The following is a 72,089-nucleotide window of genomic DNA, read 5'->3' on the forward strand; positions in this document are numbered from 1 at the left end:
TTCCTTTGTTACTTTTAGTAACAAATGGTATTCTTACTATCAGGTGATCATTCTGCTCTTCATTTTCTGGTACAATATTACTGTCATATCCACTGGTATGTTCACTTATGCTTTGATTGCTTTTTTCTCAGCCGTGGAAGTCTGTTTCTTAATGTATTTTCATGTTTCTCTCCTCTCTTTTCTTCTTACTTACTTGTGACGATGGCATATAATATTGCCTTTGCATAGCTCTCTCTCTTTTGGAGGAGCTCCTGACCTTTAATCTTCTGGTGTTCCCTGTAGACCTTTTGTATTTCCTTTCTTGTTTTGGCCATTCTAAAATAAACAAGCTTTATGTATATTTGATTTAATTGAATTGTCTGAAAGTTTAAAAAAAATGTATTACATGTTAAAGTAATGTAATTTTGTTTACTGGAATTTGGCATTTTCCAGAAATTAGTTTGACCTGAATGTTTTGTCGTAAACACCTAAAGCTGACATAGTTCCTGACCTTGATTCAGAAACCAGTGAGGCAAGTAAACAACTTTCTTTTTTTTATCTTATTCTTAGAGTACAATGATTGGCTATTGTCAAGGTCATAATGGAAATACGTGTCATTAGATGTAAGAAACATCTCTTTCGAAATTCTGGTTTCATGTTTAATACCGATGTTTATAGAGAATTTAGTCAGTTTGGGCTTGGAAACGCTTGATGTGAAGGTGTTCGTTTTGTTGTGCCCAGTTTGGAGATACATTTTAATTTTATTCAAATTATTTGGATTCTAATAGATTAATTCGTTTTCCTGGAAATATTTTAGTGCTCATACAGAATTCTTGGACAAAGTCATGTCTTTAAATTTTATTCGGAATTCAAACACCGGAATATTATTGTCTGTGGAATAACAAAGAAATATAGACACAACAGTAGTAAAGGGGCATACCCTACGGACATTGGGAAAATACATTACAGAAACACCTGGGACACTCTACGGACAATGGGAATATTGGGACTGTATACAGACAAGGGAAAGTGGGGTTTATGTATGGGGCAATATGAATGGAACAGGTAAGGTGACGTAACAGTACTGAAGATTGGCAATAATCTAGCAAGGGGCTGACCTCAATCGGGACGATAGAGCGGGGACCCCCTCAGAACATTTTGGCGGGACATAGACATATATAACACTTACAACATAAAAAACAAACTCCTCATTTGTCTTTCTGTTTTCTTTTACCCTTCTCTCTTTAGCCTAGCTATCTTTAATCTTTTTACCTCTTTTTCCAGCATTTTACTCCTCCTTTCTTCTCCTTTATTTGGTTGATCTAGCTCCACTTCACAAATGACGACTCTGTCAAATTCAGTATGTCTTCTAAAAAACACCTGACTTTGATGACATTATCAAGTGCCTCCTTCGATATTACCACACTCACATACGGAGGTTGAACGAAGCTTCTTAACGTTTCTACTTCCTTCTCTATCATGCCTTGTACTAGATCCCTGGCTACTTTCAGACTGGTCACTTGACTTGTAAAAAAGTCTTTGGTAACTGGATATCTCCATTCATGTTCTAGCCTTTCCACCACGTAGGCGGCATCCACCATCCAGTACCAACTGTCTTTTAAATTGTAGAACAAATCAATTGCCATCATCATTTATTCAATGATAAATGGCGCGAAAGACGAACGCTTTGATTTATATGTGTCAAGCACGGAGGTGAAGGAAAACATCCCATACACTCACTTTACATATTATCTACTATCCACAAACGGGAACAGGAAAAGAATACCCCAACCCCAAATGTACTATCCACACACGGGAAGGAGAAAACAAACAAACATACAAACCCAAAATCTACTATCCACACAAACGTACGCAAACGCATACAAACACACAAAATATACTATCAAAAACCCAAAATTATACTATCCACACACGGGAAGGAGAAAAAACAAACCCAAAAATATACTATCCACACAGAAGGGAGGGAATAAACCAATATCTACCATCCACACACGGGAAGGAGAAAAAACTCCAAATATACTATCCACACAGAAGGGAGGGAAAACAGACCCCACTATCTACTATCCACATATGGGAAGGAAAAAGACCCACAAAATCTACTGTCCACACAAACGTAAACGAACGCATACAAACACACACTTTACTATCGACACAGAAAAGACGGGAAAAAATTTCACAGCGTCTTCACCATAGGCTTGACTTCGCTGGTCTGTCTCAGGGTGAGGTGAGGTAAGATAGGTCTTTTCTTTTCCTCCTCTTTATTTTCTTCTCCTCCTCTTCTTCTTCACCTCTGGCACTTTCCTGGATTGCCTCCATGGCTAGCTCATCCAGCAGGCGCCGGGCATACTCCAGGTGCACCTGAAGTTCCAGATGGTTGGTTAGTCTGCTGCTCATTCTTCCAAGTTCACGAATCAACGATAGGTAGCCAGAATGACGAGCGCTCCCTTTATATGTGTCCAGCGCGTAATTGGAAGGAAAACTTCCCTGATACCAAAACGTACAAGACCCATATCATCACCCAAAACAAACATAGATAGCGCGGACCTAAACGAAACACTCACTCACTTTTTACTGACAAATGCTAAGTACAAACAAAAACACATACAGACTATTTTTTTGAGAAATCACTGAAACTAAGTGCTTCTAGACGCATTCCTAACAAAGTAAAATAAACCCGAGTGTTTATAGATACACTTCTATTTTTTAACTTACTAACATACAATTGGCAATTGAATTAGTATTCCTTTTCTAGAGTATTGGGGTAGCCCTGAAAAGGGCTGTTTTTTGTGGACAGGGAGATATGGCAATCTTTTATTTTCTAAGGGTCTGCTTCTTCGGAAAGAGAAAGATAAGTCTTTCGTGTCTACACGGCAGTCGACAAAACCTCTGTTTGGTTCCTTCTGCTGCTGTTACTTCTGTTCTCTCTGATTCTGAAGTCTGTAATTCTCCGTCCATTCTTCTTTCTCTTTCTTGATTTCCTCTCTGAAGAGCTATTCTTTCAGGTCTTCGGTCACCTTCAACATCCTGACATATTCTATCTCTTCAGGTTTGGGTATCATACTTTGTTTGACACGATGTAAATTCACGTAAGCTTCGTTCAGCTTAGCTAGCCTTGAACACATCTTCATAGGAGGATGAGTCAATAATGGATGGTCAGACTGGAGACTGCCTCGCTTTATATGGTTCAAGCGCAGACGCGTTAGAAACTATCCCTACAATGTTTAGAGTTGGAATGCTATGATAGCTTGATCTGAGGGAGAGGGATAGATATAAGTCAAAGAACATGTATCATGATAAAAATTGAAAACAAACGACAGACACAATTTTGTTTCAAAACACAACATATTTATTCAAACAATAAACAACCAACAATTAACCATAAAACATTTTTTCAAACAAACTAATAATTTTTCAAATAACCAACTATTTTTGACAATTTTGACAACGAAGTGAAATTAAGCCGACTTCCACTGATGGAAGTCATTGGGCCGTTGATGTACACTACGTTTCCTAGCTAGAGACAAAAGATAACCATAATAGTCACAATACCATCGATCTACTTTGTCATCGTTTCTAGAAGAGTGAAGATCAAAATAAGTCACTAAATGTTTGAAAAAATATCCAAGACTGCATTGATGAAGAAAATACACACAATCTTGTCCACACACCATGGAATCTGTGCCTTGTAATTTCACGTTGTTGAATCGTGTCGTTTGGGCATTTCTTCGCATAAGTAAATGATGTCGTCTTCCAAAGGTGGCAATCCATACGAATCAAAATATTCCACACAACCATCACGAGGAAAGTAGATGGCTAATTAGTGGGTTCCTGGGAGATGACTGTCGTCTGTGTTGATGACATAAGCTTGATGGTCTTGAGGTTTGCGACGAGGCAGTTCATCTTTAGCACACACGACAGGAGTCCAAGAATCAGTGTACCAACTGTGGTCCAAAAGGCAATAAAGTTCCCAGGTATCCATTTTTTGTATTGTTTTGTTTGGGTTTTTTTCCACAGGTAATGATAAGTCATCAATTCAATCCGATCTTTTTGTTTGAAAATGTCTGACAAGTAACCGTGTCTTCGTTTCGTCTCTGTACTCTGAGCCAAGAGATTTTTGATGTGATATATTTCTAGAGTCATCAATGAAGGAGAGGAATGATCATGCAAGTCTTTATACCACTGATGCAACACGGATGAGACTGCAAGCTTCGTCCAGATACTTGTCCAAGTTTTCTTCTTGACTCAGCATCATACATTTATCGTGTTGAATTTGACTGGGATATTCGCTTTAACATCTATAGCAATCTTTCTTGATTAATTCCGTAATTTTCCTGCCAGGTATTTGGCAAAACAGGAGACTAAATGTTGTTCTTGTTCCGGCCATCTAGACTTCATCACTATGTACTCTTCTTCTTTGTCTTTGCTGACTCGGTGTCTATATCATTTCCAGTCGGATCGAGAACTTTGCTTTTCAGGTCAATGTAATCTTCCGTCTGTCTTTTGATTTCAAACTCGATGAGGGTTGATCCTGAGTCCTTGAGAGAGGAAACGGGATGATATTCGACCAATTTTGATTCTTGCATCGTCATCATGGTGGATGGCATGGCAAACATCTAGTTCAGACTTGGAACAGGCGCAAGACTCTTGGTGTATCATTTTCTTTCTTTTTCTCTGTGATTTTTTACTAGTCAAAAACGTTTAAGTCTCGGACGGTTCTTTTTTTTTTAAATCTTTCTAGCATGAATTCCTCTGAATGGATGTTTCCGTCGTCTCTTTCTGCCTTGTCCTTGATGTGGTGTCAGGGAAGCAAGAATGCCTGACTCAGCAGTGTTCAGGGCATTTAAAGGAGTTTCTCTTCGGCCAAGAATGAATTTGTCCGTTTGAAGCAAGAAATTTTCCCCTGCTCTTTCCATCGTCTCTTTCTGCTTTGTCCTTGCTGTGGTTTCAGGGAGGCAAGAATGCCTGACTCAGCAGTGTCCAGGACATTTATAGGAGTTTCTCTTCGGCCCAAAATGTCTTTGCCAGTTTGAAGCAAGACAATTTTCCCTGCTCTCAAGAAATCGTCTTTATGGTTTTGTTTGTCGATGATGACATTTTGGAGAAATTCTTTGCCGTGAGTCAATACGGCATCTTTCATAGCGTGCAATCCTCGTGTCACCATCGTTTTCAAAACGGGAGCCACCGAAGGAAAGGCCAAATTCAACATATCTCCTAAACCATGTCCTCGCTGTACACAGGATACATGACTTACGAGTCGTTAGAGAATCGTTTTCGAAAATGGAGTTTCACCGTGACTTTCCCTTTGGTGAATGGAATATTTTGTCCCAGGTCTCTTTTTATAGCAATGTTGACAGTGTCAAAATAAAACTTACGGGTAAATAGTGATGATGTACAAATTCGCGGTGAACGTGATAGGTGTTTCCATCTTCCTCGTCAGCGTTCGTGACAGAATCTACTTTGAAAGGAATGACACGCAGTAACGGCACGGAGGTGTGTCCCATTACGTTGTACTCCACCACATCGGAGTACACAAAGATCAAACTCCTTGGTTAAATTCTACCGGGGAACGAAAATGAATATTTCTCGAAATTTTCCACAGTAACACCGTAAAATGTCCACGATAGAATGACAGTATTTCAGTCTTTCTTCCTGAAAGTCGAAGGGGTTCGATGCATGAGTCTGGTACCAATTGTAGAAAGCTTCTCGTTGTTCGGTACGCATGTTGTCGTGGTCGTAGTAGGGAGCCTCAGGCAAGTGGAGTAGAACGGCGTGTTGATTGGCTTCCGTATTTAAAAAGTGCGGCTTTTTTCACGTCCTCCAGGAATCTTGCTACAGTGAGGGCAATGACTAAAATATGCTCTTGGATGCACTTATACGCTCGTGAGCCACGCAGAAATTAGAAATGTGAATGCCAGTCTCTTGCATGCATTCGAAACAAAAAAAGATGAAATTCCCTTTCTTCTGGTCATCGTCTTTCTCTTATGCTTGGTATGGTATTTTTGAATGTAGCATTTGTGTTCCAAGTCAACGATTTGGTGACCAATGTGACATAGTTTCTTTCCTGAACATATGCGAGCCTTGTCATTATTGCTACGTATCACTTGTCCATAAGTAGGGCACAATCTCAGGAGTTGGCAAACACTTTTCTGCTGTGAGCCTTGCGTCTTTAGATACTGGTGGTAACAGACAGGGCTAACACAATTGCGATGACAAGCATTGATGTGCACTTGTTCTTGTCCTTCGTCGAGACAGGGTTGAGAGGCCAAACATCCATCACATTTTGATGCACAAAACGTGTGTTGCTCTCGATTGTTATAGCCATATTCACATTTCTCGCAACAATAGCCGTATCCCAGGAATGCAATGTCATACTGGTAATGGCATCAAAACGCAGGGCAATGCACTCGTTCTTGTCCTTCGTCCAGACAGGGTTGAGAGGCCAAACATCCCGAGCATTTTGATCCACAATGCTTGTGTTTTTCTCGATTGCAATGTCATGCTAATTATGGCATCGAAATGTTCATGTGATGATAGACGTGAATGTATTTTCCGTCTTTGAAATATTTGCTTCGAAACAACAGAGGTCCAGGTACTTCTTGAGGGTGTACTTTCAAGGTGTAGCGTGGAGCCAGGACGTACTGCAACTTTTGCATTCATGAATGCCGCAGGGTGTGTCTTTGGATAGCCCTGCTTGCTGTAACAGGAGTTCTGCTTCTCTTCGTTGTTTGGCTCGGTTCGATTTTTGAAATTTTGGCCAAGCTCTTTTCCATTCTAGCGTGTCGTTCGTGTCAGCATACATTCTTCTCACCACGATGGCTCGGGCTAAACACATCTTGTCTTGAGGGTTGTTAATTCGAACGAGACTCGTTTGGGTGATGCGATGGTCGTCCACCTGTAACACCTTTAGCGTCCTATCCCTTGAGGAAGAGAAGTGTGGGTCATGAACAGTGTGGTTTTTCCATCGGTGATGTGAAACTTGTCGTTGGATTGTTGCACGTGTTGAATCTTGTCGATGCCTTTAGAAGGTGACAGTTCTGCCGGGCTGCTAAGCTCGATTCAAACGGGGGATTTCAAACTGGTGATGAATGGAAAGTCTCAAGCGATCGTGTTCTTTGGCTTCACATTGTCGTTTCAGTGCGGTTAACAAAGAATCCCACACCTCAGCGATGAACCCCTCTGCTTTATCTAATGGTACGTCGGAATTAAAAACTTCGAACTTCACCGTGCATGTGTAAGCCGTAGTTCTAAATTTTATAGAGGAGCGTTTTTCCGTCTCTCGAATGTGGTAGTACTTTTGTTTGGCGTAGACTCTTTGGGTCCGGATTCTATTCTGGCTCACTCGTGTCATCTTCGAAATCAATGGCATGAATTTGCGCCAAGACTCAGCTACTGTACGAGGCCATAAATCACGTTTCTTCCTCTAACTTTATTCGCCTTTCTCCACGACTTGGCGCGATCATTTCATCTTGACTGAAAAAGTCAAATGACTACATTTTAAACGCCATGGGTCCCTTTATATCCATATCAGAACAGTGTATATATAATGGGTAGTGTCTTCCCTTCCAGTATTCAGTTGAATCTCAAGCCGACCAGAACGATGGAAGAGCCCACACAGATCGAACTTCTGATCAGAGCTTTGAGAGGTGTCATACGAAAGTTTTCTTCAGACTACCTACTCCCCCTCCTTTCGAGATAAAAATCAAGATACTTGCTATATCTGTAAGAAGAAAGGATATTGGGCTACAGAATGACACGACTGTGAAAAATGCAAAACATGTGTCAGAAGATATAAAAGTCAAGATACCTGTTATTATTGTAAAGAGAAAGGACATTGGTCTTCAGAATGCCCTAAGAAACAACAGGAGCACGAGTAAGAGAGGGGTTCCGAACAGTAACAAGAGGTACCCTTCCAAAAGACGAACCCAGACACGTCCAAAAAGTGAAAAAAGAAAAGAAAAGAAGACGAGGAGAAAGTGAGGAAGAAGAGGATGAAAAACCCGTGAAAGAGAAGAAAAAAAAAAGAAAAAAAAAAACAGAGAGTGAACTAAGACACAGAAGAAATCTATGAACTTTTTAAAGTGTTGTGTATGTTGTGAATTGGATTGTAAAATTTGTAGCTGAATAGACCAGACAGAAAACGTAAGTGTGTCTTGGTTTTGACTTTTTAGAATATGGATCTACACTCACGCACTCACTCAGACACACATATGCATTTTATGGGTAAGAAAAGGGATTTTGAGTTTTAATTGATTTTGGCAAAATGAATGCTATCTCTTTTCGAGAGAGACGAGTGACCCGCAAAAGGATCTTGGGTATATATATTTTTTTTCAAAAACTCAAGAACGTGACGTAATCCGCTTTGACTGTCTTAAGCCTTTGCCACGGCCAAGGCCTACGTCTGGACTGACTCCTGTCAACGATAATTTTGTAGAAATCACTAGGGGTGGTAGAGCAGTCGTAATAACAGGGCTGGGCTGCTTGGTTTGGGAAGGTCTTTTTCTCTTGGGTCGTATTAAGGAAGTCTGATACATTTGTTTCAGACTCCATAACTCTACCAAAATGTCAAAGAGTACCGTTACCGTTTGACTTTCACTGTCCTCCTTCTCTCTTAGGCCTTGTTTCTTATATGCTGCTGCTTCTTCTTCCTGTCGTTTCCTTCTGGCTTCTTCTTCTTCTTGATGTTGCTGTTGAAGGAGAAGAGCTTGTTCTGTTTCTTTCTGCTGTTGTAAAAATTTCTCCAATTCTTCTTTCTGTCTCTATTTAAAATCATCGACGTGTGGTAAAGAAGGAGAAGGACGCGAAGGAGCTGGTACCGGAACAAATTCTTGCGAAGAAGAGAGAAAATCCACTAAATCCCAATTAAAATAGGTCTCTTCTGGAAGTAGTAGTGTATTGACTTAGGTAGCCGCTGCTATAGCATCGCTTCTCCCCAGTCATCATGGACAATTATCCGGATCCCCGATACGAGCGTTTTGAAAAGAAGAATTTATGAGGAGAGACAAGGCTGTTTGAAGCGAGTTCTCATCTACGATCCATAAGTCAGAAGTTTGAGGAAGAGAAGACCTTTGCGTTGCCCTCTCTGTTAACGGAATGATTTTAACCTAAGCCCAAAGACACTTTTCAGGGCCATTCATATGCTTCGATAAGATTTGCTTTGTTATATAAATCTAATTTTTTTTTTAGTCGGTTGTATATTCGGTTGTGTTTGTGTTTGTGTGTTGTATGTTCTATGTGTTATATATGTCTATGTCACGCCAAAACGTTCTAGTTTTTTTTTTACCTGCTCTTTGGTCCCGATTGAGGTCAGCCCCTTGCTACATTGCTACCAATCTTCAGTACTGTGACGTCAACTTACCTGTTACTCTCCTATTGTCTCTATACAAAAACCCCACTTTTCCTTGTCCTTATACAGTCCCAATATTACCCATGTTAAATTCCCATTGTCCGTAGAGTGTCCAAGGGTTATCTGAAAAATCTTGTCCGTAGAGTGTCCCGTGTGTGTCTGTAATGTATTTTCCTATTGTCCGTAGGGTATCCCCCTTCACTAATCACAACAGCACTATACCAGCTACAGGATGCGTCATCGCATTCCATTTTGGATGTACGTCGGGACTCGAACTCTAATTTCTTTACAACATTATATTATTAGGACTTTTAATTTTTAATTCTTAGATTATTCTTGGATTATATTTGGATTTGATTTTCATAACCCTAAGTTGCATTTTTTTTTTACTATGTTTTTTTCCCCCCAGGGAAACAAATTATTTGTTACATTTTACAAAGCTTGTTGTCATTACTTTTTTCTAGTTACTGTTTATTAGAGCCTAAACACGTAACATAAGACAAGAACGAGACAGTGCAAACCTAGAGTCCTCCCGGTTTCACCGGTAGGGGAATAATAACGTAAGTATCGATAATACGTTACGAAATTATCATGCGAAGTATTGAGTAAAGCTGAAATTATTTAATTTTTTTGAAATATAAATATTTACACTTATGGTTTGTTTCTAATTTACCTTTGCACTGGATATTTTTCCTGGTTTGTTTATAATTTACCTTTGCACTATCCAATATTAATGGTGTTTTTAAAAATTATTGTTGTTGTTGTAGGGTTTAACGCCATTTTTCAGCACACGATAGGCTATAAATGGCGGCCAGTATTAATGGTGGAGGAAGAACCCGGAAAACCCCCAGAAAGAACCACCGACCCACGAGAAGCTACTGGCAAGCTTTCTCACATACCCACATTGGCTGAATCGGAGACTCGAACCCACGCAGACAGAGGTGAGATGGCAGTAGTCCGTAACGGAGAGCGCTTTAGACCACTCGGCCAGTCGGGGCAGATCTTCACTTTAGCTCAACTATACAATTAAGAATTATTGTATAGTTGAGCTAAACTGAAGATCTAAATTGTACTCATATTTTCTGTCCATTAAAAACGTAAGTGTCAATCAATAGTTTTAATTGGAATCGCTTACCTATAGGTAGGCTTTAGTACATAGAGCATAACACAATTTTACCGGCTTGTCCTCTTTGTACTTGATATTTTTTATATACTGAGAATTGAAAGATTGCGCTATGACACCTTTCAGCATGCAAAGTTGGCCGGCTATCATCACGTGTTCCGTTGTTTAGTATATCTTTGTCACGTATGTATCGGTAACGTACGTATTATTAAGCATTATTTATGCTAAACTTTGTCAAAATATTACTTGATAGATTTATAAAGATTTTATTTTCAGACATATTTGAAACATGATTACATTTTCGAAGGGTTTATTTAATCCTTTGATTTTGATTTCATATTATTTGGATCAAGTAACGTAAGCATCCCATATTTTATAGCCAATGAACATCACAACAAATGGCACGTAAAAACTGATATGCATCAACAATAACCATTATATATATATATATATATATATATATATATATATATATATATATATATATATATATATATATATATATATATAATAAAATGTACAAGTGAATTTTGAAGTCTTTTATACTCCCCCAAACCCTCATTTTACACCAAAAAATGCCGTGCATAAAAAAGGGTTACGTATGTATCATGACTATAGCGACATACATTCTGAAGTCTCGTGAATGAATGTTCATGGTATAATTATTCAAAATTTGCCTTTAGATTTCTCAAAGAGTATACACGATTGATTTATAGACTTTTAAATACAATCTTCAGGTTTTTCCCCTCATCTTTATCTGACAGGATTGGCTCCTAATTACACTAGCGACAGTAACGTAGGTATTGATATACACCATTTAGGTTGCGATACTTTCAGATCCAAGCTTTATTTATTGTTTACATGGAATGTTTTGGAATGATAGACGTATATTGATATAGCAAAAAGGTATGCATTAAGGAAAGAAATGTATATAATGAGTTAACGTGTCAGTGACATTGATTTGTTACTCATTAGTGAATTTGGGCCTTAAATGAAAATTAGGAGTATTTGTCAGTGAATAGAGGCTTAGGGGATCCTGACTGTAACAATATAACACAAGGGAAGACACGAGTCCCCACCCTTAGATAGTTCCAACCCTCCTAGTTTATCCTAATTTTGTTTACTAATTTCCAACATACGCCAGCCGCAATCAAGAATAGTTCAATTTTCAAAACAGCTCCAAACACTTCGTTGAGTTAGTGAGATACAGGAGAAAATTTAACAATTGCTCTCCAATATTGGCGAACATACAAGTACGGTGACCGAAGATGTCATTAGCATTCGGTTAGTCTTGGATTTCACCATTGAACAAAAGGTACATATTTTCTGTGGAATAAATGTTGTTTGGATCGTAATTTTGACCCATCTTCCATTTTCGTGTTTCCGGGCTATCATCAGTGTACAGTGGAACGTATTTCCGCCGTGTACGTCACATGAAACAATTGTACCAGGCACAATATTATCAGGCACATATACATATCCACCGTGTACAGATTTATCTCAGACAATGTTAGCTATGCAGATGGCAAATCTAGCGATTGTCTCGATTCCAGTTACATGGTTGCAACATGGAACAAATTCACAAGAGTTTCTGATCATGTGGCTTGACGAAGGCTAAGTTCAAGAGCAATGTTTTTTTGGTGTTAGCTTGATATTATTAAAAACCCCAGTATGAAATTGGAGAAAAAATTCCAAAAGCATGATATAAGTAGCTTGATATTATTTTTAACCACATATACCACCCATTCCCATGTTTTACAGGATGAAATTGAAAAACAATAATCCCAAAACCAAGATGCCAGGTTTGTTATATCCAATTACGTCTATAGCCCAGGAAGTACGACGTCAATATTGAAGAAGCTGTCTTGGAAACCATTATACTAAAGAAGATGGAAAATAGAATAATGATTTTACACAAAGGCTTAAAAACCAAAGCAATTTAATGAAGCCAAAAAGAACCAGTATAATGCAGGGTGACTATATTTAAACCCTTGGTACCTCACATAATACTTTACATGAATTTTTATGAAGCTAAGACCATTCATGTTACACCTACTAGATCCCAATGACCTTAGGGTCAAGGTCACAAACATTAACTTTCGTTAAGGATTGGGTTCAGTTTGTTTCATATGTTTATAATTCTAGACCGATGTGATGAATTGTGTTTATACTTGCGATGAATTACCATGAAACTAACGAAAGTAATTTTGAGAAATGTGCGTTCACACCTTTGACCTTTGATATTTGTGTTAGGGTTTTGAATAAAGGGCTTCAGTTTCTTCTATTCCCTAAGGACCTTGATTAATTCTTTCACACTTGAAATTAATCAGTATTAAATTGTACAATTCATTTTGTAACGCATTCCCTCAGACTTTTGACCATGAATTCGGTGTCAGACGCATTAAAGTAATGCATCGATCACGGGCTTGACATGCAAAATCTTTCCTTGGTGTTATTATTGAACCATTCTCTGACTAAACAAGGTAATTGTACACTAAGGTGTGATTGGAGGGGTTATTTTGTACACGACCTTTATATTAAAACCCGCTATAGAGAAGTGGCCGCAATATCAGGTTTAAAATAAATCATATCTATATTGCTCCGCAAACGGACACAATCGAGTCTTGCTGTAAAATAAACTTTTCCTGTTATAAAATATTTTCTTTCATTTTCATAAAGATGTATCACACCAAAACTACTAACCAAGAGTCATTACTACACAAATAATATATGCAGTCGCCACCCCAATAATATAATTAAAAATTTCCAGCGCTTGAAAAATACTGCTACATAAATTCAGAGTTTCAAGGTCGTGTCATGAGGCACGTTTTAAAATTATTAATACTTTTTTATATTTATTTATGTAAATACAGCTGTATTATAGTTTCTTATTTATGTGTTTGTGTCTTCTTGTATAGCGTGAGTCTAAAGTTCCGAGTTAATTTTATGTTGTAGTTGGTGAGATAACTTTAGTTGAAGACTTTTAATATTGCTGTACATTTTGTTTTGTATTTTAAAAGAGCAAGCAAACGACGAAGTTGCAAAGGATTTATATTAGAAACGATTGACACGCCCGGGCTTATTTCCGTTTTACTTGCAACTGGCATGCTAAGCGAGTATGAAGCTGTTGATTTATTCTTCAGTTTCCGGATGTACGTATTTCCTGTCTACTTACAATTAATTCGAATAAAATGTCAGTCATATATAGACGTCTGTCTCATGCAGACAAGTCGTACAATGGATATGAATAATTCCTGGCTTGAAAATAAGGCAGATGCCTCAGTATTGAGTTTTGATTGACAGCAATGGATATAACATCTGGATTTCCGATAACGCTAGGTAAGTTTGTCGCTTAGGGTCATGATCAAAATTTACAAATATACATGTATTTGTGTCTCTGTATTTAATCGGTTTTAGAGTGTAAGACCTTATCAATTAATTTGATTACCTAATTACTCTGCATGGATATGATATGCCATCAGGGGAAAATGCGTAGCATAGATTGCGATGGTTTGGTTTAGCGCAATAGGTGGCGCTTTACAGTTTCGTATTTTATAACTTAGATAATTAAATTATTTAAGTTTTACAAAACTTGCTGCTTCTTTTTATTACTTAGTTTAAGACCATAGAGCCGTAACATAAATTCCGGGCTCGTCCTGGATACGAATTTTTGAAAATGAAAATTGCTTTTGAAATTTAAATTCACTTTTGGTTCGAAAATAACCTTCCCGGAGATGAGAATTTGAAACTTTGATCGCTCCACCTACTGAGTCAGCTGACAAGACGACCTGTTAACCTCCGACAAACATTCAGTATATGGCAAAGAAATACATTTCAATTTCAGTGAGCTATTTATGAAAAATGATTGTCATTATTTTAAAAAATTTAAATTACAAAGTTGCATAAATTACACTGCATTAGACAATCTTTAAATTTATATTTCAAGTTCGTATAGTAATAACCTACTTGCTTTAGTTTAGTAAATCATGAAAATCAATTTTCAAGCGGTTTGAGTACATACTGATGTAAAATGAAATTCACTCTGGAAAATGTTAATGTATTTAGTCTTCTGTCTTATCGTTTATAGTTATGCTGCCTTTGAGGTAAATGAATTAAAATGTATAACAAAATCGTAAACAATTACAATTGCGAAGTATACTGTTGTGCATATAAAAGTTCTACATTGTTGGTGAGATGGAAATTTGATTAGTGACATTTAGTTGAAGTAAGCATGTAAAATACACCATTAATATATCAGACGACAAATATCTGCCCACAAAAATGTCAAAAATATATTACAGTCAAGACAAACTGCATGCCGGGAAGATCTTTCAGAGGGCATTGAAAAATCAACGCCAACGATGCAATTTGTAGTATAGGAGATGCTGCTGGCAAAGTTGAATTGCCAACAGTAACATTGTGGGTGCCTTTACTGACCACGGAATACAATTTGTTGTTGTTTATGCAGTTGGGAACCGCATCAACGCTATCGTTTCTCACGCATATCACAGAAACGCATCCAATAAGTAATATTCTGAGACAATATATATATATATATATATATATATATATATATATATATATATATATATATATATATATATATATATATATATATATATATATATATATATATAATAATAATAATAATAATAATAATAATTACCGGATATGACCTTATCGCTCCAAACTATGTATTCTTAGCATTTCAAATTACAAATTAAGGTAATAATCAAGAACACAGTAAGATGGTATTGACATTTCAGGAGCAATTATAGTTTCTCTGCGGTTACACGGTTATCAGAAACGATCCGAAGAAATTTTGCTTAACTTCACAGTCGCACGTGTATATCAGAATCTGTGGTCGTACACACAGCGGCTCTTTATCAAGAAAATTAAGAGTATCCGTCAATGAATAGTGGGCTGGATTTCACCATTGATCGAAAGGAAAGATCCGAACAACTTATATTCCCCACTTCAGCACTAAATACAAGCCGACGATAGGAAGTAAAAAAATGGATAACTTTATTGTGCCATTGTAATATAAGCACAGTATCGTAAATAAAGATAATTATCCAAATGGTAAAATATATTCAATGTTTTACAGTGGTTGAGAAATAAAACAATTCGTCACTGCACAAAGGGGGGGGGGGGTGGTGAGATGTGAGCAGAGGTTATATTCTTGTGGCAAGGGAATCTAATAGCAACCTCTCCATAAGTTACTTAATTAAGAGCCTGAGATGTAATGTGGTGAGAAAAGACACTTTTAAAGACACTGACTTTCTCCCACAAGCCTTTGAAACTCTATGTGTGTGTGTGTGTGTGTGTGTGTGTTTATGTATATATATATATATATATATATATATATATATATATATATATATATATATATATATATATATATAAGTCAATAATGCCTGTACATTGCCAGCTCTTTTGAGCAGCTACCTGTGTTTTCAAAACATTTTGGATAGACATATAGATAGATAGACAGATATATAGATAGATATATAGATAGAAAGACAGATAGATAGATAGATAGACAGATAGATATACATATAGACAGATAGATATATAGATAGACAGAAAGACAGAAAGACAGATAGATAGATAGATAAATTATGCTGTATCTAAATATGTGGGTTTCAACATATCTCTATGTTTATCCATAAGACATGACAAAATGCCATAAAACTGACATTCGTAATCAAAAAGGAAAGAGCAGGCTTACTGAATATATTTACTGCTATGTTTGTTATTTATCTAATGCATTAAAGTGTGACATCGTTCAATAAAAAATACTTCATCATTAAAGTATGACCATAAATAACTTAACTGGGTCAAAATGTTAACAGTTTTGGTGGAATTATGGATGTATCTCTTGATGATGGTGGTGTTTGAGAAATGTTTGTTTGGAATGCGGTACATTAGAAAATAACTGAAACTGCAATTACAATGATATCATATGGATGAGTTCATCTTGTAGGTCTCGATAAAGAGGAACTGCCTCTAATGCCAAACTATATGCATGCATTACAAATGGATGTTTGGAAATGCAGTTAAAAAGTACAAATTATATGCACCTTCCACATTTGTGGTGTGGAATAAGATACACAATTACAGCTATATTCCAGGATCTCTCAAAAGCCTTGTTCTGTAGAGTTTTAATAGAATTGAATGGTGTCACTTGAGATCATTAATGCCGTTACATCGCCGTTACATTGCCAGCTCTCTTGAGCAGCTACCCGTATTTTCAAAACATTTTGGATATAAATATAAAGGTGAATAAAAACAACTGGGAAACCAGAACATTCGATGCAGATCAGAAGTGCTTGTTTAATTAACAATACTGGTAAAGGGAGTTAACATTTTATGTTCAGCATTATATATATATATATATATATATATATATATATATATATATATATATATATATATATATATATATATATATATATATATATATATATATATATATCAATGATGAAAAACTCAACAGAAGTATAGTACATATGAAATTATTGTGTAAAGAGTAGTGATACCTATTGATAAATATTAAAGAAGGAAGCATTCAAAGCCGCAACATGGATAGGAATTTGTAAACTGTTTTGATATACCTGCACATGAAAAGTAGTATGCGTCCAATCGAAAATGTTTCACAACATCATGTGTCTCACTTGCCATGTTCTGTGGGAATAGTAGGCATTGCCTAAGTGGTTAGGGTACCGCCAAACATATGGTTCCAATGCTTTGCTGGTGGAAGTCAATAATGGTCGTATGATCCATAAATATTCCTTGATAGAAACAGCATTATGTAATAATTCTATTAAGATTTAATGTTGCACATAAACCTACATACGGTGCAATAATCCTAGACCTACTAACATTTACGTTATCTCGCCGGGCTCGATGATGTATTGTGTTGGCAAGACAGTAAATGTTTTTTCCTATGCTGTCACATAGGGTCAGTGTTCCAAATTGGGTATCATTATGTCCGTTATCGGGTGCATAATAGTTTTCACAGTTTTGAAGGACCAAGGCGAAACTCTTGTGAAATTACGGTATGGTATAATATAAGAAATTATGCAGGGAACATAACATAACTGAATACTTGTATAGTGTTTCTTGTTAATATTTCTCAAACTCAAACGACATTCTCCACTGGGATTCACTATATGAGCAATTACATTTGTATCAATGGGGGAGAATATTAGCTGTAATGCCATTCACTGACAAAAATAAATTCATACACTGGGCATAAGTGTACAATGACTTCAGTTTGTACAACATTGGACACAAACTGATCTGTGTAATGTTGACGTTTGCGACAAGTTTCTTGAAGTGTCTTTGCAAGTGAACTTTCTTCCACCTTTGACATATATTTATTGTTCGTTATAAATGAAATTATAGTTTCTTCTGCTCATTTATGCATTCTGATTTGACTGAGAGATTCATGAGCAAATATCACATGTAATCAAACCTTCAGTATAAGTCATATTTCAAGTACAAATAATAAATATGAGACATATAAGTAGTATAGGTGAATGGGAGTTCTGGACCACTTTTTCTTGAAGGAGATTTTGATGAAGAAAATGTGGATTCTGTATGGTAAAATGGGTTTTATAGACCATACGTAGGAGGACCCTTTTAGATGCATGGGAGGTTCTGTGTATGACCGGATGTGGTAATCCCACTGTATTCCCATGGGGTTTCTTGACCACTGGGTGGTGGTTGTGAGTGAACATAAACGATGAGGTGATGCATGTTTACATCACAAGAACTGACCACAGCCTGATGTTTGTATATCCGAACTCCAACGTTTAAACGCCATCGGAGCAGTATCGTTTGTCGGCGAATGTGCATAAGACCTTTTTGTTTGACCAACAACGTGGAAATCCTGTGTCGGTCTGAATTGAAAGTTCTCATCGTTTAATAGTAAAGACCACCAGCCAGAGCCTCCATGTAATGATCGATCGTGGCAATTTTACTGAAGACAGCCTTTTCCTTCACCGCGACCCTGTCCATCTTGATACAGTACATTTTGGACTGCAGACCGATAAACTCCGCAATGGTGGCACCGTTACACTCATCTTTGAACTTTTCTAAGACCTTTTGTATTGTCTGCGCAGTAAAATGGACCAAGTCTTGGATAATCTCTGAGATCGAAAAATTCTTTGCGGTCAAACATATCCTAATAAAGATCCTCCGTCTGAGTCTCGTAGACGAGCAAATCAGTGTGGGCCATGACATAAGAGCGCGATCACCATACAGCGACTTCATGAAGTCATAATGAAAATTCAACTTAAGCATTTTGGCAAGATTGAGTCTGGCTGCTCCAACATACACAGGCTTGTCGAGTTTCAGATGTTTTTTTCTTTCTTGCTGGATTCGACGGCTACCAGGTGTTTATCAAACATTTTCATGTGGACGAAAGGATCTGATGAACTGAGATGTCGCGTCGACGAACATCGTTGACGATTTAAATTTTTTCTGTTTTCGAATGTTTTCCATTGTCTTGCAGAAGATACTGATCTCCATGAGTTTAAAGAAATCCTTTCGGAAGTCCGCGGTGGCCAGCTTGCGCTGCTGCGTGTTAAAGTCAAGGTAACGTTTCATCAACGGCGTCTGATTAAATTCAGAGCGAGATGAACTTTGTCTAACACCAGTCCGCGTTTCAGAGCCTGATCGAACATCCGATGATGTAAGATGTACTTGGTCCTGTTCATGAGATTAGGCACAAACATTTTTACTTTTGAGTGTCCCAGACGAACTCGTCCTTTTGCGCTAAATGGAGACAGTATCTCATTGTTGACCAGAAGTTTTTTCAGCGCAGAATGGATAATCGTTGTAGAGCTCGTGCAAGTGCTCATGATAAATTAGATTGACTTCGACGAAATAACCCACGTTGTCGACGTAAGCGACCGATCTCTCTGCGGTGATCCAATCAAAATCGTCAACAGGAAGTGACTGAGACATGGCCCAACCGTACAGATAAACGATGTACACGGGTGCCTTAGTTAGATCGTGTTGTTGTTACCAACTGCGTGTTTTTCACTAACTACGGATATTCCACCTCGTACCATATGTTCTGTAAACCGTGACCAACCAGCAATATGCTCGTAACGGTAAATCCCTTTTGCTTGAGCAAACGTTTTTTCCGGATCGGCCTCGCCGAGATAAACCAAGAGTAGACAGTGTGTTTTTGCCATATCATCCAGAGGCGCTGACATAAACTGAAAATGTATATGAATCTGAGGAGGCCAACCAAGGACATGTACTTTTCAAAATTATTGGAGATCCATCTGATTTTTGGTTCCGACGAATTTTAAGAGTTATCTGACCTGCGTATGGTTTAACGCCACGACAATAAAGTACCCATCGTATCCGTGCAGATTATGAGCGATCATTGGAATGAAATCTGGATCTTTGAAATGGAGGGTACATTGGTCAGGAGCGGCGCCTCGATAACGCCCATGGACGTGACAGTGGTCTCTGATTTTCTTATTGTGCGGTTTGAAATAATCTTCGCAGATGTGACAACCAACCGCCGATCTGTGCTGACGTTTTTGTTCTGGTGTCAGTGAAACAAATCATCGGTGCTTAATTTTCTCGGATGTAGATGATGAGATGGTATTCCGCTACAAGCTGCTCAGAGAATCACACGACGAAATCTGGACCGCGACGATAGCTATACGGTGGTAACAAACGTTCATCGGCAACACAGCAGGTTTTGTATACGATAGCGTACGGCACATGTTGCTGATCCATCTTCATGAAAGATCGATCGGGATAAGGATACTTCCCCACCACTTCTTCCAGTATCGCCTCCGACTCAAACACGATATGAAACGTCTGCGCGTATTTTCTGCTTAAAATTTCAAAACTGTAAAGTAGTTTCGGGCATCTGAACAGCTTGTATTTCCTGGCAGTACCCCAAAATCATGTGCTCGTCTAGAAACACTGCAAATACTTGAAGCAGAAATGTGCCTTGTTATCGTGTTAGGATTGCTGAGAGCGGCACAGACGACTGTGTTGATTGACCGATCTTGAAATCAGCGGCGACTACGCTGTGTATTTTCTCCCTTTCGTTTTTGTTATCTTTTAATTCAGAGACGTTTATCGACATATCGTTTTTCGCTTCCAGTTTTGGCACATCTTTAACATCATCGGAAAACCTGATATTGTCTGTTTTAATGCAGTTGAGATTCGGCCTGTAGTTGGAAACTCGATCCACGTGATCCTCTGCTTTGTGTAACGCGGAGAGAACCGCCCAGACCAAGCAGCGATCGTAGATGGTTTTAACGTTCATGCAAGAGTTGGTCGCTGAAAACGTCTTTGGGGAGTTACATGCGTTGACCTACACGCATCGGGGTGGACTTCGATGTTTGAAAGGAGATTAAGTTCAGTTTGGAGAATATCAATGCCGATCAACTCTGCTGATAATCCTCGACGCGGCTTCGGATAAATGACCAGATGATTCAGATGATCGCGTTGAAATCGTCACTGCACAAACGATGACTGATTTCGATCTGAGCCAGGTATCGGTGTGTTTTTTTCCTGTTCTTTCCGCGTGAAATGAACGTTTAAGGTCACACTAAGTTTAATAGCCGTGTGTGGTTGAAGTTCTCGATCGACGGTAGGTTTCAATAGTCGATGTAGCAGTTGTTTATCGACACCGAGCACGAGAACGTGTGGATTATTGTTAACAAAGCTTTCGTCGGTACCTTGGTACGCCTTTTCGGTTTGTTGTTGTGTCAATGATCTGTTCTGTTGAAGGTCGTTCAGCGGAAGTTTTTTCATTTTAGCTAATTTCCTCCGACTAACGATCAAAGTTCGAGCAATGCCTCCCTCATTTTGGGATACTCTATGGTTTTCCTCGTGAGTGCCTTGTAATCGTCGAATAGTTGTTTAGCATATTTCTGTGGCGTGATGATCTTTCGGTCGATCACAAGATCACCTCCAAGGAACGTCATCAACAGTTAACGTATCTGCGCGATGATGTCGTCCAACGCAGCTTTCGACCTGGGGTAACCTGCTTGTCGCAAGGTTATCCCGAGGTAAATCTCTCCAAAACGACTGATCAGTTCATATCGTAGAATGAAATTTTTCCTGGGTTGAGTATAACATTCGATCTGTTTCCTTCTCTCCATCATTGTAGCAGTGGTTCAGATAAATTTATTTATCGTGCATTATATATGCTTTTAAAATATAATTGCTTGTCATTTTTCTATGTCTTTAATTGTTTGTATTTTTCGAATTAGAGATAGAATTTTTATCTTAATAATAATATAGCATAAGGAAAATACATCACGAGGAAATAACAGATGTCACTGGTTGTTTAGAGCACAACAAAGAGATGCAATAGAACCTGCATTGGTGAATACTGTGCACATGACAACGCGATCATCAAGAAACGAAGGTCCGGACCTCAGCCATGCCAAAGATTTGGAGTAATCGCGGACGTTTACAAGTGTGTCAGAACTGAGGCAGCCGAAACATCAGGGCGACCAAATATTATTACGATAAAATAAGAAAAAGCAGCAAAGTCAAGAAAACCACATCGATCATCGACGAGTACACAGCATAGATTAAAGAACTCGCGATCAGGAAACAACAGCAATTACAGGTTTAGCGGCATTTGCGTCAGCGACATCCAAAGACACAAAGAAATGACAAGAGCCGTGTTCCTGGTGGTTTCGAGATCATTTAGACAACAAATTCTTTTAACTAGCCGTGATTCCTACATCAATAATGACGCTCCGTGTATGAGTTTGATTAGTTGTTCTCGATGTATGCAGAAGATGCCGTGTTTCACGAGGAGATACCTGTAGTAGCTGATGTTGAGCATGCCATTGTCGTAGAGCTCTTTTTGCTGCGCCGCGGTGAGCAGTACAAGATCTGTTCCTATGCCGAACACTTTGGTAAGCATGAGCGGCACACTGGTGTCAATGCTGAGATTATATGTTTACGGTGGAATCATCGAGTTTTTTGCGATTTTCGAATATGGCATAGATGCGTTACCGCTTGTTGTCGGTCATGTCTCTCTCTCTATGTTAGACCGTGGTTTTTATAGATTTTTTTAAGTCGACGGGGTCGTGGACACGACAGGCCCTCCGTCTTGGCACCAGTGATGAAAAAGATCGGTACGAAATCGAAAATAATCAATTTGGTGGGTTTTATATCTGCAATTTAATAAGCATGAGGGGTTTGAGTGGCATCGTCGTACGCATGAGTCAGCCAAGATCTTCCTAACGTTTTGGCTATCACTTGCATTTGCGATTCATCTCTAGAGCTTTTAAACAAGACCACATAACGAGTATTGACACTGATCATGCGGTGGGCTTTACTTTGTTGAAACAAATGTTGGGTAATGTAAATAACATTAGCACTAATTACGATGATGCCGTATGCGCGTAAACCACAGTTTAATTTCTTCTTCGTCTTTTCCAAACATGTCGTCGAAGATGACCAGATGGCTTTGACGGGGGTCAGACACGATTCCGTCGTCTTCGCCTTGAATGCCTTCCACGAACACGACTTGACTTTATCGCAGGAGACTGTAGCCCGATTGCCACTCTTTGTAACACCACCTGATCTGCTGAGGTGGACAATCGGTCAAATGATGTTTATATTCGATCAAACGTTTGACAAAATCGGTTGTGCCTGAACCGCCCGGTACAGCAATTAACATATTAAAGGGATGGCGAAAACACACGGTCTCCCAACTGGCACGAGTTTTCGTCGATGACTTTGAAAGTGGAGGAAGAGACAGCAGAGACAGTAGATGTTGCCATAGTGCAGGGAATGTCAATTTTGAAACGAAGACACGCAAGACAAGAGCTTTATTATTTTTTCCAGGACGCGCTAATTTATTTGTTTGAATTTGAACATAAAAGACAACAATACATAAAAGCCAAAAAGTTAGTTACGTAGATTCGATAAAATAAACATCAAAACGATCAAAGTGGAATATAAATAAGTCACCGTACAATATGTTTGGTAGCAAAAGTGTGGAGTCCAAGGAATAGTTTGTCATGTTCTTAGAGTCTCTACGCCATTTGGTACAGTCACACAGGAGCCCTCTCGGAATGGTCTTTCGGGAATGTCCATATCGATGACAGTTTGGTAGTCACAATGAACTATGTCTTGGACGTTTTCCTATTTTTTATATGCTGACCAATATTGATGTGCCCCTAAGGTAAAGGGAAGTGATTGGGAAGCATCACCTACTTGTGGAACACTATTTGATACAGGTTTTCCAAAGGTCGACTGACAATTTGGTGTGTGACTAAACGTATAATCTTTTGAGGCTCGTAGGTGGTCATCTTAAAATGTTGATCCTCTCCAGACTCCATTGCTTCTTAAATACCCCAAAGTTCACCACTTGACTGGTGAGATAATTGAGAGTCAATCCTTTCTCTTTACACATTGTGTGCACACCTCCTTCTTGGTCCCGGTATTCGTAGCCGTAATCTTTGGGACCGTAGCTAGCAAAACTTAGAATTTTGTCGACGGGATGCTTGTCCGTCCAAGCTCCTAAATTGTCTCCCTCAATGTCAGGGTGCCGTTGACCCAGGCGATCGATGTAGATGCAACTGTTTCTGTCAAAATACAACACGATCTCCTAAGAGTTATAGGCTTAGTACAATTTTAGGCGAGCATGGGCTGCCAGGTAGGCTGCAATGATGACATTTCCAAATTCGTTGGCTTCTACTAAATCCAGTTCTTCGTTGTAATTGATTAAGATCAAGACTTCACGAATGATGTCCACGTGTTTCATGGTTTTAGTTTTGCCGTGAATCATCTGGAACTAGCGGGAAGGACTGGACAAATAATCTGTCTTGGGTAAACACGGTCGGTGTGCCATTTTACCGTACCAACAATTTAACATCAATTTAGCAAACGATCGCCTTCCTTTGCTTTTCTCGATGTGGTATGTGGTCTCCTGCTCCAATTCTTTCATGTTGAATTTATTTTGATCCCTCCGTGTTCCATGAACAGTTTTCGAAGTTGTCCACAGCAACGCCGTAAAATGTCCACGTCGTAACGACAATAACATTTCTTCCTGAAAGTCGAAGGGGTCTGAGGCGTGAGTGTGGTACCTTGCGTAGAAAGCTTCTCGTTGTTCGGTGCACATGTTATCAGAGTCGTAGTAGTGATTATGAGGCAAATGGGGTAGAACGGCGTGTTGATTGGTATAGCCTTTGGCCTGTTACGTATATCTGATTTAATTCGTATTTATTTTAATTTAATTGTTAGTCAGTTTTAAATTGTTATTCTATTATATGCTGTTATAATGTAAATTCATTCACTGGAGATGATATTTTTCTAGATAATCATTTGACCTGAATCAGTCTTTCGCAAGCACTAGGTATTGATCTAAATCCCGACCTTGTTCAAAAATTGTAGTAATCGTAGTAAACAAATTCTATTTTATTTTAAAATGATTTCGTCAGGGCCATTTTTGGTGTACGTGACATAAACACGATCACGTGACCCCCCTTTCGTTTTCGCAATTCCAGTTTTTCCATTACTGCGCATTTGTTAGTTTTAATAGAGATGCGTAGAGAGAGAGAGAGAGAGAGAGAGAGAGAGAGAGAGAGAGATTTCTCAGTTTTGGTCTTTTACACGGATGTCAACTTATTTTGTTGTAGCCAGATTTTGAGTTATATATTTCATCAGATCAATTGGATTTCAAAAGGATTAATTCTTTTTTCTCTGGAAATATTTTGAGGAGTGCTCACACAGAAATTTTGGAAAGACATTGCTTACAAATTTGATTTGGATTTCTAACACCGGAGTGCCATTATTTGTATTTCTACAAGGAACTGTAAATAAGCACAGTATTGACTACAGCATATGTCATCGTCATCCATCTTGGATTTTCTATCAGGATTCGAACTTGAAATTATTAGAACATTTATTACTAGGACTTTTGCATTTTAATTCCTGGATTATTCTTGGATTATTTTTGGATTTGATTCTTGAGAATAAAAGTTCTTTTCCTTTTTCATTTTTTCAGAATTTTTCCAGAAAAAAATTATTTGTTAAATTTTAAAAAGCTTATTGTTTTCACTTTTCTGTGTTACTGTTTCCTCGAGCCTAAATACGTAACATATAAATTGTGGGCTCGTCTGGAATTGTTTTGTATTCCGGCTAAAATATTTCGGAAGGCATTGTTTTTTGAGATTTGAATTTTCCTAGTTTTGAAATCTTTAGTGAGATCGACAAGCATTTTCTAAAATGGCATCAAAAGTGGATATCTTTCTTTCAAATCCTACCCAGGAACAATTAGATCTTTTCAAAAAAGATGAATTGATTCAACTTGCCAGAAAATACGATCTTTCTCAGGTAACGGCTTCCTTAAAGAAACAAGACATAAACAAGATTTTGGTCCATTATTTGATAGAAAAGAATGTTTTTGATAAAAGCGCTTTGGTTTTAGTTAGTAAGTCTGTATCAGACTCTGACATTTAAATGAAGGAATTAAAATTAAAATACAAGAAGGAACTGGAGTTGAGGAGGCTGGAGCTTCAGAAAGAAGAAAACGCTAAAGGAAATGCAATTACAAGAAAAACAAATGCAGTTACAATATGATTAAGAAGAGAGAGAGAGAGAGAGAGAGAGAGAGAGAGAGAGAGAGAGAGAGAGAGAGAAACAAATGCATTTGCAAGCGGAAGAAAGAGAAAGAAAGACAAATGGAATTACAAAAAGAACAACTACATTTACAATCGGAGAGAGAGAAGGAAGAGAGGGAATATCAATGTAAAATGAAAGAAATGGAACTGGCAAATGAAAAACACATTCATACTTCAAATTCAAATTTAAGTTTGGATCTTGCAAAGAACATTAGGTTAGTGCCCCCTTTCAGAGAAGGAAAAGTAGACAACTATTTTAATCATTTTGGAAACGTTGCTGAAAATTTGAAGTGGCTAAGGGAGCATTGGAATCAAGTATTACAAAGTGTACTCACTGGTAAGGCTAGTGATATCTTCAATTCACTGTCAGTTCACCAAAGTGGTAACTATGATGTGGTTAAAGAATGCTTCCTAAGGGGTTATGAGTTAGTCCCTGAATATTATCGGCAAAAATTCGGAAACTGTAGAAAAGAAGCTGGACAAACTCATGTCGAATTTGCTAAAGAAAAAGAACAGTTATTTGAGATATGGTGCTTAGCCAAGAAAGTTGAAAAAGATTTTTAAAGTCTTAACCAACTTCTATTACTTGAAGAGTTCAAAATCTTTGTACATAATTACATAAAGTCTTATCTTGACGAGCATCAGATTGAATCCTTGGAAAATGCTTCTCGTGCTGCTGATGAGTATTCTTTAACTCATAAAGTTCATTTTGTAAATAAGACTTCGACTCAACAGTATTTTGGCAGAAAAAGTATTTCAGCCTAATACAAGCCCTTCTAAAACTCAAACTGGCACAACCCCTAAAAATCAAACTTCGGAGAAGCTTGATTCAAGATCCTTGTCTCTTCCTACATGTACTTATTGCAAGAAAAAAAGGACACGTTATTTTTGATTGCTACAAATTGAAAAATAGGAATCAGAATCAAGACAGACCTATTCCAAATGCTCTTCTAAGAGGTTGAAAGCAATACATTTGTTTTGTGTAATAAACCGCAGTCTGATTTGATTATGGAGAATTATGAAATATTCATATCGAAGGGTTCTATATCACTCGTGGGTGATTCGGCCGATCCTATCCCTATTAAAAGTTTAAGGGACACAGGAGCTTCTCAGAGTCTTTTATTGTCAGGTACTTCGCCTTTTTCTGAGAAGTCTTCTTCTAATGAGAGTGTTCTTATTCAGAGAGTAGAGTACGCCTTTGTTGATGTCCCTCTCCATTGTGTAAATTTGTTATCAGACTTAGTTTCAGGACCCGTGACAGTCGGAATGGTCTCTGTTTTACCCGTTGAGGGCATTCATTTATTACTAGCCAACGACCTAGCTGGAGGTAAGGTTGTGGTTAATCCGCTTGTAACTGACAATCCTTGCTTGGATCTGAAAGTCGATCCAGTTGAAAAAGAATTCCCTGATGTATTTACAGCTTGTGCAGCTATCAGAACTATAGCAAATAAAGCTCTTGAGAATGATGTTGATAAGGATAGTATTCCTTAAGCTGGCACATGTATTGGTCTGGCTTTTGATGAGATCACTTTCACTCCTTATTTGGATCAATCGGAATTTATTGATCACAGTGATCCTCTTTTAACGAATCATTCTCTTTATTCTAATCAGGGTGTTAAACGACAATCACTTGTCGTTGAACAAGAAAAAGATCATGAGAACTCCTGTTTGTTTCAGAAGGCCATTAGTGAAACTGAAGCTACTGAAGTTCCTGTCTGTTATTTCATTAAAAATGGAATTCTTATGAGAAAATGGAGACCTCCCCAGGTACCTGCTGGTGAAGAGTGGTCAGTGAACTATCAAATTGTAGTTCCAAAACCTTACAGACAGGAAATACGTAGTCTGGCCCATGAAACTCAATTGGCTGGTCATTTAGGGATCAATAAAACGTATCATAAGATCTTAATTCACTTTTATTGGCAAAAAATCAAAAGAGTTGTCGGTAAATGCTGTAGATCTTGTCATACCTGTCAAATGATAGGAAAACCAAATGAGAAATTTCTCAAGGCTCATCTACAACCTATTCCTGCCTTTGACGAACCATTTAGTAGAATTATGATAGACTGTGTTGGTCCCTTACCTAAGTAAGTCAGGTAACCAATACCTGTTGACCATTATGTGTGGGTCAACAAGGTTTCCAGAGACAATTCCCTTTAGGAATATAAAATGCAAAATAATAGTAAAAGCTTTGATACAGTCTTTTACTCAGTTTGGCCTTTCTAACTCTATCCAATCGATTCAAGGATCAAATTTTATGTCTGAAACTTTCCAGCATATTTATGTTTGAATTCGGCATTCAACAGTTTAAATCAAAAGTGAAGTTACGGTTTGACAGAACTTTAATGGAGAGAACGTTTGAGTTTTGTTGTAATGGAGTTCTGTATCTTTTGCTCATTCTTCAAGTTTTTCTTCAGCTTAGATAGTATTGCCCTTACAAAGTTAAGAAGAAAATGAATGAGTTAAATTATAATATTAGTGCTCCTGGGATCTAAATAAATTATAGGAGTACCATTATGTTAAAAGAGATAGCCAGGTTAAACATGCATTTAATTTAGTTGTCCCTTTCCCACTCAATGAAGATTTAAGTGAAGGAATATCATCAGATTCTAATCTTCGGAATTCAGAAATTATGAAAGATCTGGACCAGAAACTTTCACATTTGCAAGAGCAAGAAAGAAATGAACTTAAACAGTTATTATTTGATTATGAGCACTTATTTCCAGATGTTCCTACAATGAAAAACACAATTTTACATGACGTTGAAATTGTAAATTCCAAACCTGTCAAACAACACCCGTGCAGGATGAACCCTCTCAAAAAGGAATACTTCAAAAAGGAAATTCAATATTTGCTGGAGAATGATTTTATAGAGCCCAGTAAAAGTGACTGGAGTTCACCATGCATACTTGTTCTAAAACCATATAAAACTTTCCGCATGTGTACTGATTATAGGAAGGTGAATAGCGTGACAAAACAGATTAATTCCCATTACCAAGAAGCGATAACTGTACTGATAAGATCGGGAATGCCAAGCATTTCACCTAATTACCTTCTGAAGGGATTTTGGCAGATTCCACCAACGGAAAGAGCAAAGGAAATTTCGGCATTCGTGACTCCAGATGGACTTTACCAATATAAAGTAATGCCTTTTGGGATGAAATAGGGTCGCCAAGTATATTTCAACGCCTCATGAATATGATTACCTCTGGTCTAGACAATTGTGATGCTTACATCGATGATGTCATCATCTACAACGACACCTGGAAAGAACATTTAGCAACAATTCGGAAATTTTTTTGCAGACTCACAGAAGCATGTTTGACAATTAATTTATCTAAAAACGAGTTCTGCCGTGCTAGTGTTACATTTCTGGGACACATCGTGGGACATAGAGAAATTAAACCTATAGGAGCTAAGGTCAAGGTTATCTCTGAATTTCCCGTGCCTGTTAATAAAAAGCAACTGATGTTATTTTTAGGTATGGCCGGATACTATCGAATATTTTGTTTCAATTTTTCTATAATTGCTGAACCCCTGACAAATTTACTGAGTAAGAAAAACATGTTCGTGTGGACTGAAAAATGTCAGGAGGCTTTTGATAAGTTGAAAGCCATACTTAAATGCGCGCCAGTTCTTACAGCTCCAAATTTTAGCGAATCTTTTAAATTGTTTGTTGATGCAAGTGATGTTGGGGTTGGAGCAGTTTTGATTGAAGAAAATGAAAGTGGTACTGATCATCCAGTGTGCTATTTTTCCAAGAAATTAAATAAGCACTTTGATATTGGCCTTACAACATTTTGAAATTTACTTTGGTTCAGCTCCTTCCTCGATTGTTGTATTTAGTGACCACAACACCCTTACTTCCATCGGTAACATAAAAATAAAAATCAAAGACTACTATGGTCGAGTTTGTTATTACAGGAATATAATATTGACATCGGGCTCATCAAGGTTAAAGATAATTTAATAGCAAATGCACTTTCCCGTATATTAGAACTGTATAATATAACGTAAATTGTTTGTAATTCATAAGAGTACTTTTTATGTTTTTCTTAAAACTTATGTATAATTAATCTACAGTAAAAAGAAAGCTTTATCATAAAAATCTTTCTTTTTATGGGGGAATGTGTTAACGTATACCTGATTTAATTCATATTTATTTGAATTTATTGTTTGTCAGTTTTAAATTTTATTTTGTGTTATATGCAATTATAATGTAAATGTATTCACTGGAGACATTTTTCAAGAAAATCCGTTGACCTAAATCACTCTTTCGTAAACACCAGGTGTTGATCTAAATGCCGACATTGTTTTGGTGTACGTGACAAAAAACACGATCACGTGACCTCGTCCGTTCATTTCGCAATTCCGTTTTTTCCATTTCTGCGAATTTGTTAATTTTAATAGAAATGCGTAGAGAGAGATTTCTCAGTTTTGGGGTTTTTAGACGGATGTCAACTTATTTTGTTGTAGCCAGATTTTGAGTTACATATTTCTTTTGATCAATTGGATTTCAAAAGGATTAATTCTTATTTCTCTGAAATATTTTGAGGATTGCTCACACAGAAATTTTGAAAAGACATTGCTTGCAAATTTAGATTGGATTTCCAACACCGGAGTGCCATTATTTGTATTTCTACAAGGAACTGTAAAAGAGAACACAGTACAGATTACAGCATACGTGATCTTCATCCATCTTGGATTTTCTCTCAGGAATCGAACTTGAAATTATTAGAACATTTATCACTAGGACTTTTGCAATTTAATTCGTGGATTATTCTTGGATTATTTTTGGATTTGATTCTTGAAACCGTAAGTTCTCCTTTTTTGATTTTTACAGAATTTTTCCAGAAAAATAAATTATTCCTTAAATTTAAAAAGCTTGAGGTTTTCACTCTTTCTGTGTTACTGTTTATTCGAGACTAAACACGTAACAAGCCATTTCTGTCATTCCTAACGTTTTAGGCATTCGGCTCAAAGGCATGGCCAAGTAACTCATCGAATCCATAAACTGCACTTGTTCTACTTGCATGGAAACGTTTTTGGCTCCGTTCAAAGTCACTTTAGGACGTTCAGTTCTTTGTTCTGTATAATATTTGAGAAGAAACTCTCCATGGTATCCCGAGAAATTGTGAGCCATCACCGTGGCATAGCGATGACAATCGCCGTAACATTCGATGTCCTCTTGACTACACATCTCGTCGATCGGGTCTACGATCCATTGGGCGAAATCGGCCAGAGTGTTAGGTCCCAGAAAGATTTTTTCACGTTCTCTATGAATCTTGCTGCAGTGAGGGCAATGACTTAAGATAGGTTCTTGGATGCACCTCTGGCACGATTGTTGAGCCAAGCAAAAGTTAGAAATGTGAATGTCTGAATCTTGCATGCGTTCGAAATCGAAAAAGATGAAATTGCCTTTCTTCTGGTGGTCACCGTCTTCCACCTGATATTTGGAATGGTATTTTTGAATGAAACATTTGTGTTCCAAGTCCACGATTTGGTGACTAATGTGGCATCGTTTCTTTCCTCGACAAAATTGTAGCTTGGCACTATTGGTATGTATACCTTGTCCAGATGTAGGGCACACTCTCAAGAGTTGGCAAGCACTTTTCCGCTGTGAAACATGCGTCCTCAGATGTTGTTGGTAACAGGTAAATCTGACAAAAGTGAGCCGACAAGTTGGGCAATGCACTCATTGTTGTCCTTCTTCAAGACAGGGTTTAGATGCCAAACATCATGAGCATATCGATCCATAATGCCTGTGCTGCTCTCGATTGTTATAGCCATAGTCACATTTCTCACAATACTATTTGTATCTCAGGAATCCGGTGTTACTGGTAATGGCATCAAAATGTTCATCGTGATGATAGACGTGACTTTTTTTCTATCATTAAATATTGTTTCCTGGAGACAACAGAGGTCCACGACATTCTTGAGGGTTAATTTTAAGGTGTAGCATGGAGTCAAAATGTCTTGGAATTTTTGCATTTCAGGAATGCCACAGGGTTTTTCTTTGGATATCCCCGCTTGCTGTAACGGGAGTTCTGTTTCTCTTCATTGTTTGGTTCGGTCCGATCGTTGAATAGTTTTCTACGCTCTTTTCCATTCTGATGTGTCGTTCTTGTTGGCATACTTTTGTCCCACCATGATGTCACGGGCTAAACACGTCTTGTCTTGATGGTTGTTAATTTGGACGAGTCTCTTTTTGGTCCTGTGAAGATCGTCTATCAATAACACCTTTTTTGCGTCCGGTCCCTTTGGGAAAAGAAACATGGGTCATGTACTCTGTCGATTTTCCATCGGTGAGGTGAAACTTGTCGATCGTTTCATCTTGACTGGAAAAAGGCAAATAACTACATTTTAAACGCCATGATTCCCTTTATATCAATGTCAGGCCAGTGTCTTCCCTATATAAAGGCCAGTGTCTTCCCTCCAGGTATTCATTTCACTCTCAATCCGAGCAGAAAGATGGAAGAGCCAACACAGATCGATGTTCTCATCAGAGCTTTGAGAGGTGTCATACGAAGGTTTTCTTCAGAGAAGCAGACGGAGTCCCATTGTCCCCAAAGTGCCGGTCCTGTATTCCCCATGTTAAATTGAATTCCTATTGTCGCTCGACAGTCACAATCCATTGTCACTCTACATCCCCTTGTTCAATTCCTCTTGTCCCTATACAGTCCCAATCCATTGTCACTATACATCCTTATGTTAAATTCCCCTTGTCCCCATACAGATCCAATCCATTCAATTTCCCTTGTCCTTATACAGACCCAACCTATGTTAAATTCACATTGTCTCTAGAGTGGATATAAAATTCTGCATGTTAAATTCCCATTGTCGCCAAGGCGGAGATGCCCCTTTTTAACATTAAGGTCTCCTTGTCACTAAAGTGTCCCAATCCCTTGTCGCTATGTTCAGTTCTCCATTCACTCCATGTTAAACTTCCCCATGTTAAATTCCCATTATCGCCAAAGTGGATATACATATTTTTAACATTAAGTCACTATTGTCGCTAAAGTTTCCCACTTCACTACTATGGATACAGTAAAGAAAACTACGCCGGTCACGTATACGCTTAAGATGTCTCAGGTGAATCCATCGAAGGTTCTTTTTACGAGCAGGAATTAGAGAAAACTCTCCAGGATGTTTTCAGGATCGAAAAAGTCATTTCGACAAAAGGTTAAAAAAACCTCGCTTCAAGTGGTTTGGTTATCCTGACAAATTTAATTCGTGGATCCCGAGGGCGGCGATGGCGCCATTAAAGTCTAAGTCCTTGTCACCAGTGCCAGTGCCTCCGAAATAATCTTATTGCATGCTGCTAACACGTTTTTGTCAGAAACGGCTTTGCATTTCGCAGCCTGCTCTGGTAATCCCATCAACTCAAAATCCTGAACACGTAATCAAACATGGAAGTGATGTGGGTGTGACTAGGTTAATCCAATAACAAAATTGATCTCACTGTGCCGCAGTCAGGTTGAAACACTTGAGCTTATTCCTGATATGATATAGCTGCTTGTATCGCTGCGTAGGCCTCTGATGGCTATAACATCAGCTACGCCACTGATCATCGTTATTTACATCCTGATCCTCCTCCTCCAAAACAATCATCTCTGCAATATAACTCAGATCCTCATTAGCCATCGCCACAGCCTCATAAAAATGCCATCGTAGTCATCTGTCACCTGTCCAGAACCCTCATGGGTATGATTGCCACGTCTGGCCATACACAGAACCCCCGATGCATCGCGAATGAACTCTTTTACGTCTGGTCCACAAAACCCTTTATAACATACAGGGTCTAAAACCCAATTTTGTCTTCATAAAGAAGTGGTCCAGCACCCCCATTTTACCAAATAAAATGTAGAACCCCATTTTTGCATAAGATCATCTTCATGTAAAAGTGGTCCAGAGCCCACATTTTCTAATACTATTCATATTCAAGAAATACTAAATCCATTTGTTACCTTACTTAGAAGTTAGAATAAGCCATTCATGGTTGCCAGCAGTAGTTTGCATAATTATTTTACTATGTGTGTTTTAGTATTGATCAATAGTTAACTTAGAACAAAATCGTAATGAAAAAAATCAGTTTGTTTATGCAAACCTGAAATTTAATAAGCTGATATTCATCTATGTTTGAGTTTCCTTTTCCTGTACAATTTTTAAAACAAAAAATGCGCAACGCACATGTGAAAAGGAAAGAGTTCAACTGTGAAGAAATGTATTTAATGTAAAGGGCTGAGGCTGGGAGATGTTGCTAATCAAAGGTGTTTAGTACGTCGTCTACGTTCCAAATATTTGATTGCTGATATTTACAGTATTTAACTTTCTCAACAGAATAAATATTTACCAGCTCCTACTCATCAAAACCAGATTGGAAACTTTCTTGAAAGTTAGTAAGGGCCTATTTTCATTAACCAATACTACAGTTAAACAAAGCTTGAAATAAACCATATTATAAATGAAATAATAATTCCGCAGTCTTTTCTATTGCCTCGATACATGTGCTAGTCACAATCACCAGATACGGAAATATACCTTGTCAACATGTGACTACTCTTGGCAAACAACGTTGATAAACATGTGTCGGAAGAGTTATAAAGTATTACATGTGCAGTTCACATAGTGAATGTAGTTCTTGTCTTATTTAAAAGTTCCCTATTTTCAGATCAAACCACAGAGGAGAGTGTAATCTTGCCATCTGTCAGCATTCATTTCGGGCGTTGGCGCAGATGGAGTGGAAACTTGTTTCTAGATTTGTATTCTTGTACACAGTTAAGTGAAGAATCTGAATAGCGAATAACCAGAAAAAAATACATGATGAGAAGTCATGATAGTGTTTAAAATATTCAGAAAGCTGTATAGATTTATCAAATTAGAAGCATGGAAACAGAATCCCTGAATTGGTTCAGATTTGCAAACTGCTTAGTTACAGTAGGAACTGAAGTTCTCCACAGGCTGCTCAAATTCAATATTCAGACATGTTGTTTCAGTGAATATCATAAATTGTGGCTGGATAAAGTCAACGTCCATGGTCGGTCTAATGATCTGAATCTGTTGTGGGATTCATTTGAACAGCAATATAGGGGACTTGATACTTCAAGTCAGCAGGTTCTTCAACCGCTCCTTGTCAAATGGAAAAGCAACTGTGGGCGAACAAATATGGAAATAAGACAACAGCTTTCAGTTCTTAAAGAATGGGAAGTTGAATTACACGATTTTATGACTAACAGTGCAACCCAGCAGAAAACATTAAAGAAATGGTCTAGTGAAATACAAAGCCTTAATGCATTAAATGCTTCCCTATGGACCTTAATAAAACGATGGACTCAGGACTTTATCAACCTTTGCCAAGTGAATCAACTGGAACTTGTGCATCTCACAGAACGGCATCATGAACACGCAAACAGGTTTTTAGCAGCTTTCCTAAAAGAGCTTGACTTTTGCATCAGACAATCGCCCGGAGAACCTGATATGGTTTTAAAGATATTTCAACAAAAGGAAGTGAATTTATTGCATGTTCTGCAAACAGAAGCACAGACCTTTTTTCTTTCTTGGCAGCCAAAGATCGATCAACTTTTAGATATGTGGATTACATTCACCGTGTGTAGTCCGCATCAGCAGACCTTACACAGTTTGGTGACAGATGTTAAGAACATTCTACCTAGGGTACACCAAATGTGCCAAACAGAGCTACAAAACATATCTCTAACATGGCACTCAGATCTAAAAAAGATGTTGTCGGAATGTTACAGTCAGTTGCTGCAAGTCGGTGCATCCACCGATGATTTGCAGGATCTAGTAAAGACATGGTACAGTGATCTTCAAGCGTTTCCTCTTGCATCTGATCAACAGATACGAGATTTTTTTGACTCAAAGAGACATGATTTGCAAAAATTGAAGTCACGCCAAATTATTACTAATCCACAATGGTCATTGTTGTATCCCACTCATGGTCACATTGATCTACAAAACTTAGATATAACGATTTTGTCAACTCTACACAGAAATGTTTTTCCAATTTGTCCACCTGAATATGGTTGGAGTGGTCAAGTATTTGAAACAGACCATTCATTGGGGGCAGATTTGATGAGACTGAGAAATTTTAGAAATGATTACTTTGGACATATTTCAGTTCCCACTCTGACAACCTGTGAGTTTGAGAAGCTGTGGACTATATTGGAGGCCAGTCTACAGAGACTTTCAACAGCTCTTGATGACGAATTCAAAGAAAATGTCAACCAGAAAATAGCTCAATTAAAATCCTGTCCGTTTGATTCTACTGAAAACATGAAACTTCAACTTGAGCTCACGAAGCATATCCAAGGTGATATATTAGATTCAGTGGGAGAATGTCGCATTGATATCCAGACCATGCACGAGGAAGTTAAAAATTTGCCTCAAAAGGAGGCTTTCAAGGTGCAGATTGAGCCGATAAAAGGTAGTACCTCCTTTTAATTGTTCTAATATTTTCAAATGCGGTGTTTTAAATATGTTCCAAAGTTCGATGACAACTTGTTTTAGTAAAGCAAACGTTTATAGACTTGTCCTGTTTATTTTTATTTAAATAAAGTCTTTCACATTAGATATTTGCTTGAAGTACGTGGTTGGTTTAAGTTGCTGTCACTTTCAACATTGATGAAAGTGTAACAAAGGAAGAAGTACCAATTCAAAAATACATTTATGAAATAAAATGATTTGAATCTCAATTTTGATTGAAATATCTAAAAACCACCATTTCGGAAAGTATATAGGAATGTTTATTCACCCCTACTTGTGAAGAAACTTGCTTTCGTCACAAGTAGGGGTGAATAAACATTCCTATATACGTTCCGAAATGGTGGTTTTTAGATATTTCAATCAAAATTGAGATTCAAATTATTTTATAAAAATCTTTCCGAACAAGAGAATATATATCCAAGAATTATTGTCATGCAAAACATGGCAACACAAGACATTAAATGTACTAAAAGGACAAACAGTGTTTTCCCAACACTGAACGGACTTTTAAATTGCTTTTAACTTGCAGGCAAATATGTATATCCAGAATCTATTTATGTAGTTGTACCATAAATCCCATTCTTTTGGACTTTTATGAATGTTGTCTATATCATGTTGGACTGAAAGTGAAAAGTGATATTTTGATTTCAAATGGTAAAGTAAATGGTACTAAACCTGAATCTGTTACATATGACAATGATTTAGGTAGCTTTATTGATCATATTATGTCCTGGTCCAACCACTTTGAAACATTCTCTGAACAATAATATAAGAAAATAACAATTATGAAAGGTTAGAAGTTTAGTGTTTAAAATGAAAGTTTACTATACAGCTATATTTCCACATTTTCTGTACTGTGTGGGAAGAACACTGTAATTCTTCTTTCGTGTAGAAACTACACAGCTAACAGAAAAGAGCAGGTATGATTGTTTTAAATGTTAAAGATAGTTTAACATTATCCCCATCTCTTCTCAAGCTGTTTTGGATGGATGTCAGTTAAGGCAACATTATGTTTAATAATTTTGTGCCAGAGTAACTTACTGCTTTTTATTTTGTACGGAAGAATGGCACAAGCGATATATGGTCAAGTTAAATCAGTTATTTATATATACCAAAACTTTCGACAGAGCATTTTAATAACTTTTGTGTTAATCCAGTGCATTATTATAAAACAAGTTGTAGCTTATGGTAAATGAATTCCTAATGTCACATATTTTAATAATCTGTACAACTGCAAATATTTTAATTTGTTAATGTCGTATTGGTGAATATGTGTACATGGCATCTTTGAAATATATCTGTGTTAACAGTGTTACCCGTGTATAAATTATATGAACTTCTGTTATGTTTGTATTCTTTATACAATAGATGTTAACATTGTAGATTTGTTCACTAATTATATGTATAATGTTTTAGTGGCAGGACGATGATAAAATCGCATACTGGACAACTGTTTTGTGTTATCCACTGATTTCCTAGATAATAACATCGATCGAAAGTTTTGTTATGTTGTTGCTCCTTAAAACTAATGGCCAAAATTCATTAAAAAATCTATTCAAAATGCATAATGGATTGAAATAAGATTGATAATTGTATTATATATGTTTTAATTCAGCCAAATTTGAGCCCAAAAGCGAAATTCTGTAAAAAGTGGAGTACGATTCCTTCAGCAGTTTATAAAGTTTGTACAATGATTGATTAGTTCATACGTTACCAACGAGTATAAATGGAGAAGCAAACACAGTATATACAGATCACTTATTTTTATTATTTATGTGTTAGCTGCTTTGACAAAGTGCTATAAATTACAATCGCAAAGGGAGTTAAGAATACTGTTGATACCAATTATAGTGAATTATAACAATAAAATTTGTTTGTTCCTGACAAACAGCAAGCTTCCACAATAACGTTTTCACTGAGTTTCCTTGTCTGTTTTTCTTTTATCTAGTGCGTTCTTAAATGACAGCCTTAATAATACGGCATACGTGTTGTATTAAAATGTAATAGCAATGTAGTCTTAATAATGCAGTCTTGGATCGTCTGACATATTTGTTCATTTTCTTACGGAAAGGATGGAGCGTATGGAGAAATCGATAATTAGAGTTGAAAAATATATATCAAGTAAGCGTACAACTTTTCATACAAGGATACTACTATATTTCGCACGATCTATTTTCTGTGGAACACCATTGTCGAACGACTGTCCTTTATGAAGAGTCTATGTTACACAAAACGTAGCCAGGAGAAAATATTGTCGAGGGGTTATATACAGAAGATGGCAGAATAAGCTGAGTTCATATCCAGCTCAGAAGATTGTTATCAGTGAGATATAGAATAAAAATGTCAAACTCGACATGAATGGAAATGGAACTGAATACACTTAAGCTGAATTAATGTGTCTTCGGCAATCAGTTTAATGTCAAATACAAATATATAACAGTTGAAATTGTCGGTTGTAAAATGAGTTGCATAATCTGACTCATCTCACACCAGTACACTGTGAATCTCTCATGTTGAATGCAGAATGTATTGCAATGTAGTCCTGTACCGTTAGTCACGGGAGAGAAATTATACAATGCTAGTGGGATGCATACAAAATATTATTAGTCTCAAACTTAAGGTATGCTATAGTGTATGCAAGAGTGAGATTGTAATTAATAAGAATATGTGAGATATTCTAAGCAACTTGGGAAACACTTCAAAGAATATATTTCCGAATTAGTTGGCGGAATTTATTATTCACATATAATTACATAAATAAAACATCCAATTTAGTTCCAAGTTTCAGTGAATTAAATATTTTCATCACACAGTTGATTTATTTAACACAATATGATAACTAATTATAACGAAATGCTAAAATATTTACAAACTTAAGGATCAAATGGAACTGCCGTTGTTTCCTCGGAGGGTTAAATAAACAATAGAAATTCATAGAACATATTAAAGTTGAGACATTACTTATCATACGTCATTGTACAAAGAAGTGTACGTTTATGATAAAAATGCAGAAAATACAGATAATTATGCATGTATATTACAGTAAATGTATACATTTAATATGAAGGAAGTACAGTATGCAAAATTATTAGGAAGGTAGGAATATTATTTTTATTTTAATTTTGCCTGTAATTGGCACACAATTCTCAGGCTATATCGACTGAGCAGTATCCAAGAGAATGAAATGCCTGGATGGCGAGAACAAAAGGACAGATAACTTAGTGTATCAATTAAGGAATTTGATTTAACGGTCACATACTGATCTTTTCTGGTTTTGCAAAGTTGAAGAATGACATTTCCTACTTCCATGTGTTTACCAGTTCTTTAAATTATTAGCTGTTTTCAGTGTCAAATGCTCGTGTTTTAGCTGATATGATGTTGGTCCTATGTTGTCTTTTGCGGAGACAAATTGTATTATTTGTGGGCAAATGGATTATATTAAAATCAAAGTTACACAAAAGGATATATCTTGTCATTTCAGCTGTAAAAATAGCACTGATTCATCACGTATATATATATTATGTGCCTTTCTTAAAATAAAGAATGCTTCGAGTCTTGCATTGATTTGCTTGAATCATGTCATGGCATCTGTAGTCTTATTTGCACCATATAATTACTTCATACAACTATGATTTTTAATGCTAAACCATGTTTGAGTTCAACGATTTCTCTGCAACTGATTTTCTGCACTTTTGCTCATTAACTATAACACCTAAAGTATGTTTAAAAAGCGTTGCACGTGCAATTTAGAATCGAAAATCTGAACACCGATATACTAGCCAGCTCATTGTTTGTATGTGCAATGTAGAATGAAAACCTGAACTCAGGTATACTAGCCAGCTCATTGTTTGTATGTGCAATTTAGAATCGAAAACCTGAACTCAGATATACTAGCCAGCTCATTGTTTCTATGTGCAATTTAGAATCGAAAACTTGAACACCGATATACTAGCCAGCTCATTGTTTGTATGTGCAATTTAGAATGAAAACCTGTACACCGATATTCTAGCCAGCTTATTGTTTGTATGTGCAATTTAGAATAGAAAACCTGAACTCAGATATACTAGCCAGCTCATTGTTTGTATGTGCAATTTAGAATGAAAACCTGAACTCAGATCTACTAGCCAGCTCATTGTTTGTATGTGCTGCAATTTAGAATGAAAACCTGAACTCAGATATACTAGCCAGCTCATTGTTTCTATGTGCAATTTAGAACGAAAAGTTGAACACCGATATACTAGCCAGCTCATTGTTTGTATGTGCAATTTAGAATGAAATCCTGAGCACCGATATACTAGCCAGCTCATTGTTTGTATGTGCAATTTAGAATGAAAACCTGAACACCGATATACTAGCCAGCTCATTGTTTGTATGTGCAATTTAGAATGAAAACCTGAACACCGATATACTAGCCAGCTCATTGTTTGTTTGTGCAATTTAGAATGAAAACCTGAACACCGATATACTAGCCAGCTCATTGTTTGTATGTGCAATTTAGAATGAAATCCTGAACTCAGATATACTAGCCAGCTCATTATTTGTATGTGCAATTTAGAATGAAAACTTGAACACCGATATACTAGCCAGCTCATTGTTTGTATGTGGAATTTAGAATCGAAAACCTGAACACCGATATACTAGCCAGCTCATTGTTTGTATGTGGAATTTAGAATGAAAACTTGAACACCGATATACTAGCCAGCTCATTGTTTGTATGTGCAATTTAGAATGCAAAACCTGAGCTCAGATATACTAGCCAGCTCATTGTTTGTATGTGCAATTTAGAATGAAAACCTGAACTCAGATATACTAGCCAGCTCATTGTTTGTATGTGCAATTTAGAATCGAAAACCTGAACACAGATACACCAGCCAGCTCATTGTTTCTATGTGCAATTTAGAATCGAAAACTTGAACACCGATATACTAGCCAGCTCATTGTTTGTATGTGCAATTTAGAATGAAAACCTGTACACCGATATTCTAGCCAGCTTATTGTTTGTATGTGCAATTTAGAATAGAAAACCTGAACTCAGATATACTAGCCAGCTCATTGTTTGTATGTGCAATTTAGAATGAAAACCTGAACTCAGATCTACTAGCCAGCTCATTGTTTGTATGTGCTGCAATTTAGAATGAAAACCTGAACTCAGATATACTAGCCAGCTCATTGTTTCTATGTGCAATTTAGAATCGAAAACTTGAACACCGATATACTAGCCAGCTCATTGTTTGTATGTGCAATTTAGAATGAAATCCTGAGCACCGATATACTAGCCAGCTCATTGTTTGTATGTGCAATTTAGAATGAAAACCTGAACACCGATATACTAGCCAGCTCATTGTTTGTATGTGCAATTTAGAATGAAAACCTGAACACCGATATACTAGCCAGCTCATTGTTTGTTTGTGCAATTTAGAATGAAAACCTGAACACCGATATACTAGCCAGCTCATTGTTTGTATGTGCAATTTAGAATGAAATCCTGAACTCAGATATACTAGCCAGCTCATTATTTGTATGTGCAATTTAGAATGAAAACTTGAACACCGATATACTAGCCAGCTCATTGTTTGTATGTGGAATTTAGAATCGAAAACCTGAACACCGATATACTAGCCAGCTCATTGTTTGTATGTGGAATTTAGAATGAAAACTTGAACACCGATATACTAGCCAGCTCATTGTTTGTATGTGCAATTTAGAATGCAAAACCTGAGCTCAGATATACTAGCCAGCTCATTGTTTGTATGTGCAATTTAGAATGAAAACCTGAACTCAGATATACTAGCCAGCTCATTGTTTGTATGTGCAATTTAGAATCGAAAACCTGAACACAGATACACCAGCCAGCTCATTGTTTGCATGTGCAATGTAGAATCGAAAACCTGAACACAGATATACCAGCCAGCTCATTGTTTGCATGTGCAATGTAGAATCGAAAACCTGAACTCAGATATACTAGCCAGCTCATTGTTTGGTTTAGCCATGCATTAGGAGCAAAGAATACATGAAATACATTAGTGTGATCTAAACACGTACTGTTTGCAGAAACAGATGATGCATACAGAGAACGTATATATATATATATATATATATATATATATATATATATATATATATATATATATATATATATATATGTATGTATACAGAACCTCGCGCGTTGGTTATCTATTAATAGTGGTTGAAAATCATGAAAGTCATCTCCTCATGCAGGTTTAGTTTAAGATTGATCCTTTAAAATTAATTGAATGAAATGAGATGGTTATAAAGATTTAAATCTGACATAAGATCGTTTACAATACCTTTTGATATTATATATCATTTCCTTGGTTAAATCGTTAATTTTTTAACCTGCACTAGCATCTATCTATCTATCTGTCTGTCTATCTGTCTATATATATATCTATCGTTCTCAGTAACATATTAATATAGATTGTATTAAAAAATTGATACTTTGCTATTTACAGGAACAATTATGGCTGTTATAATTATGGAAATTTTACTTGGGTTACAACCCTTATAAAACGAGAACGTTTGCATTGCTTTGGTATAAATATATTAGCTGCTCTCTTTCAGAGCCTAGTGATTGTTTGTCAAGGACCGAGATGCTGGATGGCATGGAGTGTATAATAGGTATGTTGTGTATCACATTCATGATTCGTTACGGTATATGATAAAATAGGTTCATAATCTATTCATTATAGTTGTACTATGGCGTGCCTACAGGATAGCCCTAAATTAATGTTTTTTATTTTAATTGTGTCACATCTTTGGTCATTCTCTTTCAGAAAGTATAAAAAGACTGGAGAACAGGCTGACTCTCATTGAATCAAGTAAGTATGCAGCTGTATATAAATGGATAATGCTATATTTATCATGGTCTCTCTTCAGTACTATGTAGAAACGACTTTTTATAAAGGTTGACGCTTACACATCTGCCCAGGTTACATAAAATATGGCATCCACTATCAGTGACGTCTTGGTTTAACGTTGTGCAAGGAATGTTATGAGCGCCATGAACCCCATACACTCTGAATCAAAGACGAGGGGGGGGGGGGTTATGAATTTTAAGACGTTTATAACGTTGCGACCACCCTGATGAATTATTACATAATGAATATATTACATAATAAACCCAACACGTTTGGTCCAAATTTAGTCATTAGTGTGCTTTGAAAATTTAATAGGGGCCATTGCAGGCCATGCAGATGATTCTTAACAGACTGATAATTGTAGCATTACATACCTTGTGTTGAAATAAACCTTGGCAAACAACAAACGAATCAGCATTGTTTATTTAAAATCTAGCCTTCTCTTGGGTAGAGGGAACAATCATCTCTGATAACGATCCAAACACAGTACCTTATTTCTCTACTTGAGACATCATTTCATATATGGTGATCATAGCAGTTTATATATGCATTCTAACTTTTGAAGAGGGGACCCGAGTTAATTTTTCAATTAACTTCTAAAAGACTGAGAAGATGAAGTAGATGATTTTATAACTATTCATGAAACCCAGCAGAATCCATTTAAGAAACTGTCTGGTGAAATACAAAACCTTGGCACATTCAATGATTCCCTAAAATTAATTTAGCCACTTAGTATTGCATCGATATTCTTTGATATCCAATAGAGGCTCTTATCACAAATTCAGCAAATGATGTGCACCACGATGCCAGACGAGTGCTTGACTTTTCTGCTGTATTGATATTAATTTTTAACTAATTCTTGCTCACGGGTTATACTTGTCATAGTTATGTACATCTAAACGACATTTTAGAAAAGATATCTTTCAGCACACATTACTAACGCTTAATGAAAAATGATTAGTCATCTGTCTTTACTTCATTCAGCCAGATATGAGCTTACAAAATGCTGGACCAAATGAAGTATAATCCGTTAGTGTGAAATACGAGTTCGTACAATAATTGTTTAGTTCATACGTAACATCAGGAATCCAAACACTAACCCTATGTTCATCAACGAACTGCGATTGTATACTGAAATTTGCCTTCTTTCAAGTTTTTCCAGCACTCTTGCATTTTTAGGTTAAGGGTCAAGTAAAATGTTTGCATAGTAGTCCTGGAGGGCTTGGCAGTACACTGTTATAGTACGTCACATCCGTGAGTGACATCTGTTAAATGTTGCATGCAGACCTGTTTATCAAGACAGGATATCAATATTATAAGGCAGTATTTCTATTTTATTCATTTCATTGTTTTTTATTATGAGAAGAGTCAACACTGCTTGTTAATTACTTAATACCTAAATAGTTTATGACAACAAATCCTCTTTCAACCAGTGGAGGGACATTTCTTTTTTCTTTGGACATTTAAGCGATGTGACTAATAATAAACATATTTGTATCGGAAAATTATTTCATTTTCGATTCTGTTCGACATTTTCAGGTCAAAAGATAAACAGATGTAAATTAGAGAAAAGAATAGGTAAGTAAGCAGTTACGATTTATATGCTGCAGTCGGTATGAAAATATAAAGCAGCAGTATATGTACTAATAAGCTTGTTTATAATAAGCTGCTTAATTGTTTTCTTGATTCGTATATAAGGTTTATATCCTTGGGTTATGGGCAAATTGAGGACTTATTTCTGTACCCATATGTAGGACTAATCATCAGAATGATTCTAATTAAAATGAGAGCAAAAGATGCTACACTTCAATTGATGACAACTACACAAGTATGACAAGTACACTTCGATTAATGACAACTACTCAAGTATGACAACTACACAAGTATGACAACTACACAAGTATGACAAGTACACTTCGATTAATGTCAACTACACATGTATAACAACTTCACTTCGATTAATGACAACCAGACATGTATGACAACTACACTTCGATTAATGCCAACTACACATGTATAACAACTACACTCCGATTAATGACAACTAAACATGTATGACAACTACGCAAGCAAAACTTTTTCAGTACATTCCGACGGTTTAGTTATATATTAATAAATTGTATGGATACGCAGTGTTTTGGCTGTCAGTTTGTCGCCAGATTGCCACTTTGCGAACAATATATAAATTTGGCAAAATGTATATGAGCTAGCTAAATAATTTCCTAATGAAAGCTTGTTGTCTACCAAGAGTCACTTACTGATTAGTGTACACACATGTACTAAAAAGGACAATAAAGGAAAATAAAAAACAGACATCGATTTCACTACCCAAAGTGTTTTACCATTCCAAAAAGAAGGAAAGAAAGAAACAAAATAATAATTAGTTTATTTCCGACCTTTTTTTCAATCATTCATGAATTGCACAAAACCACGAGAACCAAAGGGAGTAGTGCGATGTGCACGCAATAGCAATTCAGTCGCAGCTGAATCAGTTTTATGACTTTGTCATTATATAGCAAAAAGTGATACATTCAGAGAGCAAATGATGAAAAGTTTGGTTCCATATTTCAACGTATAGATACAAGCTCTTCAGAAATGAGTTCTATACCTTAATTCTGTATTGTAAAGAAACCCTACTATGATAGTTTAAAACGCAACAGTCATTTTATTGTATGCAGACATTTGTTGGATTTTTCATCTGAATTATTTTGATGTTTAAATCAATATTTATGTTAATAATAGGAAAACAACAATATATCTCCTTAGGCATGCATATAATAGTGTAACCCTTATCTTTCAATAGAGAGTGCTTTCTATTGGTATTTTACAATTGGTGAGAGAGAGATTTCTTGTGTGTATAATATGTCATCGTGTTAAAACTTGCTAGTACAGGGTTTGGTGGCAATTATTTCTACCGCTCGACTTGAGGCTACAAAGGGTGACTGGCCATTTCAAAGTCTGCATGTACTACTTGAATAAAAACAAAGTAGCAACGTTATAAGAAAGGCTCTGCTCCACTATACCAACTTGAGTCCTATCTTGTGTCCATGTATGTCCACATTCATCTTTGCTAGCCATGGTTCCGATATGTTAGTCTATCTACACCTTGGCGGATCAATCAGAATATTCAGTACTTCGGGTCAGTGAATTTCATTGGGTATGGTGGAAAACCACACATGCAATGAAAATGAAGTTGTTCAAATTTGAACACCGTTCTACCGTGATCGAAAGGGGTGCACGTAATTGGAATGGACTCATTTAGCCACCGCTGATAAAGGCCAATGGTGTCTTATTCGTCAGGAAACTTGATTTGTTTCCAAAGACTATTTTGTCTAAGAATCATTTGGCTCAGTTGCTCTTTTTTGAAGATTTTCTCGATGGTGTGGTGCATATGCTTACTTATCTAGCTTTGAAACTTACATAAAAGCACGGGCAAGTGAGTTTTTGCTATGACCTCACGTGCTTAATGAATCCTCCAATAATGTACCATTTTCAAGATCTTCATCAAAAACCAACTATCCCGTTTAAATAAAAACTAGGCATCCAACGTCCTGGTATAAAGGACTCTTCTGTTTATGTCAATGATTCCCATATGCCATCCAACATTACTAAAAGTAGGAAAATATAGTAGATGGACACATCTTTATTTAAAAAGAGCTAACTCTCAACAGAACTTTACGGAAATCACCATCACAAAGAGGCCGTTTTAGATGGTAGAAATTTAATTTACTAAACATTGACAAACTTTGAGATGACTCTTCTCAAAGACCACTTACCGAAATGTGGCTTAATTTGAATTCCAGCATCCTGGCTTTCAATTTTATACAAATTCATGCTGGCTGCTGATCATACGTCCAATAAGGCTGGCTAATTTAGGAATGAGAAATTTCTTTTTTACGGAGGATTTCGTTTTACTTGTTTGCCAGGGGTCATTTTTGAGATCAATGTAAATCCAAGAAGATTTGTTTAGGTGTGGGGTGGGGTGGGATGGGGTACGGTGGTCGGGTGATGCCATGACTCTGATAACGGTTAGTAAAAAGCGAAGGCGTAAGATGATGTTGTTGATGTTTTGTTATCCATCAAAATATATCACTAATGACTGAAAGATAAAACCAGACAAATTAAAAAACAGTTAACTTTTTCCAGGTGAGATATCGGACCATATGTTTTGGCTATTTTGACTGGCCGAGTAGTGGTTACTTTCTCATTGAAGTAAGTTTCTGAAGCAATTAAATTTGAGAATAAGAAAGACGTGTAGTACTGCTTGTTTGGAGAAATATTTGTAATTTTGTGGATAATCTGTTTTATAAGTCAAACTATGCCGTTCTGCTACGTGAAAAAAGGTGACCGTGATCTTGATATCGACATAGGAAATAGGTTTTCATTTTTCTGGATAAATAAAACTTCCTATAAAAATGTCGGGAAATACTGAATTGGAAGAATTCATAGTGAAAGTTTTTTTTTTGGTGTTGAGAAAGTTACGATTCCTGGAAAAGCTTTACATTATCGGTGTCAATCTTACCAGTTATGGAGCATGAGGATATAAGTGTTTGGAATCGCACTGTGAAACCGCTTGGCACATTTGACAAATTATGTATCGAAAAGCCAATTATACAATTATCCAATGGAGTCCATGTCTGTGGCTGTCACCAAGACAGACAGAATTCCATATTCAAATATAGAGCCAGAATATTTGTAAATGTGTGACAGGATTGACAATTCAGCAGCATCAAGGTATGAAAAAGAGAAAGAAAGAAAGTGAAAAATTAAATTGCAGAAAAAAGAAAACAAAAGTAATTAAAGTGTCTATTGGAAACAGTGTTTCACTTTCAAAAGAAATGTCAATAGTTACAATGATAAAAAAGGATCACTGAGGCTTAGGATGAAAAGAAAGTGTTAGTGGGTTTCACTATCCCCTTAACCCCTTAATTGAGTGCTGTCCTAGACTCCTGGCCATTCAGATATATGGCCACTTCTTTCTTCCTATCCTTCCTAATTTAAAGATGACAAAATATTTCAGTGACATCACAAAACAAAATAGCTCAGCAGAATTAGACCAAAAAATTGGGAAGAGAGGTTCTATAGTTTAAATTTTTCCACACTAAAGCACATGCTACAATTGGCCATTATACATGGCTGCTTTGCCATATATATATATATATATATATATATATATATATATATATATATATATATATATATATATATATATATATATATATATATATATCTTAAACCGACGTCGTCACATTAACAGGTGAAAAGAATATGATCAATTTCATCAGAAATCATCCAACCCTGAATGTCTTTCAATTTCTATACATTTTGCCACTTTATATGCCTACGGTTATACAAATAATTAAGAATATAATTTAACAACTTAATTTGCATTATAAAATAATACCTACAAACATCTCAGGAGAATATGACCCATTTTGACACAGCATTGATGCGAGACAGTATTGGGAAAATTGTGCTGTTGTGACATACCAATATGGATACAAATACTAAAATTAGGGAAACCAAGAAACATTTTGATTTCTTAGAACATATGCAAGCCACGATAGTGGAAGACATTTCAGCAGAAACCATCCTTCTGTTCCAGGCTTCTTAACAAACATCTATTACATTTGGCTGAAAGATATTAGGCACAGATGTTGATAAAGTCATTGCCCCTTTATTAACCTGATATTGGATGTAATACACACACACACACACACACACACACACATATATATATATATATATATATATATATATATATATATATATATATATATATATATATATATATATATATATATATATATATATATATATATATATATATATATATATATAAACTTGGCAACTATTGTGGTGTTATCAAAAGATGGGCATGTTAATACATTGCTATACCTCCACAGGTTTTATAGAAGTTATTTTCCCTCTTTTGGCTTGCTTCCGATCCAATTATGATAAAATCTTGGAGTTCGAATTATTGCTCTGAAACCTGGTTCATTTATGCTCGTTACGTCAGAAGATGTACCTGTTATCAACTCATTAAACTTAAAAAAGTAAGCAATAAGCGGAAGGATAAATGAAACTCATTAATACTATAGCAACTTACTTTATATCGATGATGATGAATCTCCCAGCTGATTGCATCTAAATACTGTAGCAACTTACTTTATATCGATGATAATGAATCTGACAGTTGATTGCATCTAAATACTATAGCAACTTACTTTATATCAATGATGATGAATCTGCCAGATGATTGCATCTAAAATATACTACTTGTTGATCGTTCAAAGCTGAAATAAACCTTTAACTAAGTTGATGGTTGTCCAATATATCTCTATTCATGCAAGCTTCCAGAGTCCAAATAAAACAACTTTTCGTGGAGTTCTACTGGAGTAAGTTTCATCGTAAACGTTAAATAAACTAGGTGATCTTGTCATGGGAAAAACGGTTTAACAGAGGAGATATAGTGACCATAAGCAATAAGCGGAAGGATAAATGAAACTCATTAATACTATAGCAACTTACTTTATATCGATGATGATGAACCTCCCAGTTGACTGCATCTAAATACTGTAGCAACTTACTTTATATCGATGATAATGAATCTCCCAGTTGACTGCATCTAAATACTATCGCAACTTACTTTATATCGATGATGATGAATCTGTCAGTTGACTGCATCTAAATACTGTAGCAGCTTACTTTATATCGATGATAATGAATCTCCCAGTTGACTGCATCTAAATACTATCGCAACTTACTTTATATCGATGATAATGAATCTCCCAGTTGATTGCATCTAAATAATATAGCAACTTACTTTATATCGCTGATGATGAATCTGCCAGATGATTGCATCTAAAAGATACTACTTGTTGATCGTTCAAAGCTGAAATAAACCTTTAACTAAGTTGATGGTTGTCCAATATATCTCCATTCATTGTCTTGATCTTTAATAATCTTCAATCCAAATGCGATGGAGTCAATTTAGTACAACATGGAAGTATGATTATAGTGTGCTCTCTCGCTTCCTTAACAACAAACTTAACGTGGTATGATTTAGAAACTGTCATATAATTCATGAAAAAAATAATAACTTTAATAAAATATTCGAGAAATAGGAAAGAAAGCAAAATTATGGTTCAAATTTAACTCTGTCAATACTACCATTATTTGCCGGTGTTGGTGCTAACGAAATATGGTCAGTGTAGAGGAAAATATGTAGTGTATACAATTTCTGAACTTTGTCACATTGATAGTAATAGACCGAGACCTTTCCTTACTCCTTATTTAAGTGTATTTTCTAAAAGTGTTATTCTTATCCTCTATAGAAAGATTAGTCTACGCCGATATAGATTTTAGAAGAAATTAATTATTATATAACCTGGTACTAGTGGCAAATTTTCGTAGTTTAGACCTATCCCGCAATTATATTTTGGTTACCAGCTGCGTATGTGGTGTAAACAAGAACCTCAAGTATATGGGAGCTCTGCCGTGGTACATGTATACAAATATGAATTTTATACCTTTCATCTTCCACAATTGCGGGTTATCAAAAAAATAAAATAATTTATTCCACGACAAATTGTTTTACTGCAAATGATTTAACTGTCTTATTTTATGATATGCATTGACTAAAATCATTTTATGAAAACGGAACAAACAATTGCAGACATTATTGAAGTTCAGACCTATCTGAGCTTACAGATATATCGGAATAGAATATTTCGAAAATACTATATCTCGCGGAAATATTGTAAATTAAAGTTGCAGACGTATTTAAATGAGCAGACATATTGGAAGAAAGATAATGGCATTATAGAACGTGATAAAATATAGAAACTATCAGTTTAGTAAAATAGTTGAGAAGATATAGAACCAAACTGCTGCAGAGATAAATGAAAGTACAGATATATCTAAATAAAACCTTGAGAATATAATGGATCCCGCTGATTTATTGTATCAAAAAATGTTGCTGACATATCAAAACATGTATTGAAATATTGGAGCGCGTGGTTTATTGAAAGAAATAATTAAATACATACAGGAACATGTTAACATCTTGGAAGAAACTGATGCGGACATTATGGAATAAGTGGACATACAGGAATAAAAAGTTGTGGACTCAATCAAACGAGAGAAAATTTCGGAACAGTTGCGGACATAATGGAAGGAATAGACATACTAGAACAAACGTTGGGCACAAAAAGGGATTAAATCCTTGTCAATGATTCCCCACCCGTAAAAAAGTTATAATCATTTGCATATAAATCATAACTATCTAGTACAACAAATTAACAACAATTTCGACATCGATGACAATGATGTCGAGTAAAAAGCTGATTATAATTACCATTATTATTATTATTATTATTATTATTATTTTTTTTTTTTCGACTTGCAGCATGACATAACTATACATATTATATTGCATATATTTGACGATTTTGAAAATTTTTGTCTGTCTGATTACTCAAACAGATCTGATGAGGGCAAGAATAGAATCACATAAAAGGAACAATTCTGATGTCCACGTTAGAACCAGAGCACTTGCCCATGCCAGAGATACCCTGCTGAAAGAAAAACATCTTGTGCTGATGGGAAAACCAGGAGAAGGAAAGACTTATCTAGCTCTGTCTCTTGTAGCAGATCTTATCGAAATGGACAAAGAAATAGCACCTGTAGAGATCAATAATACACAAGAGTGGGATGACATGGTTGATACAAGGCTACAGTTAGTTGTCTTTCTAGATGATGTCCTAGGAAAATATGGAGTCTCTGAAACAGATCTTGATCGATGGAAAAAGATCTCAGAATTAATTCACCCAAGATTCAGCGGAAGCTCTATTTTCCTAATAGTTTGCATTAGGACTCAAATTGCGTCCTTTATCAAATTATCTCTTCGTAGAAACGAAGCCGTTTTTATGTTTAATTCCAATGTTGTCGATATCAGTGCTGAGCCACACCGTCTAACTAAAGCAGAAAGGGAGCAAATGCTGAAGAAATATGTCCCAAAATGTGTAGATAGAAACGAGACCTCTGCAACTGAAGATATCGTGGAAATGGAAAACGTAATCGGTTTTGCTCAGAACTGCAAAATAGCTGGCTCCATTCAAAATCTGTCAGTAGACTTGAAAGAAATCTTCTCAAACAACATGTTTCTTACTGAAGAGATCCAAGACATGTCAAAGAAAAGTCTCGAAATGTATACGTTTCTTGTACTGCTCATGTTATCTGGCGGATCTTTGTCTTTAGAAAATAAACAAAAGGAACTATATAATAAACTACAATCATTATTTGATTACTGTGGACTCAAAAAGTTGAATATTAAAGAATTGAAATATATTGGTCACTCACTTTGCGGTACACTACTTGAATACATAAAACAAAGAGAGACATTCAAGTTTCAACATGACTGCATCGAAACAGCAGTATTCGTGTCTTTTGGGAAAGACTACCCAGATGTAATACTAGAACATTGTTCTTTGAAACAATTGTCAAAAATGTGTTGCGTTGCAAATGAGCTTGACCGACTCGATGGTGAAGATTTCCTAAGATTCAAGATAATGATATGTGATGATAATTTTAGAGTTCTGTGCGAAAGATTCAATGAGGGCCTCGAATCCGGTGAAAGAGATTCGTTTAAAAGCATTGCAGAAGGACTCGTCTGGAAAAACCAGCATTTTGTAGATCATTTCTCAGATGCAATGACTCTCGGGGATAATGTTCTCAATTTTTTGTCCAAAACAGATACCGATGGGCACAGTCTACTGATCCACTTAGTCAATGCAAAGAGTACACTAGCCGTTAAAGGTATTATTAAAAAGATTTATCAGCGTTGCTTACAAGACCATGACGTTGCCGCCAGACAAATCCTGATAGCCACCACCAATGCCTGCCTTACAGAAGAAAAAACTATGTTGAATGATTTCATCAAGTTGCGAGGAAAGGTTGATGATTTTGTTATGCTAGCTGCTGCTTCAACGGGCAATGTTTCAGTCATGGAAATGCTTGTGCTTCAAGGAGGAAATATAAACGCTACAGTCAGTATAGGAAAAACAAACAAAAAGAATCTTTCAAATACTATCAAGAACTGCATCTCCCATCCCAAGATTTCACCGTATCATCATGATATTAACCTATTCCATATTGCCTGTCGCTACGGCCTGACGGATATGGTGAAGTATCTCATGAATAACTTCCCAGAACTTGTACACAGAAAAAGCAACCTGGGACGCACCGCTGTTCATTTTCTAGCATATGCAGAAAATGAAGAACTTATGAAGGCACTTAGTTCAGAACAAATAGACATTAATGATGGTATCATACAATTCCCAAAACATTCACGTTTAGACATTTCAGCGAGAGACAATGCCGGTATAAATGTACTGCACATAGCAGCCGCGAATGATAACCTGCCGATTGTTAAATATTTGATAGAAAACAATCCATCATTAACACTACAGAATGATAAGAATGGATGGACAGCAATGCACTATGCTGCCGCGGGAGGCAGTGTTCCTGTGATTGAGGCCCTAATACAGGCAGGGTTAGACATCAACGCAAGGACCAATGATGATAACCATGTACTGCACATAGCAGCATTGAATGATAACCTGCCAATAGTTAAATATTTCATCGAAAACATTCCATCATTAACACTACAGAATAATAGGGATGGATGGACAGCAATGCACTATGCTGCAAAGGGAGGCAGTGTTCCTGTGATTGAGGTCTTAATACAGGCAGGATTAGACATCAACGCAAAGACCAATGATGGTAACCACGTACTGCACATAGCAGCATGGAATGATAACCTACCAATAGTTAAATATTTCATCGAAAACAATCCATCATTAACACTACAGAATAATAGGAATGGATGTACAGCAATGCACTATGCTTCAGCGGGAGGCAATGTTCTTGTGATTGAGGCCCTAATACGGGCAGGGTTAGACATCAACGCAAGGACCAATGATGACAATCACGTACTGCACATAGCAGCATGGAATGATAACCTACCAATAGTTAAATATTTCATCGAAAACAATCCATCATTAACACTACAGAATAATAGGGATGGATGTACAGCGATGCACTTTGCTGCACATGGAGGCAGTGTCCCTGTGATTGAGGCCCTAATACAGGCAGGGTTAGACATCAACGCAAGGACCAATTTAGGTGCCCACGTATTGCACATAGCAGCATGGAATGATAACCTGCCAATAGTTAAATATTTCATCGAAAACAATCCATCATTAACACTACAGAAAGATAAGAATGGATGGACAGCAATGCACTATGCTGCAACGGGAGGCAGTGTTCCTGTGATTGAGGCCCTAATACAGGCAGGGTTAGACATCAACGCAAGGACCAATGATGATAACCACGTATTGCACATAGCAGCATTGAATGATAACCTGCGAATAGTTAAATATTTCATCGAAAACATTCCATCATTAACACTACAGAATGATAAGAATGGATGGACAGCAATGCACTATGCTGCAAAGGGAGGCAGTGTTCCTGTGATTGAGGCCCTAATGCAGGCAGGGTTAGACATCAACGCAAGGACCAATGATGATAGCCAAGTACTGCACATAGCAGCAGGGAAGGATAACCTGCCAATAGTTAAATATTTCATCGAAAACATTCCATCATTAACACTACAGAATGATAAGAATGGATGGACAGCAATGCACTATGCTGCAAAGGGAGGCAGTGTTCCTGTGATTGAGGCCCTAATACAGGCAGGGTTAGACATCAACGCAAGGACCAATGATGATAGCCAAGTACTGCACATAGCAGCAGGGAAGGATAACCTGCCAATAGTTAAATATTTCATCGAAAACATTCCATCATTAACACTACAGAATGATAAGAATGGATGGACAGCAATGCACTATGCTGCAAAGGGAGGCAGTGTTCCTGTGATTGAGGCCCTAATACAGGCAGGGTTAGACATCAACGCAAGGACCAATGATGATAGCCAAGTACTGCACATAGCAGCAGGAAAGGATAACCTGCCAATAGTTAAATATTTCATCGAAAACATTCCATCATTAACACTACAGAATGATAAGAATGGATGGACAGCAATGCACTATGCTGCAAAGGGAGGCAGTGTTCCTGTGATTGAGGCCCTAATACAGGCAGGGTTAGACATCAACGCAAGGACCAGTGCAGGTGCCCACGTACTACACTTAGCAGCAGGGAATGATAACCTGCCGATAGTTAAATATTTGATCGAAATCAACATACCGGTGATACTACAGAATGACAATGATGGACGGACAGCAATGCACTACGCTGCACAAGGAGGCAGTGTTTCTGTGATTGAGACTCTAATACAGGCAGGGTTAGACATCAACGCAAGGACCAATAATGGTGCCAACGTACTGCACATTGCAGCAGGGAATGATAACCTGCCGATAGTTGAATATGCGATCATTATGAACCCACAAATGATACTAGAGAAAGATAATGATGGATGGACAGCACTGGACTATGCTAACCAAGGAGATAATTTCCTAGTTCTTGAGACCCTTATACAAGCAGAGTTAGAGCTCATGCATTAAAATACTTGAAAATGGTAAATAGGATAAATGTAATATTTCATTTTCTCATTTAGGGCAACCGGCCGATACCTATACTCGTTAAGATGTTAAGACGAATCTATTTCAATCAAAGTAGGGGTAGATATCAAAATAGACATAAGCTGACTGTAATATCTGGCACACCGTTGAAGGAAGTATTAGTCATTCGAGATATAAGCGCTAGCATATGAAATAACCAATCTCAGCATATATAAGAAATGCCAGTAAACAAACAAGAACTGCTGAGCCCGAAGCCTGTATTTTTTTGGGATTATGTCAATGTTCAATTTCACGAAGACCTGTTTGTCTAAGAGTGCATTTTTATTTCAGAATTTGTAGTCTGTTGTTTTGATTTTTGCGATTCGATACAATATTATAATTCGCGACTTCATTAATACATAAACGCACAAAAAATGGGGAAAGGAGTCATCATTTGGTTAAACGTTAATTTACTTTTAAATATCAAAATCTAATTGTTTCAGATGCAAGAAGAGAAATTATAAAAATACACAACACTATTACTTTCACGAAATATCAGAATCACGTTGCCAAATTCTGTACATTTTCAGTTTGAAGAAAGGGAGACAAATGTAGTGGAAGTCCACTCAACTCTGGTATTCAACAAACTTACTGCAATCTAAGTTTTTCATTTTAAGTATTTCTAACCGAAAACAGAAACTTAATGACATCTTGCAATCTTGTCATGGAACATTTGATTCTATTTCCACTAGTCCAAATGATTGAGAACAATAGGTTGCCAATTTTGCATAAATTATGATAGCGTCAAATTATTGTTTCTATGGCAGTATAACGAATATTAATTCTGATTAAGACTTGCTTTTCAGATATTTTTCAACCAGATGGGTAACTAAGATATATATTAATGCCAGAGACATATTCTCATCTGTTTATTTAGATGGATATTATAACTCTCAGATGATGTATTCCCTACATGGAGCCATTAACATTTGCATAAGTATGTTCAAATAAAAATTTAGCTATATTGACAGTACTTGAAACGTCTTTTGCAATATTGGAACTGGAACGTAGGAGGTACATGGTATGGTAATATACGTTAACTTTGCAAATTGTACAAACACAAGACGGCATGGTTATGGGGATCGCTTGCAACGCTACTGAAAGGCACGAAGCAGTAAGGTAGTAGACGAAACTGTGCTCTGATCTAAGCGCGTTTTGTGTGTGTGTGTGTGTGTGTGTGTGTGTGACATTTGGATTTTTAACGTAGCTTTCACGATTCTGCAGGCATATCGCAACGATGTCGGCAGTATGGCAGTTTATAGTGATGTCTAGCACTGGGTCATCATGCCGGCGACATGTAGCATGATGTACCACCTAAACTAACCTGACACTAGGCCGACCAGTCATAACATTAACTCTTAATGCCGAGCGCCTCACGAGGCATCTGTTAGTACCATTTTCGAACACACGTCCTACCGCATCCGTTCTAACCACTAGGCCACCACAGCAGTCTAAGTGCATTTTGGTACTCGGATCAAGCGAGACTGTTCCAGCATAGATTTCATGACCCAAGACACGCCTTTGTTCAGGATATGAAAATCTTTTCTCAAACCAGACCAGAAAAATATTTATAAAAAAACAGTATTTCAAATAGAAACGCTCTCTATTTTAATTCTAAATAGAAAAGAATGCGTTTCGTTACCTTTATTTATATAGTTCGTGGTCACAGTTATATGCGGTATCATGCATTGTGTTAAGTGATGCTCACATAGCTACTATCTTGTCACATTTCCATAGCCAAATGCAAGTACCGCATACACTTTTGTCAGAAAATCGATATCACATGGCCACAGCCAAGTAGATACAAAGGTCAACCAATTATCCAAGTGAAACATGGTCATTATCAGCGCTACAATAATTGACAGGCCAGTTAACATAGTGTTACAAGCCTATGGTCCTTACTTGACCGAGTGGTTGTCAAACCCTGGCGCGATTCTCGCTAGAAGTCATTAGTTTACCCCAACTTTCCAAAGACTTCAATACAACTTCAGTTGTAAATTAGAAACGTGTCCATTCTATACCTTATTTTACTCTAATTAATGCAAGATTACAGATAAAACAACCTGCCAAATATCTATCAATCGCACACCTGCATGGTTTATCTTCATAATGTTTCCGTACCGCCAGCCGTTCACGCCTTAGAAAATATACGAGAATTCCCTAATACTGGAAACTATTTTAACTGCGCCACCTTGTTCCAGTCAATGTATGCTTTTCAGGCACATTTCGCCAGTATAACTGCACTACATTTGCCCCCATGGCGACATAAACGGTATCTGCGAAGTCCCTTCTTATTTATTCCTTTGTGTAATTTACCAGTTTCCTACCGTAAATACTGCCACTGCAGTCACACCATCAATGTACACCACTAGATTTGAATATGGACTATCTTACAACAGGGACATCCATTCGGTTTTGGCCTGAATTCACTACTAGTGAACCATGGCATCATGGAAAATCACTAACACTTCACTCCGTGACGTTTGCTACTACAATAGGAACAAAATAAATGATTGTCATTTGGAGTTCCTCAGTATAGACCGCTATATTGTCAAGATGATTATGACAAAAAGAAATGCCACACAGTTTTCAACTAGTAACCATCGGAACATACTATATGCAGAACACATATGTCTATTATATTTTCCACTTTACCTTGCAAAATATCTTTGTCTGTTATCACTTTCATGTAGCTTTATATAACAGCTTTGTCTATTATTATTTTCACTTTACATTACATCGAGGGTAACAGGTACAACCATATACGTTCACATAAATAATTGCTAGCTCCCATAGAGATGTGTGATGGAACAAATGTGATTCTTCTCCGTGTTCTCTATTCTCAAGTAAACAAAAGCCTGTTTAATATTATTATCTAAATTATATAATTACACTCCACATACAGGCCAGTCGGGTTATTTAAGTTATTTAAATATACTCCATACATAGGGCCAGTCGGGTTATCTAAATTATATACGTACACTCCACATACAGGGCTAGTCGGGTTACAAAAATTGTTTAAGTGCGCTCCACATACAGGGCCAGTCTAGTTATGTTAATTATGTTACTACACTCCACATACAGGGCCAGTCAGGCACTGATAGACATGATAGGCATCAACAAAATATGGTTCACAATTGCACTTAATGGTAGATATTACATGAACCTTTTCGTCGACTTCTTTGAAATCAAATAAACTACTTTGTCATATGCACTTTTTGACAAGGCAGTCCATATGATAGAAGTCATGTAATTAAATTAATAATAATTAGGTTATATTAAATAGTTATATCACGTCAAAAATAAGATACAAGTTAATGAACAAAATCTTAAAACTAAATAAATTAATGAATGTTGTTATGAACAAGAAACTTGATAACCTTTAAAAGAAATCTCCATTTGAAAATTCCCTGTATATTGCAAGAACTTTTGCGCAAGTATCATTTCTATCTCTCAAGACTGACAGCTGATATAAAAAATGCAGGTCGACAACTACAGTTGTCTTCCAAAAAATGAATAAATTAATGAATTAAAAAATTAATGAATAACAAAGTAGTAAATGGATAGATATGTTCACCATTTATCAATTAAATGCATTCCATCTTATTATGTAAACTTTTATGATTTCAATCGCAAGAGAAACAACAATACTAATAGTAAATAATAATAACTATAATAGCAAGAAGAAGAAGAAGACATTTATATGTTGTTTGTTTGGGCTTTCGTGCATGAAATGTAAGGAAGAAATTGCATGCGGACAAATTTAATCTGAGATATGTAAATCATGGAAATTCGTAAATGACAGGAAAATCGGCTTTTTGTCCTATAACTGTTACCTTGTAGTCATTTAAAGTGATTACACGAAGTATTTATTGACTTATCTTAAATATACAATGTGATGAGAAAACCCAATTTCAACAGCTGGGAGACGTCTTAAAACGGTACCAGACGGTACGATAACGAAGGGATGATTGGGTTTCCGACACGGAAATGACCTATTGGAATAATAAAAGCGGAATGGAACTGTGCAGCAGAATGAAGAAAAAATACCTTATACGTACTGCATGAGCCACATTGTTTTGTAAGACCTTATAGTTACTGCATGAATCACAGCGTTCTGTAAGACGTTATAAGTACTGCATGAACCACAGCGTTTTGTAAGACCTTATAGTTACTGCATGAACCACAGCGTTTTGTAAGACCTTATAATTACTGCATTGACCACAGCGTTTTGTAACTAATGATGTGCAGATGTGCATGTCTTAAAACATGAAAGTAATATTAGAAACATGATTGGAACATTTGTCAACTTATTTGAATGAATAGAAATGTTTGCTTAATTTCAATAGTCAAATATAAATTGTCACCTTTGAAGACATTTTTTTCTTCATAGAATTATGTGAAAAATATTTTCCATATAGAATGAATACATATGCATTCAAACATTAAGACCCATTATGCGCTCGTTTAGTCCGTTTTCTTTTTTGTGTTTTATTTGGTTTTGTTTCATAAATTGTACTAAAATATGAAATATACAGATTAAATAAAAAAATACTGATTTTCTATTCGCTGTTTAAGACAAAAAGTGCTCGAAAATTTATCAGGTATTCAGCATGATCATGTACTAAAACATTCATTACATTTCAGATTCCAATGGTAGTCATGGATATATATATATATATATATATATATATATATATATATATATATATATATATATATATATATATATATATATATATAATTCCATTTAGAAATGTAACAACTAAGTTATTATATTGTATTTTTATGGGTGCTGGTATTCTTGTGAAATGTATTTGGTAAGTAAGAGCCAAACTATACATAATGAAGTCGAATTGTATACAGTAGCAGAGGTGGCAAATTATACACAATGAAGTCGAACTGTATACAGTAGCAGAGGTGCCAAACTATACATAATGAAGTCGAATTGTATACAGTAGCAGAGGTGCCAAACTATACACAGTGAAGTCGAATTGTATACAGTAGCAGAGGTGCCAAACTATACATAATAAAGTCGAATTGTATACACTAGCAGAGGTGCCAAACTATACATAATGAAGTCGAATTGTACACAGTAGCAAAGGTGCCAAACTATACACAGTGAAGTCGAATTGTATACAGTAGCAGAGGTGCCAAACTATACACAGTGAAGTCGAATTGTATACAGTAGCAGAGGTGCCAAACTATACACAATAAAGTCGAATTGTATACAGTAGCAGAGGTGCCAAACTATACACAATAAAGTCGAATTGTATACAGTAGCAGAAGTGCCAAACTATACATAATGAAGTCGAATTGTATACAGTAGCAGAGGTGCCAAACTATACACAATAAAGTCGAATTGTATCCTGTAGCAGAGGTGCCAAACTATACACAACGAAGTCGAATTGTATACAGTAGCAGAGGTGCCAAACTATACACAGTGAAGTCGAATTGTATACAGTAGCAGAGGTGCCAAACTATACACAATAAAGTCGAATTGTATCCTGTAGCAGAGGTGCCAAACTATAAACAATGAAGTCGAATTGTATACAGTAGCAGAGGTGCCAAACTATACACAATGAAGTCGAATTGTATACAGTAGCAGAGGTGCCAAACTATACACAATGAAGTCGAATTGTATACAGTAGCAGAGGCCGCTGTATAATATGCAATGTTGGTTATAATGAGCATTGTAATTCCGTGTTATAAATAATGCTTTTTACCAAGTGCATTGTATTGCATTATATTAAGTAATGCTGGTTATCTGTTGAATTATATTTCAGTGTAATAAATAAGGATGTTATTAGGTTACTGTGCTACACAATAATAATAATAATCAATAATGGTTATCAGGAATTTTGTATATCAGTTTAATTCGTATTGTTCGTTATTATGTGTATTGTACTGCAGTATAATATGCTGTGCTGGTTAGCACGTGTTTTGTATTGCAGTACAGTATGCAGTGCTGGTTATCAGGTGAATTGTATTGCATTGTAATTAAAAAAAATGATTATGAGGTTACTGTTCTGCATTATGATAAGCAATGCTGTCTATCAGGCGTATTCGAGCAAAATAAGCAGTGCTAGTTATCAGATGCATTGCATTGCAGTATAATATGCAATGTTGGCTATGAGATGAATTGGTTTGCAGTGTAATAAGCTATGAAAATCAGGTGTTTTGTATTGCATTAAAATAAGTAATGTTTGTTATCAGGTGTATGGTATTGCAGTATATAATGTATATTGCTAGTTATCATGTATATTGAATTGCCTTATAATCAGTAATGCTGGTTATCAGGTGTATTGTATTGCAGTAACGTTTTGCTGGTTATCAGGTGTATTGTATTGCAGTATAATACGTATTGCTGGTTATCAGGTGTATTGTACGGTACGGTAATGTAATACACAATGCAGGTTATCATTTCTATTGTATGGTCTTGTCAATAAGATACATTTACTTAAAATGCCCGGATTATGTACGGACTGGCATGAACACAAAGAAAGAACATAAAAACAAAGTATACAAAAATATGAAATATAAGCATTTTATATTTTGAAGAACGAAATGAAGAAGTTCCATGGATTGTTATATAATGTTGTTGAGGTGGTGCGGTGGCTCATTGTAGAATACAGAGAGGTATAATATGACTAGGATTATACTGCAAAGTAAAAATAAGGCCTAAATCACGGAAATGAATCTGCTTGTGGATGTTCTGGAAAAATCTGAAATCTCTTATTTTACAAAATATAGATAATGTATCACCGTTAGTAATGCCAATACATAATAAATTAAGGAATGACTGTTTCTTATTTAAATTCAGCAAAGTATGGATCCAAAAAACGTGCAAACTGGACGATCACCTAATCGGATCATACAAAGTTTGCACACCGTTTGTTTGGTTCATACTTCATTGAATTCAAAAAAGAAACAACCATTCCTTACAATGAAAATCAACATATTTTGAATTTCACTAATAACGCGCAGTAATACAGAACAGTGGAGAATCACACACACACACACACACACATATATATATATATATATATATATATATATATATATAGAGAGAGAGAGAGAGAGAGAGAGAGAGAGAGAGAGAGAGAATTGCATTGTTTTTCTAAGCCACCCCCGCCACGCCCCACATCTAAGTTGAAGACGAGGTCACCACTTCAGTTGAAAAATGAAAATCTAAAGTAGCAGGATATAAATCACCTTTTACAAGACCGATTCGTTATTTTCAAGCAAAACACGATTTTGTTCTTCATTTTCATCAATATTTATGTCTCTATAGAAATCACCGTGCACAACGTTAATGGCATTTCCCACGTCATGTCTTCACATAAATATATGTAAGCAGACTATGTTTATTTATTCATTTGTAGCATTAACAAAGATATCTCATTTATTTGAAAAAAGAAGGTCAGGTACGATGACTGTACAAGCTTTTATATATTATCTAATATTATACCTACTGTCTAAAGAGTTTACATAGTGTGGTTAGATAGAGCGTTGGGTGAGTATCGCGAAAGTTGTGGGTTCGATCCAACATGTGATGACAAAATATTTTTTTTTTCCTCCAAATTTCCATACTAAAACAGTATGCAGATTTCATATAATAAAGTAATACATAAACACATTGATGAATTACACAAGGTACCGTCATGCATTCACATAAACATTTGTAAGTAGACGATGTTTATTTATTCATTTAAAGCTTATTTTACTTGTAGCATTTGCAAAGATATCTCAGCTATTTTGGAACAAATGTCCAGTATTTTTATCACAATTAAAATCCTAATGAGGAAGCCTGTGTTTGAGTGATCCACCATTTTAAATATAGTCCTCACTGAGTATTACGCACAGAAAAGTAGTGCAAGTAGGCGTCGCTTAAAGAAATTGGGTTCATACAAGTATGAACCCAAAAAATTCAGAAAAGACCATGACAATCAGATTGCTGTAAATCGTGATGACAAAAGAAAAACTTAATTATTCCATAAGGACTCCCCGTTAGTAATGCAAATATATAATTTACCCATCGGAAATTAATCTAACGTATAATAGACGAGTTTCAACAATACCTTTACCTTTTCTACTTTCATTTCAGTGAACGAAAACACGACTGAGATTTATATTGCAAAGGGAATATTTTCTCACATAAGCTTATTAATATGCTCACTCATACCATATACAGGAAGGAGATTGCGACACGAAATCCGTTTCTAAATGAATTTTAGAATTTTTCAATCTTGTATATAAAAGGTAGTAATTGTGTTTTTGAACAATACATTTATTCATATGTAAATATTTGTAATATGTTATGTTCCTTAAAAATAGAAGCATTAAACTGATTTATCCATGCACTCCCAAATTTTGAATAATCTAGTTCTGTATGAACGTAAGTGTGGTACTGTTTTCACAGCTGTAACTTTACACTCAATATCGATACAACAGTTTATTAATCACATAACAAAGCAATCAAACTGATTGATATTTGTATATAAAGGTATACATTGTATTTTTCTCTGCGAAATATTTTGTTTAAAGTAGTATAGTCCCTTTTATTATTCTCCGACATTTAAAAAATAACAGGTGGGGATTGTGGGACAATGCCAGGCCTGACACATGTCCATTTTCAATGCCGAACAATTCCTGATGTACCTATAATTTGTCTGGCAAATAGTTTGAATTCTCTTGCATGGCCCAAATTATACAGTTTCAAAACCAAACAATATATAACAAAGGTAAATACGGTTTCAAAATCATACATTTGATAATATAGACAAATTCAAAATTATGTATCGTTGATTTCTTTGTATAGATGGAAGTCTTCTACTTTGTTATCTAATTTGCTGTTTCTTTTTTATTATTATTTTATTTTTATACATTGTTTTATTTTTAATTTTTACCTAAACTCAATATAAACATTTTCTTTGACGATTTTATTTATATAAATATCGTTATTACTGTTTGACTAAATGGAAATATACATTGTGTCCTGAGCTAGAATTTATTTTCTTTCAATTATTAGAAAACTCAAGCAATCTAACAATTGTCACCTTAGACATTTGTGAATGTCAATATTTATTTGACATTATTTGTATTGTATTTCAATCCTATGTAAATAATTTTAGTTTATATATATATATATATATATATATATATATATATATATATATATATATATATATATATATATATATATATATATATGTTTATGTATGTTCAAATCATTTTCAAGTTCAAGTCTTTATATGTTATTTTTAAAGCCACGTGTATCTTTATCAACATTTGTTATATTTCAAGTTACATGTATGCAAATTAAATTTTAAAGTATATGACCGGGATACTTGCATAAATATAATTTCGAAAATGTTTTCAGGTTTAGTTGTACGGAGAGCAAGCTTCACGCTTGAACATGTGACATTGTTAAAATCTATATTGTATGTGTGTGTATTTGTGTGTGTAATCCTCTATTTGTACAGACGGATTTAACAAATGCAACAATTGAACATTGTTATCAATCTCTAACATTTGTATATCTTGAGTAGAAGTAATTTGGACGGGTACACGCTGAAGCCAAAAATACATTGTTATATCTTGCGTAGACCGGGACACACTAAAGCCAAAAAATAGTTTTATATCTTGAGTAGAAGTACTTTGGACGGGTACACGCTGAAGGCAAAAATACATTTGTATATCTTGAGTAGACGGGTACACGCTGAAGCCAAAAATACATTTGTATATCTTAAGTAGAAGTGATTTGGACGGGTACACGATGAAGCCAAAAATACATTTGTATATCTTGAGAAGACGGGTACACGCTGAAGCCAAAAATACATTTGTATATCTTGAGTAGAAGTAATTTGGACGGGTACACGCTGAAGCCAAAAATACATTTGCATATCTTGATTATAAGCAATTTAGACGGGTACACGCTGAAGCCAAAAATATATTTGTATATTTTTCAACTAATGACCTTTTTTTGAATTGAGACCGAATTCTTCAGTATTCTGTGCATTTATACATTTGTTTTAAATGTATTTGAATAAACGACCCAGATCATGTAATGCATCCTACCCAGAATCATCAATTATATCTCCATTCGCTGAGTCGCTGAGATGCATGGTATTGGTTGAATATATATATATATATATATATATATATATATATATATATATATATATATATATATATATATATATATATATAGAGAGAGAGAGAGAGAGAGAGAGAGAGAGAGAGATTGATCTATTATATCTCCATTTTCCTGAGATACATGATATTGGAGAAATATATAGTTGTACAGAACACGGGAGATATATCAGCATGGTCAATCAGTACATAAATCGATTCCGCAACATGTTTATAATAAGATTTACATAAATGCATGGCAGATGTCACTGAGTCAGTCTAACCATGATACACGTAGTTTCTGGTCCAATGTGTGAAGGTCACAAGATGATGTGCAACAATACTTCACAGGTCAACTAAGATATTATGACACTGAATTTACTCTTATGGGCGTGTTAAATTATTTATCAACATGGCACTTGGGTTAGAAACAAAATGTAAACAGGAAATATCACTGTATGACTAATGGAAACAAAATGTAAACAGGGAATATCACTGTATGACTAATGGAAACAAAATGTAAACAGGGAATATCACTATGACTAATGGAAACAAAATGTAAACAGGAAATATCACTGTATGACTAATGGAAACAAAATGTAAACAGGGAATATCACTGTATGACTAATGGAAACAAAATGTAAACAGGAAATATCACTGTATGACTAATGGAAACAAAATGTAAACAGGGAATATCACTGTATGACTAATGGAAACAAAATGTAAACCGGGAACATCACTATATAATAATAATGAGGACTTTGTATAGCGCTTAATCTTTAGAAGCTCTAAGCGCTTTACAACTTTAGACAACACCTATAAGATAAGAAACATAATAATATTATTACAAAAATAAACAACAAACAACATGAAATTAGAAAAACATTAAAAAAAATAAAAAACGTGCTGAGAATATTTCAGGTAGGAAACATTATTAGGTCTTTAAGTTTGCTCCTGCTGTCGAAATAGGTGAGTTTTGAGAGCCCTCTTGAATGTGATCACTGTGTCTTTGTGTCTAAGTTCAGTGGGCAATTCATTCCACGTTGCTGGGCCCTGGTATGCAAAAGAACACTGTCCATATGACTTTGTTTTCATACTTGGAATAATGAGTATACGATTGTCAAAAGAGGAGCGTAAGTATCTAGCTGGTATGTACACATGAGTGAGGTCAGATAGGTATGTTGGACTAGAGTCCGACAGTGAAATGTAGCACAGAAAACAAACTTTGTGTTTGATTCTGGATCGAATTTATAGCCAATACAGAGCAGCGGGTAGGTGTGTTCTGATCGTGGTAATCTAAGTATGATCCGAGCAGCTGTGTTTTGAATGAACACACAAGTGTTTTAGTGGCATCAACTGAAAGATATTTGCGAATTGAGCTGATGCGTCTCAGCTCAAGATATGCAGCCTTGCATATGTTCATGACATGTTGGTGCAATGTGAGAGTACTGTCCAGAGTAACACCTATGACTAACGGAATCAAAATGTAAACAGGGAATATCACTGTATGACTAATGGAAACAAAATGTAAACAGGGAACATCACTATATGACTAATGGAATCAAAATGTAAACAGGGAATATCACTGTATGACTAATGCAGATTTCTGTGGCCATATACATTTTGTCATAATGTTATTTTGGAACTTCCTGTGTTTGAATCCAGTGTGGGTTTTTATATAGGCATTGCAGAACTTCCTGTATTTGAATCTAGTGTGGATTTTTATATAGGCCTTGTAGAACTTCTGTGTTTGAATCCAGGGTTGATTTTTAATATAGGCCTTGTAGAACTTCATGTGTTTGAATCCAGTGCTGATATTTATATGGGCTTTGTAGAACTTCCTGTGTTTGAATCCTGAGTAGTGAAGGGGGGCACTTTACCGACAATGGAAATTAGCATTACAAGACCCCTTGGGGCACTTTACCGACAATGGAAAATTAACATGGAGAAAAATCGTGGGGCACTTTACCGACAAGGGGAATTAACATGGCGAAAAATCGTGGGGCACTTTACCTACAAGGGGAATTTAACATGGGAATAGAGTTTGGGCTTGTTTAGGGACAAGGGGAATGGAACATGGGATTTTTTTCTTTTTTTTTTTTAAAAAATTTTTAAAAAAAGGGGTAGGCAATTCAAAGACTATCTCTTTTCGAGAAATATGGGGGCCCTGAAAAGGGCCTTTGGGTTTTTTCTTCTTCTTCTTTTAACTTCTTAACTTCTTCCACCATCCTCTTATTTTGTCCATCATTCCTTTCTTCTTTTTCTTTTCTGTTTCCGGCAACCAGTCCGGGTGGCCCATGGCCCGGAACTTCTCTTGGATTTTCATCCAGTTTGTGTTCAGTTTTTCGAATTCATCCCTTTTTTCTATTTTCTTCTTCTTTTCTTTCCTTTGACCACTTTTCTTTGATCTTCTTGACCTCTTCGGTCAGCACATTCCTCATTAGTTCTTCAGCTTTCTTAAGTTTTTCTAACCCCCACTTCGCGAAACACCAATCTGTCCATTCTACAATGTCTTCTAGAAAGCACCTTGCACTCGTCACATGATCTATCGCTTCTTTTAACTTACCCACTTTGACATACGGTGGGTTAATTAAACCTCTGATTCTCTTCTCCTCATCCTCTATCATTTCTTTTACAATATTTACGGATAAGTGGAGGCTGGTTACTTGTCTTGAGACGAAGTCTTTTGTCACTGCATACCTCCATTCCTGTTCAACCCTTTCTACTACACTCAATCCATCTACCATCCAATACCAACTTCCCATAAGATCGTTGTATAAAGCTGAAGCTGCTGGCATCTTCTTGTTTGCTTATTCCGTAGAATGGGTTCCAATGGCCAACACTGTTAGTTTTATACTCAAAGCGCGAACGTGAAGGAAAACATCCCCCCAAAACATAAAATTGGTCTTACCTAGATCATGACCCAACAACGCGCGGACGTGAAGGAAAACATCCCCCTACTTTCTCATTTCATATAATAAAACCCTAACTATACTCTTCACATACGCTAAGAAACCCATAATCTACTATTCACACAAACATACCTGAGCTCTTACAAACACAAACACACAAACACACAAACGCATACCCTCACACTATCTTTTAAAAAAGAGTTAGTGTTTATATACACACTACTCTACCTACACACATTGGCAAATTGATCGTTATTTCTTTTCTAGAGTATTGGGTAGCCCTGAAAAGGGCTGTTTTTTGAACTCCTGATGCACCTATCTAATGGTTGCACCGTCCTGGCCTGGCGCCACACACGCATCTTCTTCCCCAGTCTTCTTTCACCTTTCTTCTGGGGAGCGCAGAGGGAGGATGATTCGCTTCAACACCCCAATCCTCTGTCTCGGGAATATTGAACGACATCCTCTCTTCTCTTTTCTTTTCCTCTTCTTCCCTCTCTCTTCTCTCCTCCTCTTCCTTCTTTACTCTTGCTTCTTCTACTATAGCCTCCGCTGATAGTTCGTTTACTATGCGCCTGGCATATTCCAGGTGCATCTGGAGTTCTAACAGTTTCACTATTCTGCTATTCATTCTTGTGTTGATCAATCAACAAGGGTAGCTGGACTGCCCAGCGAGTTTCAATTTATACTGAAAGCGCGGACGTGAAGGAAAACATCCCCTAAAACATAAAATTGATCTTATCTAGATCATGACCAAAAAAACAACAACAACGCGCGGACCTAAAAGAAACACTCACTCACTTTTTTATGCTACCCATCACTATTTTAAAATTTTTTATAAATCACTTCAATAGACTATCCACATAAGCAAAGCAATCCAATCTAACCCCAAATATACACCTCAAACACCAAAAAAGACATAATTTTAATCTACTATCCACACCATCCTACTTTATCACTTACAAACACACAAACACACAATCCTATACACAATCACATACCCTCACATTTTTTGAAAAAGAGTTAGTGTTTATTTTCACACTACTCTACCTACACACATTGGCAAATTGATCGTTATTTCTTTTCTAGAGTATTGGGTAGCCCTGAAAAGGGCTGTTTTTTTGTTTGCTATGGCATTCTTTTTTAGTTTCTAAGAATGCGATGTCCTCTGAGGATAGACTTTCTGGCAATAGGTCTGCTTCTTCGGAAAGAGAAGAAGAACTCTTTGGTGTCGATACGACAATCGACAAAGCCTCTGTCAGCTTCAGGTTGCTGCTGCTGCTGTTGCTGTTGCTGTTGTTGCTGCTGTTGCTGCTGTCTCTGAAGTCTGTATTTCTCTGTCCATTCTTCTTTTTCCCGGTTCATTTCTTCTCTGAAGAGCTCTTCTATCAGGTCTTCAGTGATTTTTAACATTCTCACATTCTCTATTTCTTCTGGTTTCGGTATCAGACTGTGTCTGACCCTATGCAGATTCACGTAGGCTTCGTTGAGCTTAGCTAGTTTGGAGCACATCTTCTTAGGAGGATGAGTCGACAATGGATGGCTAGACTGGGAACAACCCGGTTCTTAAAGTTAAAGCGCGGACGTGAAGGAAAACATCCCCCACACGGTTTTTCGAGCCGCAACGTTCATGAGAGGGATAGTAAGAAATGAAAGAGCATCAATCCAACATTCTTATAGCTAAACAAACCACAAAGGCATTTTTTCAAAACACAACATTTTTTATTCAAAAATCACTTAACACTAAACAACAACTCTAACATTTTTAACAATAATATAACACTATAACATCAAACATTTTTTTCAAATCACAAACATTTTTTTCTCAATTAACAATCTACTTAGAACAGGGCTGACAACGTTGTGAATGAAATTGTGATTTCCACTGTTGGAAATCATTAGGCCATTGATGGACACTACGTTTCCTAGCTTGAGACAAAAGATAAGCATAATGGTCACAAAACCATTGATCTACTTTCACATCGTTTCTAGCAGAAGAACGAGGATCGAAATGAGTCACTAAATGTTCTAAGGAATATCCCAGGCTGCGATGATGCAGAAAATACACACAGTACTGTCCACACACCAAGGAATCTGTGCCTTGTAATTTCACATTATTGAATCGGGTGGTTTGAGCATTTCTTCTCATAAAGTCGATGATATCGTCTTCCAAAGGGGGCAATCCATACGAATCAAAGTATTCCACACATCCTTCTTGAGGAAAGTAGACGGCTACCCAGTGGGTTCCTGGGAGATGACTGTCGTCCGTGTTGATCACATAAGCTTGATGGTCTTTAGGTTTGCGATGAGGGAGTTCATCTTTAGCACAGACGACAGGATTCCAAGAAGCCGTATACGAACTGTGGTTCAAAAGGTAATAAAGTTCCCAGGTATCCATTGTTTTGTGTGTTTTTTTTCTTCACAGGTAATAATACGTCGTCAATTCGATCCTGACTTTTTGCTTGAAAATGTCTGACGAATAAACGGTTATTTGTTCTGTTTCCTCACTCTGATTCAGGAGAGCTTCGATACGATGGATCTCTTGAGTGGTTAATGGTGGACAAGAATGTTCACGCAAGTCTTTATACCACTGGTGCAACACGTCTTTGTTCGAGATGAGACTCCAAGCTTCGTCCAGATACTCGTCCAATTTTTCTTCTTGACTTAACATTAGGCATTTATCGTGTTGAATTTGACTGGGATGATCGTTTTGACATCCATAGCAGTTTTTCTTGATCAATTCCGTCATTTTATCGACCAAGTGTTTGGCAAAGCAGGAGACTAAATGGGCTTCTTGTTCTGGCCATCTCGATTTCATCGTGATCACTTCTTCTTCCACAGTCTCCTCACATTTCATGTCCAAAGTTTCTCCACTAGGTAAAGAGGGATAACAGTCTTCCATGGCTTTCTAATAGTCTAGAAT

At 36.3% G+C, this 72,089-nt stretch overlaps 1 protein-coding gene across 1 annotated transcript; it reads left to right on the forward strand.

Annotated features, from left to right (window-relative positions):
• The first annotated feature begins 13,661 nt into the window (after window positions 1-13,661).
• LOC149781880 (uncharacterized) lies at window positions 13,662-57,027 on the forward strand. The gene is made up of 6 exons (XM_089935022.1): window positions 13,662-13,805; window positions 34,773-36,545; window positions 43,187-43,243; window positions 43,399-43,443; window positions 45,022-45,060; window positions 51,970-57,027. The coding sequence occupies exons 2-6, from the start codon at window positions 34,988-34,990 to the stop codon at window positions 56,064-56,066; spliced, it is 5,796 nt and encodes a 1,931-aa protein (XP_089791148.1). The 5' UTR covers window positions 13,662-13,805; window positions 34,773-34,987; the 3' UTR covers window positions 56,067-57,027.
• The last annotated feature ends 15,062 nt before the right edge of the window (window positions 57,028-72,089 follow it).

This window comes from Sinohyriopsis cumingii, chromosome 15 (assembly GCF_028554795.1).
Source record: "Sinohyriopsis cumingii isolate HCF-2022 chromosome 15, ASM2855479v2, whole genome shotgun sequence".
Taxonomy (NCBI): Eukaryota; Metazoa; Mollusca; class Bivalvia; order Unionida; family Unionidae; genus Sinohyriopsis; species Sinohyriopsis cumingii.

Coding starts and splice junctions, on each gene's coding strand:
- LOC149781880 (XM_089935022.1), top strand. CDS start 34,988: ATGGAAACAGAATCCCTGAATTGGTTCAGATTTGCAAACTGCTTAGTT. Junction 43,244..43,398: donor TGGCATGGAGTGTATAATAG/GTATGTTGTGTA, acceptor ATTCTCTTTCAG/AAAGTATAAAAAGACTGGAG. Junction 45,061..51,969: donor TAAATTAGAGAAAAGAATAG/GTAAGTAAGCAG, acceptor TTACTCAAACAG/ATCTGATGAGGGCAAGAATA.